A 70,521-nucleotide genomic window follows, 5' to 3' on the forward strand; every position below is an offset into this window, starting at 1 on the left:
CTTCAAGGAGTCGAGGCGATTTGGTCGACGTAAACATACATGAATGCCTATGGTATGAATGAAGTCTTACTAGTAAAGTTTGAATTGGAATGAAGATGAAATTGGAACATACAGTAAACATGAATGTCCATGATTTGTTGCCATCTTCACAAGTAGCGAGCAATGAATTTCTCTCCTTAAACTTTATTACGACTTATAATGTGCTGGTGATAATGAGCTGTGGAAACGATTGAAGAAAATAACCATCTGCTAGGGAAGATGCACTATTGTAGTTATTCATATACACACATTAGGGTACCCTAAACCTTCTATTCTGCTCCGATTCAGCTTACATTATAATCAACGATCAATATAAGAAGATTAAAACTTCCTATGTCAAAAGTTGTACAATAGATTTGTGAAATCATCTTGGAATTCAGAGTAATATAATAAAATACACACTTTGACCTCTCTATTACAGAAATCTAGCTGATAACTTATCTTTATACAGTAGTTCTACTCAAACGAATGTGGTTGTGCGTTAACTGAAATCCATCTTAGCATAAACCCGGAAATCACAAATCACATAACAAGCGTTATCAATGACTAAAAAAAAAGAGAAAAAAAAAATGGTATAAGCTGTGTTAAAAACTGAAATCTCCCCTATTTGTTTTGTCAGATATTTAAGCTGAGCCGAAGAAGTACTAATCTAAGCTCTCATTTCAGCTATCGGCCTCACCAGAAGCATTGTTTTCTCCGAGGCTTTGTAAGCTATCCGGTCCACATGTCTGGGTTAGCTCCTCCTGTTCAATACCAAAGCATTTAACTTTTGTATACAAGTCTTGGAATCAAGAAACACTGAAATAAACAAGCATAATACGTATGCCATCTACCCCTGATAATAGTAGTGTTTGATTTAGGGTCATTTTTTTTGTGTGCTTTTACATCTCTACCATACCAATACTTCGAACTGTGTGTTAAGGGTTATGTCGTACGAAGTATATGGGAATTATAAAATCTAACTGTACTAACTTCGTAAAGGGGCTTTAATTTTGGGATAGACTAAAATAATTTTGTGAACTGCAAAGTATGATTTGGGACAGAAATACTACAATAAGAAGAAATGTGGACAATGGTTTTTGAGCATATCAAAATGCAAAACCAATGTGTTTAACAGATGAAGTTGTTCAAGGAAGCTGATGCATTTTGACAAACCTTGATAGAATTGTTTTCAGAAGTCAACTTCTCGCATTCAGCAGATAACCTCTGGAGCTCTTCTCTGAGGCTGCTATTTTCATTATTCAGAGACTCAACCCTTCTTTGCAATTCTTCACACTCAGCCTAGAAAGACCAAAGAATTTCAGAAGCCAGCAGAAGTTATATGAAAGGTAGAAAATACACAAAGCCTATACCTGCTTGCGCAACCTTGACCGCCTGGCTGACTCTCTATTAGATTGTTTACGTTTCTGCCTTTTAAGTTCACGCTCATCCTGCCAAAAAAGTTGGTCAATAAAATGAATGAAAAATCATGAAAGTATAGTGTTTCCCTGAACTCATAAACGTAGTTCTACATTCAAATTTACATTCAAGCTCAAGCTGTTCTGCAAAATGTACCATAGAGGTATGAGGTGTAATTAATCAATTGAATTAATAAGACAACAGATTAGCTATTTGCTGCAAAACAAGTCCATTTTTATCCCAATGACTTCTTTTCAAAATGAAGCATTTAAAAATCACAATACTTCAATTTGCTTCTTTTAATAAAGAATATCAAACACAATCACGAAGCAGAAAGGGAACTAGAAATTCCAGCGGATTTGAAATCAAAACATACTTGGATCCATTGGTGGTCAGGCATAAGCCCTTCGCGTCCAACCATTGCCGGAGCTACTGCAGATGCTACTCCAGTATTAGGTCTCAATTTAACTCCACCAGCAGCAGAAGTATTCCACAAATCCATGCCAATGTTAAGATTAGTAGCAGCAACCACTGGTTTTCCTGGCACTGAACCCTGAGCTGCATTCCCTGAGCTATTTTGTGCATTAGCCCCTACAGAAGTTACCCAAACTCAAAATGAGATGTCACATTTATGTGACTTCAATGTAAGCGGAAACTAAAAGGAAAAAAGATGTTAATCAAACATAGTTTATAGCATATACCATCTTCAAGCATCAGATCGAAACTTCCTTTCTTAGTCGCAGAGTTTTCCTGGACAGAAGAACTAGCTAAGTTTAGCCTAAACACTAGATCAACAACACAACAAAGTCCAGAACATGTTACAGCTCATATTAATCCAACAATTAATACTAGATAAATTTTTCCTTTGAATTCTATACTCTCCCTGTATTGAACTAGAAAGAAAAGCCAGTAAAGACATGCCTGCTGATTGTTGTCATCACTACCATCTGATGAGCCTTCACTTCCACTTTCAGCGCTGTTATACAATAATAATTACAACATTAATGAAAATATAGAGAATTGGAGTAGCTTGAATGATTAGCCTTAGGCCCCATTCTTTTCACATGCTTTACACTGAGCTTCAATTATTATAACAGATCAATGATAATTATCGAGTATTACAAATCAAAACTAACTGCTGATGGATAAAAATCATTTTTGCTGATTAGAAACAATTAAGCTGAATTTTCTGAATACTTCTTATTTCACAGTTGAAGAGAACAGAGCCTTAGTACCAAAATATTGTTAGAAATTCACAAAAATATTAAAAAAAAAAACACCCACCTCTGCGAGGCACCCTCATTTCCAGAGCCTGAAGTTGCTTTGCCAGTTTCAACAGCCTTTTCATTCCCCATGCCGGAATTTCCTTTGGATTTTTTTGCAGAATTCTGATCTTTTACATCCAAGTTTTTTCCTTCTGTTTCCACAGCAAGAGCAGGATTTGGAGTCTACAAGAAAAGATATGGAGCAATAAGTGTCAATCATCATTTATCGACCATCTACCTTCAATTACCATTTCATATATCATCACTTTAATTTCTCATTATTGGTATTGTTTATACGTCATAATTACCATTGCCATATTAGGATGAGCATAAACGCCACCAGGAGGATATAAAGCTGGGTAAGGGACTGGAGTACCATAAGGTGGCATCATAGGGTGCTGTAGAGGGACAAGCGTCCATAATTGTATTAATAAAAGTATAAATTTAGAAACTAGGCACAAAACCGTGGGACTAATGGCCGACTTACCTGTCCTGCCCACATATAGGGATGAGGTGCTGGAGCTGCAACAGTAGAAGCAAAAAAAGGAGGAGTAGCACCATTGCCATAATATGCCTGCAATTATTACAAGTTAATATGAGCCAAAAACCTTTCCTTAAACCCTCAAATTTAAAGGAAAAACAACTGTCACTGACTTGTTGGGTATAAATGCTATATCTAGAAGGTAAATAAGAAATTCAAATATTAAAGACTATCGTCACATGATTTCCATTATAGAGTCAAATAAAACATGGGGCAATTTGAACTTTTCCTGAGACTTAAAAATGACATTATGCTGGATCAGAACTTTCGAGTCAGGTGTACTAAGCCACTAGAGTACATCAAAGACCAAATTACAGATCATTATTTAAATAACAAAATTGCTAAATCAAACACAAGAAGAGACTCGTTCGCTGGCAAGTAACAAGTGATGGAAACAAATTGCATATATTACTAAAACCATTACTGCAATCATACTAATTATTGGAATGTCTTGTTTCCTATACCTCTTATAATCGTAGAGAAAGAGTCAACAACTTTCAACCATTCATGATACCAAGATGAACAACAACAACAAAAGCCTTAAAATAAAAATGAGAGAACGAGGCAACAATTATAAAAATGAGAGGACAAGGCAACAATTAACTTTTTTTTTTTCCAAATCACAAACCTGCATGGAACCTGACCAATCAGGATATGATGGCACTGCCGCCTGAGTCTCCTAGAAGGATAGGGGAAAAAAACAAGAATTGAGACTGGCATTAGGCTATATAAAAAGTAAAAACATGTTAGAAAGAGGTAGGAGAAAAGAAAAGAGTGTCAGAAAGACTTGGGAAGAAGATAGAAAGGGAGAGAAAACCTGTGCTGAACTTGTTGCTTTTGAAGGCTTGGAAGGTGTCTGCTCCTCGGCTGCCCCCATTTACATAGGTCCAATCACCACCAGATCCACCAAGGACTAAGCAAATATTGAGAGGTACAAAATCCTAATAAATGTGATATGACAGATCAAAACCTATCCGATGAGATGCATCATACAAATATTGAATAGTAATACAATGCAAAAACCATCAAGAATCACATACTTCCCTTAAAGAGAAATTTGAATTCGCATAAACAGGAAAATTAATTTGTTATCGAACCAAATGCAAAGTTAGAAACCGAGATCAACTGGACATGGTCACAATGACACAAACTTCAAGTAATTTTTAATCCTAAATTTTGTAGCTAATTCTAAACACTCTAGCAAGTGTTCACAATAGAAATTACTAAGGCGGAAGGACTAACAAATGATGTAACTGTTTTACAGAAGCAGGAAATTGTCCATAAAGTGATACAATGTACCAAAACTAGGAAAATTTAAACTAATATATGAAACTACGCCTATTTTCACTCTTAAAATTGCTATGAGTGATAAAATGGTGTTTGAAACTACAATATATCAATTAATCCAGTCATCAGTTTAAAGTGGGCTTGTCATTCTACAACATATCATCTAGTCCCAACTCCCAAATGAGCAATTAGGATCAGGGCTCAAGTAAAAGAAAGTTAAGTAGCATCCAAGCAAGAGTGATCTAGCCTATGCCAAACCAGTCAAAGAATCACTCTAGCTGTTAATCCAAGAAAAAAAAACTATCAATAAAGAGGGAAAACTTAAATCACCGCAGGATTGTGGAAAGGAATCGGTGATAACATTATCCAAACTTTAAAAAAAAAAAAACTTGGTCTCGAAATCATACATTATCCAATCTTTCTTTTGAAAGGGATATTCCACAAAGACACACACCCAACTCTACCTCATTAGTATGAGGTTCCAAATAACTAGTTTCCTAACAACATTAAAAACTCATATAACTAATAGTGCCAACAAAATTTTTTAGTAAATTTCTAAGAACCACCTACTTCAGAGACACTTGTGAATCTAAAGATTGGACTCCCTAAGCCAAGCTACCGCCCTTATAAAGTAGTGCCTAAAATGTACTAATAGTTATCTTAGCCAAGCTAAATGCCTATACAGCAGCTTTGAGTAAAACCTTTTGCTAGCAAAAATTTGTAATTTATTCTCCAACCACAAGTATTAGAGCAACTAACCAAAATATGGTAAGTATGTTGAGGGCAATATAATTAGGGAATAAAAAATGGGTCTTTTTAATATGGCATTTCAGTGGGCCTAGGTGGAAATTTTTATACACCAAGCTAGCCCAATGCTTAGATATAAACCATCTAGGATACCTAAGAATCCCAGACTGCAATAGGATCCTTATGGTTGTAGTTTCACTTGTCGGGTTATCATAGCTACCCTAACTCAGATCCATGCCAAAGAAGTGTTAGCCCAACCAAAAAGATGAGTTTAAATGATGCCACCAATATCCTCATTTAAGCTGTAGGAAGATCAAAAATCATTGATACTCAATAGATAGGGATTATCAAAGAGATTAAAACACCAAAATCCGGCAGATAGACTATATTCACCATTTTATCACCCTTTTGGAAATTTTTTTTGTACTTGTTAGGCCAGTCAACTGGGGAGACTAGAATTAAGGTTATCATTGTTCCTGTGAGCAAGGGCTAAGTGCCAATGCTTCACCTGGAATCTCACCAATTGGATCAATGGTAACGGTGGGATATTCACTATCTCCAGTACAACTTAACTTGACTATCACATCAAGAATGGGAATTCAACACTACAGATGTATCATATACCTATATTCAGAGCTACTCGTGGACAATTAAGGTTCTGCAGACAGAACACAGAAGTGCATCCTCCTACGGTATATAAAAAAATAAGGAATTCTATCTACACGGTTAAAAACAAGGAGGCTGCCTTTTAATAGGCCAGCGCAAGCTAAAGACCTCAAATCAATCTCATAAGGGTTAGTTAACAAGCCTTCAACGTCGATTAGTCAAACCTTCACGTTCTATATGGGAATGTGGGCATCAAAGGGCAACCCCTTAACTTAGAAAAGAAGAAGTGCACAACTGACCACCCCCAAAAAAATTTAAATAGAAAAAATCATAGTAAAAGTTCACCATGCTATGAGGAACAGATAAATATATAATCAGTCTCAAACATTGGGTCATTAGAAAACCTTAATACCCTAATAACTAAAATATAAAAGCAGTCAATCCATCAATCAAAGCCTTAATCCCATAAGTGGACATGAACCAAAAGTGATTATTTCGTATAATCATCCTCAAAAATCTTCCCCTCCATCCCTTACGATCCAGTACAGGTAGTAGAGGAACTTTTTTAAAAAATATAAATAAAAAAACAGCAAAAATAAATTAAAAAAGCGATCAGTACAATGCATTTTTAATTGAAATATGGACAAAAAAAGGGAAGAGGCGAAGATAAAAAGTCATTAAGAGAAGCTTTAATACTAAGAAGCAAAGACTTAAACCTATTATCTTTTACAGGATGAAATCAAGATATAACAAACCACCCCACAACTCCGGGCTAATAACAGTCATTAAGACTTCAACGAAAGAACTTTTAGTTCACAATCACCATTGGATTCAACACTGATAATTATCAATTTTGATGTTTAGAGAGAAATATGAGGAGCAATGATGTAGATAGCATCACCCCCACTAAACTAGCTATTATCCTCTAGGACCACTACAACACTCCAATATGTTAGCACCTATCATCACAAAATCTTCAAACTAAACCATAGACAACACTCCTATACGTTAGCACTTATCATCACCAAATCTTCAAACTAAACCCTATTCATCCATGGTTTGTGACAAGGCACAACGGCCGACAAACAAAACAAGTAAGAGATCTAAAGCAGTGTTCCATTTATTCCTATAACTAAACCAGCAAACTTACAAGTGATTGATGATTAATGAAATACCAATATGTAAACAAAGTTTACCTTCGAATTTCCCTCACAAAACTAACCTTACAAAGCAAATATCCTCCCTTTCATCCAAACACAAAACCCTCAATAAAGAGAAAAGGAAATTGTCCTAAATTAATCCGCTTAGAAGAAGATTAGCTTAGATCTAATTACAGCTGAAATATGGAAAATTTTACTTATTTTAGAGGATAAATTTAGTTAGAAAGCCTAAATACTGAAATAATGGTTGCAAATATATATCTAAACAGAAATATGGGAATTTTACCATGTAAACTCTTAATATCATTAATTCATTATATACCTAAAATTGCGAGCTTCTTAATTCCTCATATAATAATACTATCCTTTTTTCTCTCCATTTTTCTTTCTTTTTACTCAACCCAGTAAACCCAGACATAATTCAATCCCTTCAAAACCCGGATCAAACCCGAATACATCAATTACCCTTTATGACTCTCCCTAAAACTCTACACCAAAAAAAAAACCCACAAATTCAACATACCCAACAATTAAAATTCTCAATCTCAACCTTCAATTCCACAAAATAATTGAAATTTGTCAAAAGGGGTTAATTAAATTACCAACAAAAATTAGATATTTCTCAAAGCATAAAATAATCACAAAAAATAAACATAATTAAAGGGAAAACCAAAACAAAAATTAAGAGAAATCCCATTAATTAAAAATAAAAATAGAAGAGAGAGAAAGGGAAGTACCTGAGAGAGAGAAAGTAGGCGGGCAAGAATTAAGAAAGAAGGTGTGAGTGAGGTGGATGTCCAACTCGGATACAACAAACCTTGGTTTTTATTTCATTTCTGTCTTATTTCTAATTAAAAATAAAATTAAATAAAAAAAAAAGAAGGATTTTTACTGGAAAATTATAAAAAGATTGGATTTTTGAAGAAGATGAAAGAAATGAGAGTAAGTTAAAGGGAGTGAACTGAGTAAGTGCTGCAGAATTGAAGTTGGTTGGTTTTAGACTTTTAGAGATAGAAAGAGAAAGTTTAGTAGGGTTTTAAGGGATTGACACGTTGAAGAGGAAGGGGATTACAGGTGTCGAATTATGAATGGATAAGAGTGTTGAAAATGAAATCCATGCGGCTGTATGACTCATCTTTGTTGATGTTTGCGCAACTGATTACAATTTAACTTTATTTTATTATTTTTTGTTGTTGTTATGGTTACTCATTGTCACTTATTTTAGAGTTTTGGATCTTATCTACTTGTAGAAATTGTTTTAAATGTAAATTATTTGCTAATTGTGTTTGATCTTAGTTTTTGAATTTGAGAAAGATACAAATTTTGTCATCTATCTTGAATATGGTGTATTTTGATTATTTGGGGGGTTAATTTAAGTTGAATTAAAGATGACATTGGATCGTGTTTGATGTTATGTCAATAAGTTGGTAAAACTCAATAATAATAACAAAAAAAAAAACAAAAAAAATAAAAATAAATTGCCACTAAAGTTGAAGGATTTGCTTACGACATGGCCCATGTAAATATGTAATGGTCATGACGGGCCATGTTGTGTTTACTTAACATAATTTTTGTGTTTTTGCCGTGTTAATTTGTATTGTGTTGTGTCGTGTCATGTTGTGTTTCTTTAACAAAATAATAATAATAATAATGTGATCACATGATGCATTGCTAACCAAAGTATTTTGCACTCTTGCAGTCTTGCCTTGTTTTTCCTCCCTTGTCTAATTCTATGTGTTATGGGTTTGACACATTCACTTAGGGGATGATATGGGGGTTTTCTGGTGTTGAACTTGACATTAAGTGGTTAGGGATTAGGTACATTCACTTGGATGTTGCTCATGACTAAAGTGATTAAGTCTCGTACTTTTGTAGATATGGACGACGAGGATTTAGCTGTTGATAAGTGTCTTTAGAACGACAACTTTGTGAACAAGTTTTAGGAGAGGGTTGGTGAGGTGAAAAGAATGATATATAGAGTATAAATTGATGAACATATTGATCGCACTTCATGTGGATTTTGTTGTGGAGACTTATCTTCCCGCTCTTATTGACAACATGAGGTGGATATAGAACAGATATAGCAGGCTTGTTTCTAAAGCTTTTTTTTTTCTTTCAGTAGTATGTGCTAAATTATGAAAACCATGATAACTTAATGTTACAAGAGCTAGACATTTTGTTTACTACTTATGCATAATACTAGTTTTTGAATTTAGGAAAAATACAAATCATGTTAGTATTTCTAAATGTGTTATGAAGTATGTATGAGTTTTCAAGATTAATTTAGTTAAAGTAAATATGATATTGGGTTGTGTCGGGTGTGTCTGGTGTTATGTCAATAAATTAGCCAAAACACAACATATGACATATTATTTTTTGCCTCTAAAGTGAAGGATTGGCTCACAAGTCACAACATAGCCCACGTGATGGTTAACATGTTGTGTCTACTTAAATTTGTGTTTTTGTATTGTGTTGTGTTTGTGTCATGTTGTGATTTTACTTTTTTTGTACTTCTAATTATATTGTGAAATTCTATTGTAGAAATTACCAATATTTTAATTTTCATAAATTATTAGAAACAGACATCTTAAAAAGGGAAGAAAGGAGTATTATTTAACCCCTTATTACAATTACGTATACACTATCACGGTTCACTAGACCCCATAACTTTCACACATAGATTCCCCACTATTCCTCGCCCTGGTCCTAACTAGAGGTTTGCTTAAGTGACTTTCAACATCACAAGGTAATTCATACTTAACTGCTTAAACTTCAATCAAACAAGTTCTACTAAAATGCAATTTGTCTATACCTATAGAAAGTAAGTTCAACATCCAATCTCAAAGGCGATAAGAAAAAAAAAAAAAAAAACCCTCCCCAAACTTAAAATAAAGACAGATTCTTCTATACCACAACCCAATCTAAATCCGAACCTAAAAGTCAATCAAACTCCACTCGTCCCAAGATCAAAATACCCAAAATGTGAAAATGGGTGTACTATCAACGACGTCAAAAAGCATTCTCAGCTGAAATAACTCAATTTCAACACTTTCAACCGAAGAGACCGAACCATCCGGATCTTCGCTGTCATCTTCTTCCTCCTCATCATCCCCAATTCGTAATTCACCGCGTTTCTGGCAATTTCATCAAAGTCAAACTCACCCTTAATTTCTTCAACTCAGTCATCATCAAACTCCCATTTTCTCTCTCCTCACTCTCCAAATTCACCCACCATTTTCGCTCCCTTTTCTTCCCCAAATAACAACCCATCAACCATTTCTCTCTCCTTTGACTCCCATGGGAAAAGGCGGCGGTTGCGTCCCCAGCAAGAAGAAACTTCCCGACGGCGTAACAGCCGCCGGAAACCGCCAACCTCCGGCACCAATTGACGGCAACAAATCCCCAGTTGAAACCTCATCTTCTGACCCAATCCCCACTACCCAAAACGACGCCGTTTTCGACCCCAATCCGACCCGAATTCTGAAGGTGTACATAGTCTTCTACTCGATGTATGGACACGTGGAGGGATTAGCGAGGAGAATGAAGAAGGGGGTTGACGCCGTTGATGGGGTTGAAGGGGTTTTGTATAGGGTGGCTGAGACATTGTCGCCGGAAGTATTGGCTCATATGAAGGCGCCGTCGAAGGATGATTCTATACCGGAGATTGCGGAGGCGGCGGAATTAGCTGCTGCTGACGGGTTTTTGTTCGGGTTTCCGACGAGGTATGGGTGTATGGCGGCGCAAATGAAGGCATTTTTTGATTCAACGGGACAATTGTGGAAGGATCAAGCATTGGCCGGAAAACCTGCCGGATTTTTTGTTAGTACCGGTACTCAAGGCGGCGGGCAGGAGACCACTGCGTAAGTATTTGGAACTTAATAATGTTGATTGCTAGAAATTAGTTTATTATGTTTTGAGGAATTGAGATTAGAATTTGGTTATTGTCTTACAATTGTTTAATGTGTTTGAGTTTAATTGATTGTTAAGAATGCTTTGATGGTGTTAGGTTATGTTTGATGTGAGAGGCATACTTATTGGAGTGTTTGACTTGGTGGAGTTAATGACTTTATGTTGATATTGAGCAATTGTTTCTATGTTAAGAACAAAGCTCATTCACAAGTGCTTGGTAATTTTTTATGTTGTTAGATTATTGCTGAAGAGATTATGCAATGATAGAGAGTAGTGTGGCTTTATACATAAAATTTTGTCTGAAAATGCAAGAAGTATTTGAAGAAATTTGAGCCTGTCCCTGAGTGATCTGTGCAGGAGATGTTAAAAGAACGACCCTGGTATGTAATCAAATGAGAATATGAGATTGGTAGTTAGCTTTTACCTTTCGGTGTAGAACAAACTTGGGTGAATCACTGTCCTCCGGACGTTTCACCTTATGTACTCTTGGGCGCTTTGTCCATTAATTAATACACCTGTTGGTTTTCTCCCCAAAAAAATAAAAAAAAATGAGCTTGGTAGTTCACTGTGTGGATTGTTTCGCTTTGGTGACATAATTCCTAGGGGATTTTGGCTGCTGTAGTCATGAAGGTTGGCTTCTTTGTGGTCCCATTATTTTTCTTAATGGGATGGGTGGGATCCTAAAATATATTTCTTTGAGGGTGATTGAAGGGAGCTATGTATTTATGTATGTAGTCACTCCTATTGACTTTCACATGAAAGTCAGAAGTGGCTGCCTCTTTTATTTTATTTTTTTGCTTGTGAGTTGTGGCTTTCCTTAGTCACCGTTTACAATTGTCTAGAATCTGAGGTAAACAAGCACTACTACAACAACATAAAATATCAATTTTGACTGAGTTCCAGCATGACCAAGAAGTAGAATACAATCATGAAATGCGGGATTGAGGTTGTCACCCTTCCCAATCCCATATTTTGATCAGTTTTAACACTTCTCTTTAATAGGTTGTTCAATACAAGAACCTTTTTTTTTTTTTTTTGATTGTTTTTCTTACAACTCTCTTATCTGGTTAAAGATACTCCTAATTCACCTAGGATGTATCATATGAGTGTAACCTTTGTAGACCAGTCTGAAATCAGAATGGGCTCGTTACATGAGAACCAAATGATTGGGGATTACCAAAGAGTTTATCTTTATTTGAATAAGAGAAACCTTAATTTATGGGGGATTTAACTTCCAATTTCACCACCAGAAATATTATGGATCTGTCAGAGGCCGCAGAGCCTGCTGGCATGACTTACCATGGAAGAGTCATCAACTTTACACTTCCAGGCTTCCTCCAACATTAGAAAAGAAGACTCCATTTGCTATAGCATATTGTATAGTTTGTAAATCAATATGATTTGACCAAGAGAAAGGGGACTAAACTACCAGTGATGGAAGTCAAAGCTAAGCCAGAGATTTACTCAAACCACCGATATCTTAATTATTGAGCCCCTCTTTCTCTACTTTACTTGATAAACTAAGTTAATCAATGAACTTTTCCCATTGCAGGACTTTGAAAGATGTTTTTGTAAATGCAATACTGGTGTTGAGTTTGTTATTTTAGGCAGACATTTTGCATTATACCAATCTTTCCATGATGTGGCAGTTCATAGATTTCTCCATTTTTTTTTTTGAAGGAATCCAATTGTTTAATGGAAAGTGAGATATGATCTGATGATTCTGACTTTCTGCTTGAAATTTAGCTGTTAATTTGAGTTACCCTGTCAGGATGGAAGTCACTTAAGCAAACTTCTCAGGTTCACACATGCTGATGATTCTCTTGTTGGGAGTAGGGCGAGGGATGGTGGGGAATCTATATGTGAAACCTGTGGAGTCTCATGGTGTTAGTGAATACTGAATTGTGATGAGGGGTTAAATGATAGAAGAATTGGAGAATGATAAAGGCTGCAGATTAAGTAATGGAGGGCAGAGGACAGGTTGATGTTGAGATCTTAAGGGCATCATTGCCAGTTTGCCACCATGTGAATTTTGAAACTGAGGTTGAACACTTTAATAGAAAAATAAACAAAGGCAGCATATAAAATGTCTCTAATAGCTTTGAAGATGTTGTTTTATAGTTTGATCCTGCTTTTCTCAATATAGCCATTACCAGAACTTGATGTTCGGTCCTGTGTGTCTCTACTGTGATATATTTATTTTCTTTGCTTAGGAAACAATTGGATGGTTCCTGTCAGAAAATATGTTGTATTGTGTGGACTGACTTTCTTGGGCTGGTTGAGAGATTAAATACATTGTACTAGCTTGTTATTTAGTGTACTTATCCAGTTACCTCTTTCTGCCATCTGTTTTTGCAGTTGGACAGCAATTACTCAATTGGCTCACCACGGGATGCTTTTTGTTCCTGTTGGGTACACCTTTGGTGCTGGTATGTTTAAGATGGACACAATACGCGGAGGTTCTCCTTATGGTGCTGGAGTTTTTGCAGGAGATGGCACTCGAGAACCTACTGATACTGAGCTAGCACTCGCAGAGCACCAGGGCAAGTATATGGCTGCAGTAGTCAAGAGGCTTGCCTAGCCTTGATCTTCCTCCATCATTCAGGTTTCTGTCACATCCGACGGATTCCAAATGATGTACCCCTTCAGCTGAAGTGTATATGTCCCATTTATTTATATTGATATTTTGGTTTTCAGATATAGCCATCTGGCACTGCATAGAGTTATAGGGCTTTTTTCTTTTGTCTTGTTTCTTGCTGATGTTATTATATTTTTTCTTTTGATGTATTCATGGAGTAAAGTTGGTGTACATGTTTCAAACTCAGTACTCAATTATTTGATTCGATGATGGCATAATAAGAATGTCACAGTTTGCAAAATTAATTTTAGCTTTCTTTTCTTTCTGAGCTTTAATAGTTTGAAGTTGCTGATTCTATTTGTAATTTACTTTCTTATACTTATAATGCTTTGCTTGCATATTTGTTTTGTTCAAAAATACAAGTATACCTGAACAATAGTTAGCAGTATTGTTGCTCCTTGTTACAAGGCGCGATTCTGGAGCATTGAATGCGTACTTCAGTAGTCCAGTATAGTGAAGCAACAAGGAGTTATAGCCCTGCAGACTTCCCTACCAATATTTTTGCATTCCACCAATGCCATAACCACCCACCATACATAAATGCAAGAGTCAAAGATGAGATATGCTGAATGTCTTTAGTTGATAACCGATAATGTTCTATGCACAACAATGGTTCCTTGTGCATGGTACAACTAAAGGTTATTTCATTGCCCATGTGCTTGCACCTTGTGAGCACATAAGCAAAAAAAAAACTAACCTTGATTGTATTATAAAGGTAAAATCATTTTTTTCGAACTAAATTTATACTCAATTACTCAATGTTTCTTTTTGTAAAAACAATCATATGATGAAAATGAATATGAAGGATATATGCCAAACACATAATAGTGTATGAGGGCGAGAATTTCCTTATCTTTTCCATAATCTGATAAATGACTTGATCCCAATCAACCCAAACCAAAATCAATCCTAACAGCCAAGCGATCTCTTTTTATTTCCTTATCTTACCCATAATCTCAAAAAAATCTAACCCGAATCAATCTAAATTAAAAGCGATCCTGACAACCAAGCAATATTTTTTTTATTTACTCCATAGATTATTAAAAAGTACTACGTATTGACTTTGTTTAAAGTGGCAAAAAAAATATTCACTCACGACTCTATCGATTGGTTTAATCCAGTAATCAAGATTAGCCCACCTCGAAAGGTGCATCGTATCGTACATCTTTCACAGACTTCTGCTGACATTTAAACCACTTTTACAATCCTCACAATTAAAACTATCATAGTACTTCTCTTCCTATAAATCTTCAATTCAACACGAAAGTAGAGTCCCACATTTTTCACAAACTCTCTCAAAAATGGCGGACAAACTCTCTGCTTTGAGATCTTTAATGGCTTCTCACTCTCCTCCTCTTCATGCCTTAATCGTTCCTTCTGAAGATTACCATCAGGTTTTTTCTCTGATTTTTTTGTTGAATTTTGAAAATTTAATTGTAATTTATAAGATTAAATTATAGAATAAGTAGAATTATTGTTTCTATTTTTACGAGGTTTTTTCTGTGTTTGTTTGAATTGATTTTGTAGAGTGAGTATGTTTCTGATCGTGATAAAAGGCGGAAATTTATTTCTGGATTTTCTGGAAGTGCTGGTAAGCGCAAAGTGCTATTGCATCTCAATAATTAGTTTGAATTTTTCATTGAATTTTGTCATTGTTTGATATTATTGGATTTTTTTTATCCTGGATTTCTGTTTCTGCATTGTGTATATGATTATCGGTGGTACTGTATGTACTTTCGTAGTTAGGTTGTATTTGTGAAATATCAATTGAATTATCATTTTTGTTATTGCAATCTCGATATAGATTGATCTTGAATTACTCTTTACTCCGGTTTAGAACTCGAATTCAGTGGTGAATTCTTGGTTTGTAGGTGTTATCATGGAGTGTGCTAAGTTGTATAATAGACTGATTATTATTACCAAGTATTATTATAGCTAGTTCTGTCGTTGTGGAGGGTGTAGTCGCTTTTGTTTTGTGCTTATAGCTTGAACATTCTCCGGATATGTTGATGTTTTGTGGATATTAGGCAGTGAGTGTTCTTGGTCCAACAAGCCAAGGAGGTTTTCTATGACAATCAAGTGATTCAAATCTTTGCAATGCCTTTCATTGCCATGATGACTTTACTTCTTCGTGGAAGATATCAATCTGCCTCGTCTTGTTTATGCTATTTTGTTTACTATCTTTAGCAGGAGTGGCACTCATCATAGTCATTCATGGTGATTTCTTATTTGTCGGTCTTTCAAAATAGCGTATCACTAAAGAAACAAGTTTGACCTATGATGTAGAATTGTGCATAGTTTTATAGTTTTTTTGCGAATCTTCTCTGTAAATTATGTGTAGTATGCTAAGATCATAAGTCAGTCCATCTTGTTTAGTGGGTGAGTGTGCAAGTCTATATACTTTCCTCCCTAGATGTTGATAGGCACGTAATCCATGCTGATTGTTGATTACATGTTTTATTCAATAAACACAATAATTATTCAATTGCTAAATGAACTTGCCCGACTTGCAAGGAATTGTTCTTCTTTGTCAAAGTGGATTTTTCTGGAAAGTTCTCAGTAGTTTATATTCTTTCTAGGTTTGGCCCTCATAACAACGGATGATGCAAGGCTTTGGACCGATGGAAGGTATTTTTTGCAGGCGGAGAAACAGCTGAGTGATCAGTGGAAGCTTATGCGTATGGGAGAGGATCCTGCAGTAGAGATCTGGATGGCAGATGTGAGTGTTAGAGTTCATTTGAAAGTTTCACTGTTTGTTGGCCAATATATTTGATGCTGCACGAGGAGTCCTTTTTTTTTTTGGTGTTTAGAGAGCCACAAGGGCGGGGGTGAGAATTGATCCCAGGATCTCCTGGAACCGGGAGGGAAGCTCTAACCATTTGAGCTATTGTTTCTATCTCTAATAATTCTTTGTGAATGCTGAAGTGAAGTTGTCTCTTTTATCTGTTGTCTGCCAGAATTTGCCAGAAGAAGCAGCTATTGGCATTGACCCCTGGAGTGTATCAATAGATACTGCACAGAGATGGGAACGTGCTCTTGAGAAGAAGCAACAAAAGTTAATTTCAACCTCAAACAATCTTGTTGATCAAATTTGGAATGATAGGCCAGAAGCTAAGGTGAATCCTGTCAAGGTGCAACCACTGGAGTTTGCTGGACGCACAGTTGCCGAAAAGTTACAAGATTTAAGGAGAAAACTTATGCAGGAGAAAGCACACAGTATTATTATCTCTGCACTTGATGAGGTAATGGTCCTTCTATTTTGTGCAATGTCTGTGGACTCCCTTTGTTTATACCTATGGTTTTTACGAGTTCCTTACTTCCTTGGATTTACTTGTTGATATATATATGCATGCATAATTGCTCACTGTGTCTGTGTGTGTACATAATGAATCCTTTAAGAAGCAGCACCTTTGATAGGGTCCCCGATGGAAGAGGGACTTATGTACTAGAATTCCATTGGAACATATACTGGTCTTCTTGTGCCCCATGATGAATTAATGTTGGTGAATTTGTTTGCAGGTTGCTTGGTTATTCAATATTCGTGGGAGTGATGTTTCATATTGCCCAGTTGTTCATGCTTTTGCTGTAGTAACATCAGCAGCAACATTCTTCTATGCGGACCAACAAAAAGTATCTCCTGAGGTCAGTCTCTGCCGTGAAGCAGTTTTTGGCTGTGGCTTTTAATGATGACATGTTACATAGCTGTTCCTAGTTAGCTCACTGTATCACGTCAAATATATGTGAGCTTAGGATCAAATAAGGCTGATAATATCAAAATATCTGATCTCGCAAAATTAAAGGACGCTAATGTATAATAACCTCTATGTCTTTTAATTTTGGTGCCCATTCTTTTAACTCATACTTATGAGGGGTTTTTTCAGGTGCAAACTTACATGATGGAAAACAAAATTGAAGTCCGTGACTATGATGCAGTTGGTGCAGATGTTGACCTGCTGGCATTTAATCAGCTTGCTTCTTCCTTGTCTGTTAATGCTGCAGAAAATAAAAGTGGGGAGATGGGAAAAGATTGTAACTTCATATGGATGGACCCTCGTTCATGCTGCTATGCTTTGTATTCCAAACTTAAGTCTGATCAAGTCTTATTACAGCAGTCTCCTTTGGCACTTGCAAAAGCTTTAAAGGTAACACTTTTTCTTGCGTTTATTGTACTATTTAATAGTCCTGCAGCAAAGCTAAGATAAACTAGGATGTCTATGTATGTTGGAGGTTTGATGTGTCTTTTTTTGAAGAGAGTGCTCAATAGACGGGACCTAAGTTTATTAGGCTCAATAGATGGGAGTATGGGACATCATCGTCTATTAATTCCTCCGTTTTCCTAAGTTCTACTCAATTCTGTTTTTATCCTTTTTTTTTTTTTTTTTTTTTTTTTTTTAAGTTCTACTCACTTTTTCTTTATGACAACCTTTTATTCATTTTTATCATCAAATTTTCACAGGGGTTACTTGCTTTTTTGAAGGTTAGAGGTCTATAAGATTTTTTTTTTTAGCATGCCGAAGTACAATATTATTCTCACATTAATCAATACCTCTTTAGTCACTTAAGAGGGTCTCTGTATCCATGCTAGTCATTTTATAGATATTGGGTACTCTCTCCATCCCAATACAAACTTCACACTTGTGCATTCATTGTCTCCAAGATAAGTAGTTGACCATTATTATGTTGTTCATGTACTTTGTACTAATGAAGATTAAAATAAAGTTAATGTTTTAACCTCTTCTTAGTGTAAAATCATACCTGTTATTTCTAAGTACACAATCAAAGTTGATGTGTATTTGGACAGGGGGAGTAAATCATGTGAGTCTTAAATTCTGTGATCTCTTTTGTTTTTGCTGGATTTCTTTCAAAATCTCCTTGATATGTGGTGGGATCTGAGAAAGGCAGATGGAATAGGGAAAAGATGAAACAGAAAGGAAATCAGATGGGTTTGTAATTGTAAAATCCTGTTCTTCTCGTATTGATTTTTATGGTATTGTTAAATGCTTAAACTTAATATCCTTTGATTTTTTTTCAAAGTAAAGCTGTGTTATCATTTTTCAGAATTATGGAGCTTCCCTCATTTTCCTAGTCCCATTTGGAACTAAATTGGTGATGCAAACAAAGTTAAACTACTTTGGCTTGTTCACTACGAGCTATAGCATTGACAAAATGCATTAAAATGCAAACAGTGCCAAACTAGCTGGCTCGTTCAATTCAAACTTATTAGAATATCCATTGACAAAATGCGGTTTTACAAAAAATGGATTGTTATCATCTACTATGATAGTATCAAACTTATACTATAACTATAGGATCTTTATAACATTGGCCTTTGTAGAGATGTTCTCAAAAATATATTTCTGCTAACTACTAATGGATAGAGATTATCAGAATCCTGCTGAAATGGAAGGCTTGAAGAAGGCGCATGTGCGGGATGGTGCAGCTGTTGTGCAGTTCCTTGTGTGGCTTGATAAGCAGGTAACTAACCTTCAACTTTTTATGCCTTTACTGCTTGGCTTTTGTATAAAGGATATATTGTTTAAGAGCACGTCATTAATGAGCTACTAAAAAATAGAACCATCTTGCACGAGTATGTCATATGTGGCAATTAGTGGATATGTATTATTTTTTAATTATTTTCTTCGCTCTAAAAAAGTTCATCATAATCCATTAATCTTGATTGCCCCAGTCCTGTTGAGAACTCTTCTTTGATCTGGTTTTCCCTCCCTTGAATTGTCTCGCTGCCACATTGTCCCAAGTCAAGCCATCACCGTCATCACTATGGTACTACCCAAAATTTCCCTAACCTCCATCACTGAACACCATCACCACCATTGGAAGCTAGACCATCACCGGTCACCACCCTTTCACCCTGTCCATCCTCACCACCTCACCTCTTCTCTACTCTGTCGATCCCCTCTCGTCCATCTGCCCTCTCCACTACCCCCTCTCCTTTTTTTCCTACCCTCCATACAGCATTGCCTTCTCTCCTCTTTTCAACCTTGACACACATCTTCCCTCCTCACCACCACCCTCAATTGTTTGCCCACCTAATCACCATTGTCTACAAACCAATAGTGGTTTATTTAAAATAAACATCCAATGAGAAAGGAAGGAGTAGTTCTATCCTAGCCACTTACCTTAGGTTGGAAGCACTCTAAGTTTGGGCATTAATAATCTAAAAGGTTTATATGGGATTCCTGAATGCTGGTCATTAGTCAGGGAGTAAGGGTGATGGATAGAGAGGAGGGAAAAGAACTTGGGGCCTTGGGGGTATGGAGAGGTAGGGGTAAACAAAAATGATGAAATGATTAGTTTTCCCTGCTTTGACCACACATTTAAAAATTATTATAGAATTCTGAATCTTTACTCCTCAATATCTTTGTCTTTTTCTATGTGAATATAATGGTCTGTGAACTTGATGAGACAGTCTCACCCTAGCATTGCTCAATTACATTAGCACCTGTAATTTTTCAGCAAGGTCATCAATCATAATAATTTTGAGTAGCATTGCACATATCATTACAACACTGCTCAACCATTAACACTGGTGGGGGCTATTAGAAAATAGCTAGCAATTGATGAGCATCACAAATGCATGGTTTCTGTTTTCCCTTTTTCTAACGAAGGCACCTGTTGGATATTAGATCCCTTCAGGATCCTGGCCCATAATCTTTGCATGCTAAAATATTTCTAGCATTCAAATTTTGATTCAGATCTGTATCACCATCATTAATTGGATCTATTGACAAACTTTACAAGTTCTTTCTATTAATTGAATTATATGTTGTTGGGTTACATTTATCTTCTCCTCTTCCTAATGTTATTAAGCAGTTTTAGTTGCATTATTGATCCACTTTCGCTATAATTTGGGTGAAAGAATTGCAATTTTCAGTTGAATTGATTATTATAACTTGCAGGATTTTTCTTCCAGAAATATGTTTACTTATATGGACATTAAGGGAAGGGGGAGGGACATTTTAGGAAAAGAAAAGCAAAGAAGGGTTTTATTTCGTAAAAGATGTAGCATCTGCCAAATTAGTTGTGGAGTAATATACTAGCTATAACTTGAACTAGTGTTTGAATTTCTTATTTTTATTATTAATAATGTGCCGCCTCCTGATTCGAAAAGCTAATATTTAAACTTTGCAGATGCAGGAGGCTTATGGGGCTCCAGGGTATTTTTCTGAGGCTGAGACAGAAAGGAAAAAACCTTCGTAAGTAGTCTTTTCTCTCTGAAGAAAGTTCAGTAGTACTTCTCTATAATATGAGTTTAATGGTTGTTAGCATGAGAATTCAGGAACTCCATTATGTGATTATTCATACAGATCCTAATAAAATGGATGTCTTTATTTCTCTCTTTATTTTTGGAAGACATATTGATATGTACTCACTGTCTGTCTCATGCACATTCTCCATAGCATTTTACCAACATGATTCTTTTTTTTTTTTTTTTTTTGATTTGTGTGGCTCACCAATTTTCATTTCTTCTCATTTTTGCAGGGAAGCACATAAACTGACGGAAGTCTCAGTGAGTGACAAGCTAGAAGGTTTTCGTGCATCAAAGGAGGTAAACAACTTACATACGATATTGTGGATTTTATTGTCATTTTTTGCAGTTTATTACTTGTAATGACTGAACTTAGAGCTACTAAACTACTGACTGCTGTTACTAAGAATGTTCTTATGAGAAACCTTGGACATTTTTGTTTGTTCATTCTTTGTAATTAATTACCAACCTCTGCAACCAACCATGTTAAATGGATTGATTGTAAACCAAATTATATAATCTACCTTGTCTAATGAATTGATTGACCTTCAACTTCATAACAAACAACTTTTTATTGACAGTGTAGAGTTGTATTTGGTTTGGTACATTACATCAGAACTGCAACATGCTCATCTTTAAGTCTTTTAGAAAATCGAACATTCTTCTAATTCATTTTCTCTTCAGCATTTTAGGGGCCTGAGTTTTCCTACCATTTCATCTGTTGGTCCAAATGCAGCCATTATTCATTATGGGCCCGATCCTCAAACTTGTGCTGAGATGGATCCAGATCGAATTTACCTGTTTGATTCAGGAGCACAGGTAGACCAACATTTTAATCTGAGCAGCTTACATAATCACTTTGGCTGTTACTTTAATAACCTTTTCTTATAATATCTTGCTTTATTATTTACTTGGTTGGGTGGCCTTTAAAAGTATCAAGATGGAACAACTGATATTACTCGGACAGTGCATTTTGGACAACCTTCTGCTCATGAAAAAGCTTGCTACACAGGGGTATGTATTTGTCATATTGCTTCTCAATTCAACTGCTTTATCCCTCAATAACTAGAAGAACATTACTATTAGCATATTGCAACGGATGCTGGCTGCATTCTACACTGGTTGAAACATTTGTGTTTTGATGAGGTATTTTGTACATGTGGACAAAATGACCCAAGAAACTACAACTAACACAGGGTTGTAATAAATGAAAATGAGCTTTCATTATATGATCTTGTCAAACTGTCACATACACTTTTCAATCTGGAATAGTATTGGTTTGAAGAAATTGGTTTTCTTCCCCCCTGTTTGGTGACAAGTACTTTCTGCTTTCTGTCCTTCCTCATACAACGCTTAATTGAAAGTATTTTTTACAGAGGCGTCCGCTTCATCGATTGATTATCAAGTTGTATTAATGGAAGAAGCTTTTCCTTTTGAATTATAAGAGATATACTGAATTATGACTTATAAAATCTGTCAATGTAAAACCTTAAGCCCTGTTCACATTTTTTTAGAGAAATTTCCATTCTTATGGATTACCCTTGTTCTCTTGACCTGATATCTAATAAACTAAAATTATTTAAGTCATGAAATTGAGAACTGTTAAGCCCATTATTTAAGGATAAACACCATATAGTTTAAAAGTACTCAATAATATGTACTTATGTTATTTCATATTACTTTAGCCGTTGACTTCTTAGGATAAGACTTGCTACAAAGGATTTGTGCTAGAATTCTCTGAATATTTCATACATTTTGGTTTGAGTTCTGACATGTATAATATTTTCAGGTTCTTAAAGGTCACATTGCGTTGGGTGATGCTCGGTTTCCAAAAGGAACTAATGGTATTGGAACTTTAGTCTCTGTCTGTATTTTGATAATTGATTGACCAGTTGTGAAAAGTAGATGTATGTTATAGGATTGTGCTGTGCTGGTTAATGGACATATATTCTATGATTGAGTGTACAGATGGGATCCATCTCTTCGTGCCCCTCTTATTAACTATACTCTTGTTCAGTTTGATGTTTATTGGTCCACTTTCTATTTATTGTGCATGTGAATGCTCTTACTTGATGGTTGATGTATCAGGTCATGCTCTTGACATTCTTGCACGAATTCCTCTGTGGAAATATGGGCTTGATTATCGTCATGGTACTGGTCATGGCATAGGATCTTACCTCAACGTGCATGAAGGTGAGTGATGAGTTTTTAATGTTATTTCTATTGATTTGCACAACTCCGCCAGTGGGTTTCCCGCTGCCAGTCCCAAGTCTGGATAAAGGAGGGTTTCTGTAGGCGTAGGACAGTGACATCCCATGTAATGAGCCAAACTTAAGGTTTTGATTGATTGATTATTGATTTGCACATTCTGTAAGTAACAACTCGCGGTCTGTTTTTGCTGGACAGTATTGATGGGCTAATAAATTAAAAAAAAAATTATTATAGCATCAATAAAATAACTAAACTGAATTCAACACATAACTCGCTGAGCACACATACTAATATTACTATACTAGTAGTAAGGCAGTGATAGATCTTGAGAAACATTCCCTTCATTTGGACAAGAGCATGAATTCATGTTATGAAATGGGACAACCATCTGCCCAGATGCTTGTTGGGCCCTGTAAAACCATATCTTATTGTCAAAGAGGCAACTATTATTGTATTGATATTTTACCAATTCTGCTTGCTTTATACTGAGCTCCATTATATATATTGCATTTTTTTTTAGAGTTTAACCTTCAGTTTGTTTCTGTTTGAGCAGGTCCTCATCTAATTAGCTTCAGACCTCAAGCTCAGAATGTACCTCTGCAGGCTGCTATGACTGTAACAGATGGTTAGTATGGATGGATTTGCAAGCAATGTCCATAAATTTTTATTATTATTTTACCTTTTGTTTTTCATCTTTCCACTTTCTTTTTATAGGGTCTTCTCTCTTCCGACCCAGAAAATTTGGCTAGTTTCATCTTTCTTGTAACAATATGCGTTTTTTTTGGTTTTTGCAGAGCCTGGTTACTATGAGGATGGGAATTTTGGTATTAGATTGGAGAATGTGCTTATAGTAAACGAGGCAAATACGGAATTTAACTTTGGTGACCGAGGATATTTGGAGTTTGAGCACATTACATGGGTAAGTTTTCGGCTTTCTAATTTTGAATTCCTTTTTTTGCAGAGCCTGGTTACAATATCGTACTGCATATAGCTAAAAATTCAATTTTTACTGTCAGGCTCCGTATCAACACAAATTGATAAATTTAAGCCTTCTGACTCCAGAAGAAATAAGTTGGTTGAACACATATCATTCAAGGTGTCGTGAAATTTTGACACCTTATATGAATGATACTGAGATGGCATGGCTAATAAAGGCAACAGAACCCATTGATATGGTCATGTCACATTAATGACTAACACCATTTGCATTTCCAAATTTTATAATTAATTCTCAATTTATAAGATATTGTTAACCTATATTTGATTTTCTTGTAACTTCCTTTGAGATCTTTATACAAGTTATCAAAATATTCTTGCTTTATGTTTTCATTTCTAGTTCATGTCTTGCAATTTTTTGTTTAATAGATCTTGCAATTATTTGACACTTCATATAACAAATTAACAATAGTCTTTCATTATTATAGACTAATTTTGAAAGTGACTACAATGACAAGCAATTTGTGCATCAAGTAGTTGTGCATAGTCTGGGCTACATATATTAATGATAACAACAGCTAGCAAGTCAAGATCAAGTACTTTAGAACTACTAATGGACAAAAGTAATAGATCAACTTCACTTATAAAAACTATAAAATGCTAAATTCTATGCATTATTTTTTGTTACAGAATAGTATTATTGACTTTTATCCCAAATTGAAGGCATGCAACATGTAATACTGCCCCCAACATTAATTTATGATACTTGCCTTTGCTCTCTGATCAGTTAACCTATTCTCACATGTATTAGCTATTTCAGAAAATGACTTGAGAGTTGACCCTTCTATAGTAAAGGCCTCTTTTGCATATTTTTGCACTTCTTTGGCTCTAACCCTCATCTTAATCCCATCATCATCTTCCATGACCTTAATTATCATCTTCTTAATCTCCTCTCTACCCAAAACTCCTTTGGTTGGCAAGACCTTCGGGCGAATTACCACCCCTAGCTCCTCCTCAACCAATGCCGCGTTCATGTTTTGCTCGGCGTAGAGAGGCCAAGCAATAATAGGCACACCATTGACAAGACTCTCAAGTGTTGAGTTCCAACCACAGTGTGATAGAAACCCTCCAATTGATTTGTGAGCTAGTATCTCGGTCTGTGGGGCCCACATTGGGATCACCTTACCCAAGTTGTGGGTCCGGGTCAAGAAGCCGTGAGGCAAGTATTGCGAGATGATTTGACCCTGACCGTCCATCGCATGGAAGAGGGCCCCGGCTCCATCATGCTCAATATGTGGGCGTAACACCCAAATAAATCTTTGTTGACTCATTTCCAAACCCCAAGCTAACTCTGTGGTTTGTTGACTAGACAAAGTTCCCCCACTTCCAAAGGAAACATAAAGGACCGACTCTTTAGGTTGGTCATCTAGCCATTCTAACAACTCTCCCCCTAAATAATCTAGACTAACCGGCCGGACCAATGGTCCGACCGGGTAGACTCGCTTATTAAATATTTCTCTTAAAATTTTATTGTTTTTCAAGGAGAAAAGTGTTTTTGACTCCAAGTGTTCCCATGTATTGACCAACACCCCATCAGCCGTCCCTAAATCTAAAGCAATACGAACGTACGCATCATAATCTTTATTCTCTGGGTCAAAAATCGGGTCAAGTATATCATCATACTCGACCCGTTTACAACCCGGGATATTGAGGGGACCTACATGCTTGGCTTGTTTATCAAGGAGGGGCACACATATGGTCATAGCTAAAAACCATGCATTTGAAGGGATATAAACATATTTTACCATGTCAAATTCATCTGCAAGACTAAGGAATTCAGTTCCAAAAAGGTCTACAACAAGGAGGGTTGGGTTGTGCTTCATGGACCCAAGCTCGGCACGTAAGCTTGGAACATAGCCTCTCATCATGATGGCAAGTCGGGTCATGATCTTATCACTTGGACTCATTTGAGCTGAAGAGTCCACATAGGGTAGCACAACCAAGTTGTACAAAGTTGGGCTTGTATAAGGTTGTTTAGGAAGGAGGTCAATGGGTTTGTTTGAGGCGGTGGGCTCCATGGTTACAACGAAGATTGTAACGTGGAAATCGTGGTGTGTAATAAGGCGGTTGGCGAGCTCGACCATGGGGATAAGGTGGCCTAAGCCAGGGCTTGCAAGTAGAGCAGCATGAGGTTTAGTTGGGATCATAATAGCTAGCTTAATATAGTAGGAGCAAAAGAGGGAAGAGTTTAGTGGTGGTGCAATGCAAAGAAGTAGTGAAGTAGTGTGAATAATGAAGTTATGAAGAAGAGTATGTAAATGTAGTATTTATAGAACAAGAATGGAGATGATCAAATAATGCAAGAGCTAGTTGGAAAATTGGTTGAGAGGCAAGGAGACATTGAGATTAACGACTGGTATGTAGTAATGTTTATTTGATTAATATATATGGACCCATTTGAGATGGTCAATTGGTATACTCTATAATTTTGATTTATTAATGAAGTGACATATTATATTGTTTACAAATTACTTCACCAAAATTATCTATATTAATACTATATCAATATATCATCAGCTCATCACTCATCACCGGGTGTGCTGCCGTCTTAGACGGGTGACTTTGATTGTGTGGACTAATAAACCTTTATTTAAAAATAATAATGAGGTTGATTCAATAGAGAAAAGTAATTGTCAAAAATAAAGAAAACTACATAGTAATTTATTTCATCAAAGCTACGATTTTTGCATGCATTTCAAACATTGTCGTGCCCTTTTTCATATTGCTATGTTTTAGTTTTGTTAATGAGGGGTCTATCAATTTGAAAGGACCGTGAAATTGATTTCCGTCAAATTGATCTAACAGAACCCTAGTTTTGTACACCCTAGATATTAAAAGGCGCGGTTGAGAGGATGTATGGGAAAACTTACATGGACTAGTATTCTAAAATGTATGAAATATATTACTTATATTGTGGCTTGCAAGCTATAATAACATTGGATATTCGGATTTTAACTAGAACTAAAGAATTGAAATTACACGAAAATTAAAAGGATAGTACTCTAATTCTCATAAGAATAGAGAGTATCTTCCTAATCGCAACTAGAAGATGATAATGAGTTGCAACAAGTGATGTTTTTGATTAACAATCAAACGAACAACACTCAAAGAAATAATTCCCATGATAGAAAAAAGATACACGGGTGAGAGGATACATGGGGAAACTTACATGAACTAGTAATCTAAAATGTACTTCGTATGAAGTATCCTCTATACTAACTACTTTATTCATTTTTTTTAACTTTACCTATTTCATTTATCACAGTGTAATTTTTACAAATTCTTTCAGTTTAGATCGCCCACCTCCTCATTTTTGTTCGTTTTGAGTAATTTAGTTAAGTCTATTTATAAGTTACTCAATCTCAATGATAGTACTTCGTAGATTAATTACTCAATAATATTATACTCTTTATGTAGCTACGTCTAGGATTTTAATTTAATTAAAGTTTTAAACATGTGAGAACCAAACGGAGTGAACACATCCTTACGTTTCCTTAAAATCCATCATTTTCAAAATTGTTAGGAGTACTCTGTACTTAGTTATCAAAATTACCCTACATTGTTAAATCAATATGGAGTATTAAGTTCTAGACTACAAGTTGAATTGGTATAATTGTGTTTGAAAAATCAGCAGCGTATGCAACAGGGTACACCAGACTCCATGATCCTTCGTTGAACTGCTGACTTCATCAATTGAAGGCCGTACTTGGTGGTTACTAAGTCCTAGTAACCGTTGACTCTTTTTCTATATTCCTCTTTACAAGTTGTGGCGTCGTGCCTTGTGGAAAACTCTCTTAGAATTTAGGGAAAATACAAGTTTATCTTCGTGTTATCTACTGGCATTTTCGTAAATTAATCAATAAAATATCACAGTCAGCATGACATTTTCATAAATAAGTCAACATCATTTATTAAAATACGGGCCCTATAAATGTTGACTTATTTACAAAAATATCATGTCGACTGACTGACTGAGTTGTTTTATTGATTTATTTTTGAAAATATCACTAGATGTCTAGATAAACAATTTTTGTTTATCACGAATGTCAACTGGGGCTCCCTCCAGAATTTATGCATAACATATAGGGTGCTCTTAAAAATTAATTTTTATGGACTTTTTTGTAAGCAATTATGTTGCAATTAGAGTCCGTGACCAAACTAGAATGAATTTGGTGGGCCGACCAAAAACACATGGGAAACTTATGTTGATATTACATCGGTCTTTTTACAATATACTCCGTAGTAAGGTATGTGCCTATATGAAGAAAAAAAAAACTCAAACAACACTCTAGTAAGGGAGTAATAAACAATTTTACACTCCCTTATTTATTACTCCGTAGTACTAGCTTCTTGTTTAACGGTTGAAATTCAAACTATAATATTCTACTTTGATACAAAAAGCTTCAAATTTATATTTTATTACTTTGGTGCATCGATGATAGACATGATATAAATCATATAGCCTTCTTAACTCTTTAAGTACTACACTTAACATCACATTCACATAACAATGTTTTCATATCACAAATTTCTCAACTACCTTGGAGAGTGAAATGTAGGAAGTACCACCCTCACTTAAGGCTTCTTTTGCACTTGCTTTAAACTCATTAACCCTTGTTCTTATGCCTATCCCTTCTTCGTTCACCATCACCCTTCGCACCATTTTCGCAATCTCATCTCTTTTCACCAGCTCCTTGCTAGGATCCTCCTGAGGTCCGACCGCAATCCCAAATTCTTTTGTAAGCAAAACAGCATTCAAATGCTGCTCCGCATACAAAGGCCAAGTGATTATAGGCACCCCATTCACAATACTCTCTTGTGACGAGTTCCACCCACAATGACTAACAAACGCACCTACTGATCCATGGGTCAGGATCTCCTCCTGTGGGGCCCACATTGGTACCACGAAGCCCACATTGCGAGTTCGATTCAAAAACCCGTCTGGTAGGTACTCGAAGAGCTCGTCCTCATCACTATGTTTGGACTTAAACAGAGAAGCACAGCTATCATTTTCTATAGGAGGTCGAACCACCCAAATGAATCGCTGCTCGCTCAACTCTAAACCCAAGGCTAATTCAATAGTCTGTTGCGCTGATAATGTTCCGCCACTCCCAAATGAAACATAAACAACAGACTTATTTGGTTGACGGTCTAGCCACTTCATTAACTCGGGTTTTGAACCTGTTGGTTCACCTGCTCGAACCAACGGTCCTATTGGATGAACTGGGGTTCTAGAAATATGCTTCATGAACCTTTCTTCCTTGAATAAATTAAGTGTCTTGGCCTCAAGATCCTCCCATGTGTTCACCAAAATGCCATCAGCGGCTGCCATGTGTGACGCTACACGGACTAATTCTTTGATGGTCTGGTCCGCGAGGGAAAGGACCAATTTAAATTGACCATCATCCATGATTGGTTCACTCTCAGGAGCATAGATTGGTTCATCCCGGTTCGCCTCTTTCTTCACGTACGGAAGATAAAAATTATAGTACAAGCACCTCGCATTAGTAGCAATGAACACGTACTTCAACATGTTGAGCTCCTGCGCGATTGCTTCAATTGCCTCAGTACTAAAATAGTCGACAATCAAGGCTACGGGTTTGTTCACCATGCCATTGATTGAGGACCGTAAGGCAGGGAAGGTACTCCTAACCATTGCCAACATGCGAGGGACAACGCCTACATCTGATGGAAAGTCTTTCTCACTAGGGAGGACGACAGTGTTGATGAGCTCAGGCCACAAGGAAGTGGCAGAACGGAGAAGCTCATCTTGCACAGGAGTGTCCTCAGGAATGACAGCAAACACAGTGATGGTGACGCCATGTTTAGCCGCCAGGCACTTGGCCAACTCCACTGTAGGGATCAAATGGCCTAAGCCCGGGCTAGCGAGGAGAGCAACGTGAACTTTTGATGGGATTACCATGGTGGTAGAAGATGAACAAAGTAAAAATATGATAGTTTTGGTGGTGGTAGAAAATGAAATAGGCAAAGTATGATGAATAGTTTTGGTTTTACTCTATATATACAGAGTAGTTACTACTTGCTATCCATTTTCTATCCATCTCAAAAGGCTTGAAAATTCAAAATTACTAAGTTTTTTTTTTAATAAAAAAATTCCTTACAAAATAATGAGATGATATTTATTTCCATAAATACTAATGAAATCCGAAGCAATTTGGTAAAAATCAGCAGAATATACATCTATGATTTCCAAAATCTTCATATATAGACATGATCTTCAAATAATAATGAAAATTTTAAGCGTATTTGGTAATATATCAGCTGATACATTGGGCCTATTGACAAGGATCATAATGGAATCTCTAAAACTAAAATATGCAATTCAGAGTATTTTCAGAATTTCAGCCATTTTTGTCAGTATCAAGCCAATATACGTAATGTTTCCCTCCCAGATTTTGAATAAAAACACAAGGAAAAATAAAGCCATTATACAATGAACAATTATTGCTCCATAAACACCAGAAAAAACCAAATATTGGAAACTAATTACGAGTACAAAATAGGTGAGTAAGTTTGCAACGTTCCTGTTGGAAAATGTTAATTAGCAAGTTCAAATTACTAATTTCATTTTAATAAAACAAAGGCCAACAAAATATTTCAAGATTCGGCAATCAGTAGTGTTTCGGATGAAAACAATCGAATCTCGGAAGATCCTTTTATCTTGAGGGAACTTGGTCTCGGTCCGAACGACGCAGGAGCCGAGGGTTTCCTGCACAACAAATACACGTAAACTAGCCTCGGGGGGGACGCCGAGGAAGGCCCCTCCGATGCTTAAGTCAGTATATTAGAGAGAGAAAGCTGTGCAAGAGTTTAGTTGCTTGAGGCTTTATTGTCTTACCAAGAATTGACCAAATTGTTGGCTTTTATACCTTGGCTAATGAAGGAGGCGGATTGGGCCCGGAAGTCAGTTGGGCTGGGCCAAGCTGATTGGGCCGTTGACTGACCTTGACATGGCTTTGAGGATGTTTGATTTTTGACTTTAGCACATTTGGAGAGTTGAACCTTAACCTTGGGCTTTTAATTGGATCATTCAGTGACCAGGCCCAATTGGACTAAATTGGACCCAAACAACTTGCCCCCCAGACCCGATTTGGAAGGATGACGGGTCGGGTTTGATTTAATCAGAAAAGGAGGGAAGTGAATGATTTGTTAATCCAAAAATGTGAATTTAAACCGTAATTAACCCATGATTAATGAGATAACGCTTTTGGTATCTTGCCGAGCACGATCAAAGGGTAGCCGAGGAAGAGCTAAAGCTTGCTAAGCTGAAGCAGGCAGCAGCTGAAGAGAAGCAGCAGAAGGCTGAGGAGTACGAGAAAAAGGCTGCTGAAGCCCTCCAGACCTTCTGCGACGCTATGGAGAAGGAAGTTTTTTCCCCCACTGATGGAAGGGGAAAAATTCCTCCAAGAGCACCTGGGGGTGGACATCTCCAAGTTCAAGGCTGCTATCGAGAGCCGAATCCAAGAAGGAGCTGCTGCACAAGCTGAAGTGCAGCATCAGCTAGAATCTCTTGAAGCCAGCAGAATGGCTGCTGAAGAGATGCTCCAAGCTAGGGATGTCCAACTCTCAAGGGCTGCTGCTGCTGCTGAAGCTCAAAGAGCTAAGCCACAAGAGGCTGAGGATCAGCTCACTGCCAAGAAGGAAGAAATGGTCCAAGTTCAGGCCGAGGCTTCCCGGGTTCAGCAAGAGTTTACCGAGCTGAAAGGCTCCTCCTCCAAGCTTGTCGATGAGCTGAAGAGATCCGAGGAAGACTTGGAGGAGACGAAGAAGAAGTTGGCCGATGCTGAGGCTCTACTCAAAGTCCGTATCTATACCCAAGAAGAGTATGAAATGGGTTTTAGAAACGGGTTCAGAGTGTGCCGAAGGGTCTGCCTTCATGCTGAGCCGAAGCTGGACTGGTCCAAATGTGCTGAATGGGTCCAAGATCCCGAAGACCCTCACATGAAGTATGCCACTCCAATCGAAGCTGAAATCCTTAAGGCTGAGGAAGCCGAGGAAGAAGCTGAGAGGATGGAGTTGGAGGCTGAGCAGAGGGAAAGGGAGGCTCGGCAAAGTGCAAAGCCTGCTTCTTCTGCTGCTGGAGCTGAGACCACCATTGGGCCCAATGAAGCTGATCAGTCTGATCCTCAGGCTGAAGCATAGGAACTCGGGCAGTCGTCTTCAGAATCTTGCGGTTCATCATGCGCTCAACTTTAGACTTGCCGCTTTCTGAATTTTTGCCTTTTGTTTTTTTTTTTTGCTTCAGCTTGCCTTATCGTACAACAGCTTATTATATTTTTATTTTGCCTGTACGTATTTCGGCAGCTGTTACTTTCCGCTTGTGGGCGGCTGCCGACTATTTTTGTAATTCAACATTTTTATTTCAAAGAAGTTCACTTTCTCAGCTTTCTTGTGTATTTTTTTTTTCTTCGCTTTACCAGTCTTCGCACTTTACTGCTTTCTTTGAATGATCTTTCAAATATTTGCTAAGTGCAGAACTTCGGCTAGCGAGAATCATTTCTGCTGAGACTTCTTTTTGCCGTTTGTACTCGGATGTTTTCAACTTGTGAAAAAACTGACATAAGTATCAAACTTCGGCTGAGCTGAAGGGTATTAGATCAGTTGTGCCATTTCTCTATTTCCCTCTGCCCCCCCAGAAATCTGAAGATGAGGTCTTCTGAATTCTGGAATGGCTGATAATTTTTCTCGGCTAAGCCGAGGATCTTTGAACACTTTGCTTTATTTTCTACATCTGTTTTTAAAGTACTGATTTCCCACCTGAGAGTTTTCACTCTAGAGATGGTACTCTTGTGACACTTTCTTCAATTCATCCAAGGGAACAACTATCCGAAACACCATGCCGGGGCAGCAGTTTATCTGAAGTACGAGGCATCATCATGCAATACTTCAGAGTTGCAACTACCACCCGGAACTGATTCATCCGAAGTACAAGGCATCACTATGCAATACTTCGGGGCTTTATCAGTTCCTATTTTTTAGGCTATGTTTCGGATAAGTCTATGGCCTTTTTGCCCAAAGGAACAGATTCTCCGAAGTACAAGGCATCACTATGCAATACTTCGGGCTTGTATCTTTTTTTGGCAGGTTTTACGGCTTGCCGAGGTACAAGGCATCATTATGCAATACCCCGGACAGCGCCGAATGAAACCTTGAATTTTTGAAAAACCGTAGAAAGCATAAAGGATAGATTGTACTATCCGAAGGATTTACACATAGTATTTTTTGAGCACATCGGCATTCCAATGGTTTTTCAGCTCGGTGCCATCCATTTGTTTGAGTCTGAAGGTACCGGGCTGAAGCTCTTGATAAATTTCATAAGGTCCCTCCCAAGATGCTGAGAGTTTGCCATGAATGCGACTTTTTTGAACAGCTGCAGCATTCCTCAAAACTAAATCCCCAACTCTGAGAGGTCGTTGATAGACTCTTCGGTTGTAGGACTTGCTCATTCTGAGCTTGTGTGCAGCCATCCTTTCTCGGGCTAGATCTCTAATCTCGTCAAGGAAGTCGAGGGACTCTTTCATGAGCTGCTCATTTTCCTCGGCTGAGAAGAGATTCACTCGTAGGCTTTCTGAGCCCACTTCCACTGGAAGCACTGCTTCGGATCCATACACCAGCTGAAAAGGTGAATGCCCCGTTGCCTCCTTCTCGGTTGTCCGGAGTGACCAGAGGGTTCCCGGAAGTTCCTCTACCCACTTGGACTTTTGATCCTCTACTCTTTTTCTGAGAGCGTTAAGGATCTGTTTATTTGCGGCTTCGGCTTGGCCATTACTCTGAGGGTGGCAAACCGCGGAGTAAGCCAATTTTATCCCGAATTGATCAGTGTATCGGCGCAAGGGCAGGTTGTCAAACTGTCTGCCGTGGTCGAACACAAAAACTTTTGGGATGCCGAACCGAGTTATTATGTTCTGCCAGATGAACTGTCTGACAGTTTGCTCAGATATGCTTGAAGCAGCTTCCGCTTCAATCCATTTGCTGAAATAGTCGATTCCGACTATCAGCCACTTTCTTTTGTATGGGGCCTCGGGAAAGGGTCCCAGAATATCCAACCCCCATTGTGCAAATGGAAGAGGATTAAGAATTGGCTGGAGATCTAGGCATGGCCGATGGATTACCGGTGCAAATTTTTGGCATTTCTCGCATTTTCTGACCATGTTCTTTGCATCCGAGATCATTGTAGGCCAAAAATACCCTGCCCTGAGAGCTTTGTGGGCTAAGGTTCTCCCTCCTATGTGGTTTCCGCAGATGCCGAGGTGAATCTCTCGGAGAATATAGTCGGCATCCGTTGGACCCACGCATTTCAATAATGGAGCGGAGAAGGATTTTCTGAGGAGTTGGCCGCCGAAGACGAGGAATCGTGAACTGATCCGCTTTATCTTGGAGGCCGAATTCCTATCCTCGGGGAGCTCGTCCCTGAGTTTATAAGCCAGGATGTCATCCATCCAGCTCGGCTCGAGTGCAGCGCAGCAGATTGATATTGCTTCGGCTACACTCTTTTCTCGGCGCACCTCCACATAGACAGAACGGCTTAACTCAGTCAGAGTTGAGCTTGCAAGTTTGGAGAGTGCGTCCGCTTGAGCATTTTGACCCCTTGGGATCAGCTCTACTTCGAAAGATCTCAGCTTCGCAATTGTCGATTTGATCCTTGTGAGGTAAGCTGCCATTGAAGGCTCTTTAGCCTCATACTCCCCCCGGATCTGATTGGCGACCAGCTGAGAATCTGTCTTGAGGTAGACATGCTCGGCTTCCAACGATATGCACAGGTCTAAGCCAGCAATGGCTGCTTCGTATTCGGCCTCGTTGTTAGAGGCTTTGAATGAAAATTTTAGTGCATACTCGAAGGTTTTGCCTTCGGGAGAGGTGATGACGACCCCTGCCCCCGAACCGTTCACGGTGGAGGACCCATCCGTGAAGACGGTCCAGATTTTCCTCCTTGCATCCGGAGTCTCCTGATAGGAGCACTCGGCCAAGAAGTCTGCCAAGGCTTGCGCCTTGATGGCTGTTCTCGGCTGATAACCGATACTGAACTCGGTGAGCTCGAAAGCCCACTTTGCTAGTCTACCGGATTTTTCAACCTTGCCGAGGACTTTCTCTAACGGCTGATCAGTTAGAACCGCTATTTGATGAGAATCAAAATAGGGTCGCAACTTCCGAGCAGCCACCACCACTGCATAAGCCACTTTTTCTAACAATGGGTAGCGCGTCTCGGCATCCGTCAGGGTGTGGCTGACGAAATAGATCGGCTGTTGAACTTTTTCTTCTTCCCTTAGCAGCACCGCGCTTACCGTGGCTGGACTGACCGCCACGTATAAGTATAGGATGTCTCCTACGACTGGCCTTGCCAGTGTTGGGAGTTGAGCCAGGTGTTCACGGAGCTGCTGAAAGGCTGACTTTTGTTCGTCTCCCCATTCAATGCCTTTTGAATTTTGGAGGTTCAGCGCCTTGAAGAAAGGGAGCCCTTTGTCTGAGGCTCGTGAGATGAACCTGGACAAGGCAGCCATTCTCCCGGCTAGACGCTGAATATCCCTTTTTGTCTTCGGCTCGGGGAGGTCTAAAGCAGCTTGTACTTTGGCGGGGTTTGCATCAATCCCCCTCTTGCTGACCATGAAGCCGAGGAACTTGCCTGACTTCACGCCGAAGACACATTTCTTCGGATTCAGCTTCATTTTGTATTTTCTGAGGGTGGCGAAGGTTTCGGCTAGGTCCGTGACATGATCTTTTTCTTTTATGCTTTTGACGATTGAGTCGTCAACATAAACCTCCATGTTTCGGCCTTTTTGCTCGGCGAAAACCTGATCAACCAACCTCTGATATGTTGCCCCCGCATTTTTCAATCCGAAGGGCATCATTCTGTAATTGTACAACCCGGAACTTGTTATGAACGCTGTTTTAGCTCGGTCCTCGGGGTGCATGAAGATCTGATGGTATCCCGAGAATGCGTCCATGAAACTGAGCAGAGCATGCCCGCTTGTCGAGTCGACCAGTTGGTCGATCCTCGGCAGCGGATAGGAGTCCTTGGGACATGCCCTATTCAGGTCCGTGAAGTCAACGCACATCCTCCAGTTACCATTTGCCTTCTGAACCATTACAACATTGGCCAGCCACTCCGGATACTGACAGGGTTCAATGAACCCAGCATCTAGGAGCTTATCGACCTCAGCTGCGATGTTCTGGTTCTTTTCGGCGGAGTAGTTCCGCCTTTTCTGCTTAATGGGTCGACTGGAGGGGTCGACATTAAGCCTATGGGAGACGAAGTCCGGATCAATCCCGGGCATTTCTGCGGCTGAGAAGGCGAACACGTCTCCACTGGCCCGTAGGAGTTGGACGAGTGCCGCACGGGTGTTTGGCTCCAGTGACGACCCGATGCTAACACATCTGTTCGGATCTCCTACGGTCAGTTCTATTGACTCGGTCAGGTCATCCGTCTCCATGCTCTTAGAGTTGGATTCCTCGAATTCCGGCCTGCTATCAATATTAGCAGACTTTCCTGACCGCGGCTGGCCATCAGAGTCGTTCGGCTCTGAGGCGGAGTCAGCCTTTTGGCCCCCATCAGATTTCTCGTTGTCTGGGGCTTCATTAGCCGAAACGTCTGAGCCTCTCGGCTTTTTGGCGTTTCGGTCCCGGTGCTTTTCCTCCCCATCGCCACGGTCGCCTCGGCGAGACGTGGATGGCTTGAGGTGATTGCATCGGCGGGCTTCTTTTTGACTGCCCTTTATTTTCTCGGAGCGTCCCTCGTCTGAAACGTATATCATGATTTGATGATACGTGGAGACGACTCCTTGAATGCCGTGAATGAGGGGTCTCCCCATGATCACGCTGTATGCAGATGGAGCATCTACGACCAAAAATTCGGCCATGACATTCCTAGCTGCTCGGCCTTCGCCGATGGTGACAGGAAGTGTAATCTTCCCGTCAGGATACGATGAAGAGCCGTTGAATCCAGACACCGGGTAGGGTGCGGGGGCCAGGTGCTCGGCTCCCATCCTCAGCTGGTCGAACGCTCCTCGGAAGAGGATGTTCGCCCCGCTACCGCCGTCGACGAGGGTCCGCCAGACGTTGCGGTTGGCGATGCCCAGAATGATTACTAGTGGGTCATCGTGGGGGTATACCACCCCCTCACAGTCTTCGGCTGTGAACAGGATGTTCGGCGCCGGTGACTGGGACTGCCGAAGCTCAGCCTGATGAATCTGATGGGTTAGACCCCTCAGTTGGCGTTTGGCTGTGCCTCGCGAGATTCCCCCGGAAATAACTAGGATGTCGAGGGACTCATTGCCCTGAGGTCCCTTATCCTTCTTCCGAGCGAAGTTGAGGTCCTGCCGAGAATCTTTTTCAGCTTTTTTCTCCTCGCGCCTGTCCGCGAGGTATTGGCTCAGGTACCCCTTGCGGACCAGATCCTCAATCTGGTCCTTCAGCTGGACGCAGTCCTCGGTGCGATGTCCGGGTGAGTCATGGAACTCGCACCACTGGTCCTTTCCCCTCGTCTGATGCCAGGGAGGCAACGGACGAGGTTTTTTGAATCTCCCCTCGTCCTTCGTCGTGCTGAAAATCTTAGCACGGGGAAGGGAGAGTGGAGTGTATGAATCGTACCTTCCCGTGTAGGGAAAGTGTCTTTCCTTCTTCGGCTCGGCAGCAGAGGACGGTTCTGAGGCCTTAGCCTTCCCTTTCCTCTGCGCCGAGACTTCGGGCTGCTGCCCTTTCGGCTTCTCAATTCTCGGACGAGACTGAGACCTGGATCTGTTCCACTCCTCGGCTCGGATGAACCTATCCGATGCTTCCAAGGCTTCCTCCAGGGTCTGCGGGGGATGCATGACCATGAAGTCCAGGAACTTTCCAGCTTGGAGGCCGTTCCGTAGCGCGAACACGGCCAGGCCTTGATCCAGGCTCGTGATTCCGGATGACTCGTTGCTGAAGCGAGTCAGATAGTCGCGGAGGCTCTCGTCCTCCGCCTGCTGCAGACTCATTAGCTCTGCAGTGGTCTTCTCTCGGCGGTTGGCCGTAGAGAATTTGCTCTTGAACTTGTTGGAGAGGTCGTTCCAACCGGTTATGGAGCCTTCCTTGAGCCCTTTGGTGATCCAGGATTGGGCAACACCTTTGAGGGTCGTAGGAAAGTATTTACACCAGGTAGCCTCAGACCTCGGGTTCAGATACATGTGCCCCTCGTAAGAGGCAATGTGATCCTTAGGATCTGAGGTACCATCGTAAGTAATATGTGCCGGGATTTTGACCGTTGGCACATGCTCTTCCAGAATCCACTTCTGGAAGGGCGAGTTCGATGGAACCATGACCGCCTTCCCCTTGTACCCGGCCTCAGGGACCTCGCTCCCTCCTCTCTCAGAGGTGGAAGTGGTTTTCGTCCCCGGCTGAGACAAGGTTGGGTGGGGTCCGGTATCCTCTGGGAAGGTGAGGCGGCTATGCACACTCACCTCCCTCGAACCCAAGCGTTCATGAACGCTTTGGCGGGCGAATTCCGGGTCCTTGGAGGGCCCCATGGAATTCTGAGCTTCGGAGTGGTCAGAGGGTTGAGGGTTCCTCCTCCTCTCCTTACTGGAGTTTCGGGTGTCCCCTCGCCACCTCTGGCCGAGCTCTCTATGTGGTGGAACTTGTCCACCATCATCCTGACCGATCCTCCTTTTCAGGTTTCTCGGCTGGTGATCATCAGGCATCTGGATTGGAGCCCCTTGAGCTTTAAGGAACTCCATGCAGATGGCCACTGCTCTGGCCACTTCCTCGGTGGAGGGTCCGGAGGGAGGAGTCTCCCGCGGATGTGACCTGGATTGCACGCTATGGCGCGGCGGGGAGTTCCTCGCACCTGAGCCACTCGGTCTCGGGGATGGCCCCGGCTGCCGAGTGTGGTGCGAGGTGTTCTCCTCCTGGAGGCTAGGACCTCTTGAGGCTTCCCTTTCCGGAGAAATGGGGGCCTCCGATTCGGAAGAGGCTTGCTCCGGGGAGGGATAAACCGGCTGGCGTTCCCTCACCGTAATCCGGCCTCCTCCCTTCTTAGCCTTCTTGGAACTCTTTCCACTCTTAGTCATGGCGACTGCCGGAGTGTTTGATGACTGACGCGAAATTTAGTAGCGTTCCCCACAGACGGCGCCAAATTGTTTCGGATGAAAACAATCGAATCTCGGAAGATCCTTTTATCTTGAGGGAACTTGGTCTCGGTCCGAACGACGCAGGAGCCGAGGGTTTCCTGCACAACAAATACACGTAAACTAGCCTCGGGGGGGACGCCGAGGAAGGCCCCTCCGATGCTTAAGTCAGTATATTAGAGAGAGAAAGCTGTGCAAGAGTTTAGTTGCTTGAGGCTTTATTGTCTTACCAAGAATTGACCAAATTGTTGGCTTTTATACCTTGGCTAATGAAGGAGGCGGATTGGGCCCGGAAGTCAGTTGGGCTGGGCCAAGCTGATTGGGCCGTTGACTGACCTTGACATGGCTTTGAGGATGTTTGATTTTTGACTTTAGCACATTTGGAGAGTTGAACCTTAACCTTGGGCTTTTAATTGGATCATTCAGTGACCAGGCCCAATTGGACTAAATTGGACCCAAACAAGTAGTAATGAAATGAGAAATCAGCAGGATAATCAAATTTAACAACAGAGATATCATTGAGAAAAACACAGATGAATCGAATTCTACAGCAAACTCTATATAACTTGTTGTACTGGCAGCAATGGTTGATAATTCAAGATTATCAAAAATTGAGTTCCCCTATCAGCCTAATATACAGCAATCAAAGCTCTGAAACATTGCAATAATCATCAATCTAATTCAAGAAGAAATTTTTAACAGTTAAATGGATAATTCATCATCACCGAAATTGGATGCTGCTATTACAAAGAAAATAATACAGTTGGGGGCTGCTTAGAATTACTACACTAGTCACCACTACATTTTGTCTGAATTACTCTCGGACATGTAACATAAATCAAAAGTTCTACATTTCTAAGCCTCTAAAGCGAACCTAGTTCAACACTCGAAAGTCGCAACTTACATATAAAACCTGATATTAACAACCAATTTATGCTCAAGAAAACTCGAAAAACAAACACAGGGATCGCAGCATTGACATGGCCTGCCTTTCCAACTTGCTAGAGGTTCTGTTTCATGTTATAATAAATCATAGATATGCTTACCCAGCTTTCATATAAGATCTCATCCAAAGTCTGCTGCTCTACCATGATATAGCGATTTCAGGCCTCCGAAATGGCTCCCATTCTATAGGAAACCTGTACAGTTGAGTTTTTACTGGAGACGCCAATTTCAGAAAGTACCAGCAGCTTCCATTCGATTGGCAGAGGCAGACATGAGAATTGCAGGAGTACCTTCAGCATTTGGCCTTGGCACTACCAAGCGTGAGCTCCAAATCATCCGTGCTCACTTCATGTATTCTCTCACCTTCCCAAGCCATAACAGCAGCACCATTTCCAAACTCAAATTCTGGGCCACGTCCTCTCTCCATAGCACCTCCCCATCCTAGGGCCATAGTCCCATTGAGTATCCCCTGCATCGAACTTCTCTGTGCAACAGCTTGTTTCACAAGGTTAAATGTAGGAGAAGATGGAGTACCTAAGGATGGCCCTGTCTGGAAGCTCACCCATCTACCAGAATCAACAGTCGAGGCATCAGACTCGTCACATTCTGGTATAGTAGGTGGGGTGGTGTTGTTGCGGCGAGTAGGGCTAGATGGGGCTGACACAGCAAAAAATGAGTTACGAGCAGCAGATTGTTGAGAGCCAGAGCCATTTGAATTCGACAAGGACTCAAACTCAGCTTTACGCTTTGATCCCCTAGAAGTTGGGGAAGACAACGGGGGAGTTACAGGGGCACTGTTTGATATCCGAATGGGCGGGAGATTTGTAGGAATGGATGCTAGATTACGAAGGAAAGGTAACAAATAATTCGACGGATTTGAATCATATCGCGAAGGGCTTGGGAATGAAGATGATGTAGGACTGGCATGATATGAAGGTATAGGACTAGGGTATGCTGATGATTGTGGACTCTGCTGAAGGGAAGAACACGCACTAATGTTCGCCGACGTCCCCGCCATATCCATTGGTGGTGGGTTGCATCCCTGTAATTGCAATTACATTAGCACACACAGCAATTGCAGCACAATACTAGCTTCATCAAATCACATTATATTGCCACATTCACGAAATGCCACAAACTTAACAATTCAATGATCAAATTTCGCTTTCCTCATACAAATTGAATCAAAAAAATACCCAGAAAACATTGAATCGAGAATCTAGCATCCAATTCTTCATCCCAAATTCATTAAAAAAAATCTGGGTCAAAGGTAAAAAAGATCTGAATCTAACAAAAAGGCACAAATCTGGGCATTTCGTCAACTTCAAAGCAACAACAACAAAACCCCAAATCAATCCAAATCAAATCAAGCAACAAATTAATCCCAACTTAGGGTTCTTAAAATCACAACGATTCAACATCACCCCATCAAAATCAATCAAAAAACAACCAAAATCAATCAAACAACAACCAAAATCAGATCTAAAAAACAGAAGAAAAAGAAAAAAGAGATTTGACCTTGCGATAAGTAGTACCATCTTCTTCAACAATCCAACCAGCTTCTCTACAAAGAGCTTTCAAAACTTCATTATTATCACAATGTTTAGGCAACTTATAATTCCCTTGAGCACGAAGACCAGTAAAGATCTTAGCAGCAATAGCTCGTCTTCTTCTTTCTCTCTTCTTATTATTTTCTCTCTCCTTCCAAGTGGGTAGTCTTCCGGACGCTCCTCCGCCCATATTTTCTCTCTCCTCGCCGTTGGCGCCGCCGCCGAGCTCCTGTTGTTTCGCAATCTTGTTGTTGGGGTTTCTCTCTCTAGATTTGATCTGGGTTTCTCTCTCTAGAAGCGTGTGGATTGTGGGAGTGAAGAAGAAGAAGATGAAATGGAGGAGGAGAGAGAAAATTGATTTGGATTGTAGTATAAGGTTGAGGTAGTTAGGCAACCGTGACAGCCTGCTCACGAGGAGATTGCCTCTTCTTCTTTTTTTTTTGCGTTTTTTATTTATTAATTTTATTTATTTTTGGTGAATATTTATTATTTTTTTTATTGTTGGAAATATGGAATGATTACTTTTTGTGAATTTTATAATATTATTACTTGAAATCATACTATGTGACTCGTGGTCCGTGGGTTAAATTTCAAAGATTCGCTTTTTTTGCCCTCAATTCATGGGGTTGGGTTATTATAATGTTTTTTTTTTTTCTTTCTAATTATGTTAGGAAGAGTAATTTGCTATTTAAGTTAAGATTGAAAAAAGTTGAGCAACATCTAATGGATAAAGAATTGTTGTAAAAAAAAAAAAGGATAAAGAATTTGGATCGATTGAAAAAGAGACACGAGAAAATGGTCTTCTAAATATTAAGTCACAAAATACTTACGAACTAACATATAAATGGATATGGTAAATGTAGATCTTAGTTTCAAAATGAGTTATTTAGCTCGTTTGAAAACACTATACCTATTTGTATATTTGTACATGACAACATGACTTCTATGCTAAATAAATTCTAAATATTGTAATAGATTTTGGCATTGTAGTTCTAAAATCTTTATTTCTAAACACAATTATGTTAATCAATATATTCGTATCAGAGTTTCCGAGTAAGAAAATATTTAATCTAAGGAAATTTCAAAACTTTGTTGGAAAAAGTGGTAGACCCTCGATGACACTTTTGAGGAAAAAACCTTCTTACTGGGCAAACACTACAAGTGATATCATGGAGAAAAATGAAATGTGATCTTTGTTTAAATGTGTTTGACTTACATTTAATTCAATTAGCTTTGTTTGATTCATTTAACTTCTTTTGATTCAATTAGCTTTATTTGAATGTGTTTACCTTCATAATTTGATGATTTAATTAGTTTTTTTTTTAATACATTTAACTTTCATTTGATGGAGAAAGATCAAGAGTGACCGGATGGGGAAGAACAACAATGGATAAAGATCATAAGATGAGCTACCAACTTACCATTATACATCCCTCTTTTTTTTTTTTTAAACAAAGTCTAAAAAAATATGAAATATGACGAATAATTTAAGACTATTGTGACACTTAAAAGGTTCGAATATATGAATCAGCTTTATCATATATATTGAAGATAAGACGATGAAAATATAAAATAAAGATCCTCGTGACACAATTTTAATTAGAGATAAAAATCATAGAGGGATGACACAATTTTAGTGCCTGTTATCTTCAGATTTTTTTTTCAGTTCAGTTTAGTTCTTAATTTTTTTTTCTTATAAAATATCCACTTCAGTTCACTTTAACTCATTTCAGTCAATCAGTACAAGTCTTTAGTTGGAGTAATTGGGTCATTGGTTGGGTGGATGTGGTCATGTGGACGACCCCAATATGAAAATACGGAGCATCTGTATGTAAATGGTATATAAATCGAAACGGAGGTATAAAGAATACGGGTAAACGTGATGGTCAATGGTGAAGAGGTGACCACAAATGGGCAAGTAGTCATGGAGAGGCACGTGCGGTAACAGGTTCACAACTAAGATGGGTGGGTCATTAGGGGACCGCCGACCGGACACTTGGCTAATTTTGCGTTGTCCAGAACTTGCCAAGTTACTACCTATTGCTATTGCCAAATATTCCACGCACGTGGATTCCTTGTCCATTTATTTTTCTTTGGTCTCATCTTTTATTATTTCTTCATTATCCTTTCCCTTATCCCATGGACTCTAAATTAAATACTCTATACTTACAAAATTTATTTATTTAATTTATAGTATATGTTGCTTTCATTTCTTAGATTTTTTGTATTGTTCTTAAAAGATCGCTTTTTGTTTATTTGGGGATTTTTTTTTTGTAGCTAGTCACACCTTATGGTATATGGCCGGAGTTACTCAAGTTAGAAGTTACTTGAATTACTACTGACCGAGTAATAACCCCTCGAATAATTCTTGATTGAGTATCCCTTGACTGGGTAACTTTTCGAGTAATCCCTTGTCGAATTCCTCGAGTAACCCCTGACCAAATCCTTTAAGTAACCCTTTACCAAGTGCGCGGCTGGAATTACTCGAGTTATTCGGTCAGGGTTTACTCGAGGGTGCAGTCAGGGGTTACTTGAAGAGTGTAGTAAGAGGTTAGTTGAGGGGTTCCATCAGGGGTTACTCAGTCAAGAAATTACTTGAGATGTTCGGTTAGGGGTTACATGAGAGGTACAGTCACGGGTTACTCTGCCAAGGGTCACTCGGTCAGGAGTTACTCTGTCAGGGGCTAATCGATCAAAGGTTACTCGATTAGGGGTTACTTGAGGGGTTCGATCAAGGGTTACTTGAAGGGTTACTAAGTAAGGAGTAACTCGTGTAACCCCTAACCGAGTAACCTCAGTCACACGGTGTGGCCGCCACACGTATAAAACCCTTTTTTTGGTTTACTTTTAGTAGGCATGTTATTTTCACTTTATTTTTACTAAATTGAAATTATTACTGTTTTTTTATATATTTGTTCTTTTAAGTCACTGATATTAACTGTATTTTTTTGTTTTATTAAACTGAAATTATTTTCACTTAATTTAACTTACTTTTACTAATATTATATTATTAATTTAAGGCGAAGAGAATAAGGTCTTACATTATTGTACATAATTTTTCTGAATCTCATTACTTTTTTATGTTCCCGAAATCGACATTAAGCTTAACAGTACATTACTAAATGGCTAAGAGCCCATATAAAGATCGGGCCCGTAGTTTCATTTCAACAATTGTTATTGTAAGAACTAAGAACCCAATGAGTTATTGTAAGTTTGTACTAACTAGAGACCATTAATTAACAATACTTTAATTTACATCCCTTAACATATACAGAGAAAATCAATAATGCTTTCCACTCTTATCCTTCTCACAAGCTAACAACATAAGTGTGAAGGGAACATGAAAAACATTACGCAAGATCTTATTCCTAATACAAGACCTTGGAGAATAGAGAGGAATAAAGAAAACCAATAATGCACCTAAAAACATCCCTCCCACGACTAATACCACAAGCCCTACCCAAAAAACTACACTATACAACACCACATACAAACCCGCCATGAACGCCACCGACATCATGGCTAGGGAAGTCCCGAGCAAGGGTACCGCAAAGTCGAGTGATAGCAACACAAGCCTAAGTTCATCTAGCTGAGCCCAAATGAGGGTGACCATTGTGAGGATGGAGGTATACATCGCGATGGTGTTGGAAATCACAAAAACTTGGAAGGCACACTTGTGGGCTAGGGTAGCCATACCTACCTTGGGATTGTTGTTGTTATAACCACCTGGAACGGTGAAGCCGGAGGCGAAGGTTACGGTGGCTACTAGGGTAGCTACCAATAGAAGTGTGTTGATTCTTTCCTTGAACTTGTGTTTACGTTTCCTTAAGGGGTGATTTCTTATTGTATTTCCTTGTGGATCAAGGAACATGTAAGCGTGTTGGGTATTAAAAGAGTTATTCCTAGCCGTGTCTTGCCCTATTATTTGTATGTTTACGTTGTGTAGTTGTGGGGCTCTTGGGACACCGGCATTTCTCAAGGATAACCAAGTCAACCGCTGCAAAATTGTAAAGTGGAAGAAAATATTATATATAAATATAAATAACATAGGTACAATGAATGACTTACTATGGGAAGAAAAAGACTATTCTAAGAATATGATGATAATAACTACTAAAAGAAATAGCAATATTATGGTTTTGATTGTATAGGAATTGAAAAAGACTTGGAAAACTAAAGAAAAGAACTAGACAATAAGGAGAATGTGACTATGTTAATAGGGTTAGTTGTGTACATACTTCGTTAATTTGATCCATTTGATTCGATCCAAAAATTATAGGTTATCTGATTCAAAATTAAAGATATCCATTATTGGTTTTAGATATTTGGGATTGAAAATACAAAATATATTTCTTTCCGGGTTATTGAATGCTGATTATGTTTATCATGAAGAATTTATGATACATTATTGTAAGCTCGAATATTTGACAATTTCAGATACTTTTCTATTAGAGTCCGATTACATTACTTTTTTCCAATCTAAAATTTTTGTTATATTTAAAAATTAGATTAGAATGTATCTATTATCTAAATTTTCGAGAGTGAAGGATAGCTCAAGTGGCTAGAGCACATCCTTTTTGGTTTTAGGAAATCCTATGATTGATTCTCATTATCTCATCATTTATCCATGTGTAGTGGCTCTCTAAATACCAAAAAAAAATATCCAAAATTACACAACCGTTTGTGTTCAACTTTATACGATAGTGATTGTGCACGAATAATTCAATGCTACATGACCAATCACACTCAAGAATTGAATAAGACAACAACCAAAGATTTGAAACATTTCTAGTCTTAGGTACGATTGGGTTCACCCAATTTAGTTTTTTATTTTTTTTATTTTTTATAGGGACAACTTTTACTCATGCAAAACAATAGGAAAGTAAAACACCAGTAATATTATACTTCACCAGTTCACCACTGTCTTTTTAATAGCAAAATTTTAACTTTTCTACTACTCACAAAATAATTTAATCCTTCAAGTTCTTTTATATGCCCCATGAAGGCATGAAGGTTGGATCACTGCATTTATAAAAATTTCTTGCATTGAAAGGTGGATTACTTAGCTACAATCTAATTATTAAATAATTGCGCATTAATTTTTAATTATCACACTTTCATTATAAAAATCTAGCAATAGAAAGTTTGCACTATAAAATCTAACGAAACCTTTCTTTATTTCTAACGGGTGAACAACAGCACATGCACCATGTTAATGCTCTATTTAGTAATGTCATAATATGGAACTTTAGTTTTTGCCGCCTTTCTTTCAATAACTTTTACTAGACTTATTAGCTAAAGTAATGTATTGATTAGATAAGAATAAGCTAAAGACAAATAATTGACTAGTAAACGCAGACTTCAAAAGCTAGGTTCAAGACAGAATTAATTACTTGAATTGGGACCATTGAACTTTCAAATTGGGTCTTAGTCACTTCAAATTTAACGTGGTTTCATTCCAAAATTAATGGATTAACAAAGAGTTAGTTCAATAAATTTATACTACGTATTTTCGTTAATTTAGTCCCAACATTTGACACAATTTATCACAAGAATGTTATGCCGTATAGACGAAACAAGCAAAATTGGACCATATCCTAATGCTCAATTAGAAAGTTATAATGGAAAGTATCACCCATTATCAAGCTATATATTTTTCACATAATGTATTTTAGATTAAAGGTATTGTCCTCCTAAATAGGTTAAATACGTAATGACACAATACATTGCTAACAAGCAAGTATTAATGATTGATGATCGATAATAGGGAGTTGGATGAAACGGACCTAGAAAAGTCTAACTCCATAATAATCGATTAAAACACCAAAATTTAGAAAATGCATTTAATGCTTATATAGTTATATACAGTACGTACCTCTTCAAACAAAGGAATGTGATCTCCGAATAGTCCAATAGCCTCGGCAATATCAAGGGCAGTGCATCCCTCCTTATTCTGAGCCGATAAATTGACCCTCTTATCCCAAGTAAACTCATAAACCACCTTAGGATGTTTCCACTTAGAAGCCAAATGCAAGGGAGTGTTGCCTTCTCCATCTTTCATGTTGATCATCATCCCAAGCTCCGGTTGTCCTAAGATAAATTTGACAACCTTGGCTTTCCCATTTGCGGCAGCCTCATGAAGGATGTTCCTGCCATTTTTGGTTAGCATAAACCTCGTGTTTTCGTGCAAATAGGATATAAAGAGCTTGACTATATCAACATTGCCTCCGCTGCAAGCCCAATGGATTGGATAGTAGCCATTTTCGTCGATTTTGTAGGCTTGGTTTTGAGACGCCTTATCACTGAGTATGCACTTAACCCCGTCTAGGAAGTCTGTATAAGCAGCGTATGACAATGGTGTTTTTCCTTGTTCATCTGTCTTGTATAAGACCATATCGTTGTAATTTTGATACATCATTTCGAAGACATCTGCTCAATTTTTCAGTAGAAACACCAATTTAATTATTAGGTAATTCATGTAATTATTCCGGACTTCATGAAATGTTGTTACTACTTCGTATATATTATTGGCTAAAATGTTAAAGGATCATACATACCTAATAGCTAAAATTGGTAAAATTCATCAATATTTCTAATTTGTAATATGCCCATAAATTGCAATAGCCGTAACATGTAAAATACTTAGCTTGAAAGTACTAATTGGACAAAATGATTTATCCTGACTCCGGATTTCAATTTTTAACAAGTAGTAATTTAGTATGACTCAAACTCAAACTAGACCCAATTTAGTCACCGAAATTGACACATTTTATTACACCAACTTATCGTGATTTATGACTTTGTGAGACATCAAATGTTACCTATAAATTTAAAAAAAGAATCACCCTTTAAACAGAAAGTAAAAAACATAAAAATAGAAGTGTTTTTTTTTGTGGTACCTTTCTTTTCTGCTAGAATAGCAGCATGAACAACTGATTTTGCCGAAGATGCTAATAATTGGTCCTCAGACTCTGAAGTAACAAAATCTTCAGAAAGCATGAATTTAACAAGATCCCAAAACTCGGCTTCGATAGCCAAATAAAGGGGAGAAAACCCATGTCCATTCAACTGATAGAACGTCTTTGGACATTTTGCAAACAAAAACTTAGCCATATCCTTTTGTTGATTCTCTAACGCTATATGTAAAGCAGTATTTCCATCTTCGTTTTTCGTCTTCAACAAATCAGAAATCAAGTCGGTATGAACCCAAAAAAGTAGACTCTTAGCAGCCTCAAGCTGGCACAACCGTGCAGCAACATGAATAGGTAGATCACCTTTATTGTTTCGAAGGTAAACAAGTTGCGGACTTTTTTGAATAATTGTGTTTATTTTTGTTAGGCCAAGACTCGCTGCTATATGAAGGATGGTACTGTTGTCTGACTCTAAGAGTAGAGTTGAGTAGTCGAAATCGTGGTTAAAATCGTTATACAAGAGATCGATGTTGTTGTTGATGAGCGTTGAGTAGTGACCGGCATCAATAAAGGTAGTCGACTTGGGTAGTGAATCTGACGATGACAGTGTATTGGTGATTACTGAAGGTAAAATTGATGATGACCGCGACGACAACGATGAGTCGATTTCAGGAGTGCTGTTACTACGGCTTGGGTGGCTTTGGGTGTGGTGGTGACAATTGGTGGGATGAATTTGTTGGGGTTGTAATTGAGCATCCATGAGTGAGGTGAGCTAGTGGTAGAATGAACTAATGAAGGGTAGAGCACTTGAGGTAATATAATACAAGTGAAGTACTAGTTAGTGTAATATTGGACATAATAGTTGGGTCCTTTTTAGTTTTTAGTGGGTTCGTTGTTGGTTTCGTAGAGTAAAAGATGTTAAAGCCGACAATAAAGTTTGGTGGGTGCCATTTTAATATAAAAAGACCTTGTTATGTAATAATTGAGGAAGGAAAGAAACTAAGAACATGTATCATAATTCATAATATATTCATGCATGTATTGACTCCGATCCAAATTACTCGCAGCTTTGGGGTATTATTTGTGAGATATAAAATATTCCAAAGTTGCGAGTAATTTGGACCGAAGGTAGTATATATATGTAGCCATGTAGGCATTGTAGCATGCTATAACCCCTTAGTTTATCTGGGTACAATTCTTCTTTATTTTTCTTAATTGATTTTCAGTGATCACTTGAATTGAAGTAGCAAAATGCGATATGAATGCTAATGGTGTATTATTATTATATATTACTATTAATAGTTTTGATTGACTTGTCTTCAGATTTGTTGATAAGGTCAACTTGCTTCTCATTGGCTATTCTGGCTAGTCCTTAGTTCCAAAAGGATATAAACGGATTATACCAATATATGTACCTGAAAACAAATTTGGTATCCAAAGGTTGGTGAAGTTTTAGCTACTTCACTAAAAGGGATTTATACTGAATTTCACATAGTATCAGACTTGTGTACCAAAATATGTGATTCTGGTATCAAATTTAATTTGTATCAAAATACAGATAGAGTATGTGATTTTGACAGTTATTTGGTACTATGTGAATTTTTGTATGTTCAGATTTAGCACCTTGACCTACTCTCCAAAGGCTTACTCGTATGAATGAATAAATATTAGTTTTATAAATAAATGTAGCCACTATACACCATATGATAAATCACAAACAAGACTTATTGTGATGTTTATTAGTCCTTTTAAAAATAAACTAAATACGACGTCGAATGATGTAGAAAAGAATACAAATACACAGTGCCAATGTGCCATAAGCTAAGCTAAAAAACAATCAATTCTCTATAAAATAAATCAAAAGATACAGATCAGACTGCATACATATAATTGTATATTTGTAGTATATAAATAAAGTAAATTATTGTTATACATCTATTTTGATTATATTATAATTTCACAGTATACATCTATTTTTTACAATTCAAATTACATGTTTATATATCAATTCTTTTCGTTACTATCTACTATCATATACCTATTAGTTTAATATATTTTGTTCTTATTTCCAAACAAGCACTATTTAAGTATTTAACAGCAACACAACAACATTCACAAGCAAAGGGTATGGTATGTTGGTAAGTCTTTTTGATCCTTCTAAAATTAACACATATTTCTTTTAATTAAACTCCCCACCTCAACATTATTAGCCAAATCCAAGGGTATACGACCATTTTCGTCTTTCTTCTTAAGCAGCTCTTTACTCTCTTTTAGGCTCAACAAGTACACGACCACATGTTTCAGCTTGTTGCTGCGTTCTTTAGCAGCTATGTGCAATACTGTGCGCCCATTATGAACATCTGCGAGCAATGACTCCGGAAATAGAGAATAGAACACTTTTAAGACCTCAACATGGCCTCCTAGACATGCCTTGTGTATCGGGTAAGATTTATCGTTGTTGCGGATTCTTCTTATTGCAGGAAACTTTTCGAGGATGTAACAAACCATGCTAGTGAAACCATTGTATGCAGCATAAGAAAGTGGAGTTAATCCTTCTTCATCAGTGTTGTTGATTAGATCGGGTTGAACCTTGAGTATTGTTTCTAGCATTTCTGTGATTAGACAAACGTACCACCAATGTAAGTATATGAATCCGAACATTAATTTAAGTCCTTAATTTAATTGATAAAACATTGAGTATATCATGATGTGGTGGAAAGAAGTCTAGTTTAATATAGAGACTCGAGCAAAATTTTGAATAGGAACAAACTATATTTAAAAGTCAGTGGCCTTGTTTGATGATTAGATGTTAGCTGTTTGATTTAGCTGATTGCATTAACTGGTTTGACTAGTTGGTTGTACATAACTTCTCGTGTAAAAGTGATTGTTTATTAGCTGTTTATATTTAGCTGTTTCAGTGAATTTAATACCCAAAAACCTAATTGTTCAATAAGTTAATTTTTAAAAAACTTTTATAATAATAAAAATTTTTAAAAGAGAGTTTTTTGAGCCCAAAAAGCTCTTAATAATCTATTTACCAGATACTCAAATTAGCTTTTTATTATGGTTAAACCGCTAATAGTGCTTTCCAGCTTTCCAAAAAAACTTTTTACCAAACAAGGCAATTAACTTTAGCATTGGAATAGAGTCTAAGGGACACAGGATAACTATTTACCTTGATTTTGGTTTGTAATAGCAGCACGTACAATTGAATTGGCTTCCATTAGATCAACCAGAGCGTTAATAGGCTCGTTAAGCATGCGCTTGACCAACTCCAAGTTGTTGTCAAGAACAGCAACGTAAAGAGGAGAAGGACTGGCGGACCTAGTGTTAGGTGCACGCCTCGCAGCAGCGGCACTAGCAAGAAGTTGAGAATTGTTGGTTTTTGAATTCAGCAATATATCAGCATTCATCATGTAGACCATGATGTTGGTGTTCATGACCCGTGGGATAAGGTTGCTTCTAGCGGCGGTGTTCATAATTTCGAACACCATTGCTCGATCTTGACCTTGAAGAGGCGTTGTGGAGGAGGGGGAACTCATCATATCTTTCATAATTTTCTTTTTTACATTTTCTAATTGTTTTTCTGTCATTGTGTTATAAGAATGATTAAGGGTTGACAAAGGTGTAAGCTAAGAAATATGGTTGATTAGATCAGAGTTTTGATTTAAAATGAGGAGAAATATGGGGTTTAAGTATTACGTGTCCCTATTTATATAGGCTAAGGTAGAAGGTAGAAGGTAGATATAAATGTCCGCGTAATTTCAGCAGAATGCATGTACATTGCAAAAATTAAATTGAATATCCTAATTAATAATATTCAAACCATAGTTGGTTCCTATTTACTCCGTATATTGAATGACTTAACCGCTACGGAGATACACGGTTCATCTATATTTGGTTCTTATACTTGTTAATTACATAACTTGCTAATTTAGGTTTGATTTAATTAGAGCTGTCAAAAGTTGACCCATCCCGAAATACTGACTCAAATCCGATTATAAACCGACCCATCTAATCCCGAAAAAATGGTGACCCAAACCCGACCTGAAACCAACCCTAGACCCGAGTTGACCCGAGTATGTGAGACCCAAACCTGAACATAAAATGACCTGGAGATGACCCAACTCGAATGTAACCCGTAAATTATTGACCTTAACCAAACCCGACTTGAACCGAAATTGACCCAAACCCGCTTTAATCCGCCAAAACCCGAATTTAACCTGACTTGTTACTAACCTGACCTGAATTCAACCTGACGCGTTTCTAACCCGACCAGAATTTAACCAAACCTGTTACAAACCCGAATCGAAATCAACCCGACTTGTTATTGACCTGACCCAAATTCAACCCCAGTTGTTATTGACCCCACCTGAATTTTACCAGACCTATTACTAACACGACCAAAAAATTCAACCTGATCTGTTACTAACCCGACTCGAAATCAACACGACTTGTTATTGGCTCGACCTAAATTCAACTCAAATTGTTCTTGACCCGATTTGAAATCACCTTAAATGCAATTTAGACCACCTTATTATTGTTGATCAAATCATTTTGTCTAGGGAGACCAAGTCGGTCCAGCCAACAAAAGAAAGGAGCATCATCCTCAAGCCTACCACGAACATTTATCATAACAAATAATGATCATATATGGTTCCAAACGACATTATATGACCCTGAGATATATCCCCTAGAATTTCAGGACTTTTTGACACCGTGCCCCGAAACCTCCAAAATTTTTCAAAAAGCGTGGATATTAGCCTTCAATTTTAGAATTTTTTGACTTTTTTCGCCCGGATATTAAAATTGCCGAAATGTTTACCATGGTCCCAAATACCCTCCGAGAGTCCAATTGGGTGGATGGAACCATCCAATTTGCCTTAAAACGACCAATTTACCGTTTTACAACTTACACCGATTTCATTAATTCAACCCTACCACAAACATTTATGACAACAAATAATGATCATATATGTTTTCAAACGACCACTACAAAAAAAATGAGAATAGGCAACACTTAAGATCGCAACACTTATAAAAATGTTACTCTTAATAATCTAACGCAACAATACTTATTTGTTACCTTGAACTAAAGTAACGAAAAAAGGGTTGCTCTAGTCTATATAAGGCAACAGTCGCTTAAAGTGTTACCTTTTTCTTGTCTAAGACAACAAATATAATAATTGTTGAATGAAAAGATAACAATAACCAAACTATTGTTTGAAAAATGTAACATTAATATCTATGTTGCCATCTATAGCAACATTTATATTAAAATGACAACATATATATATATATATATATATATATATATATATATATATATATATATATATATATATATATATATATATATATATATATATATATATATATATATATATAAAGTTTGGTAGAGCTGGTGAAGGGGATTCACCTTGTGACTCTGAGGTCACAAGTTCAAGCCCTACCAACTACTAAATGCTTGGGAGTGACAACATTTTTGAATTATCTTCTTAGATGGCAACATTTTTCATTTGTTGTCTTTGTTAAAGTGTTGCCTTATGTATCATTTTACCTAAGCTTTCAAAAATAATGCCTTTAAATAAAAATGTGTTGCCTTATGAATAGACAACAGGGGCATAAATTACGCCTCATATGTGTTGTCTTATCTACAAGGCAACACTTTTTTTATATTAGGCAATGGTTTTTCATTGTTACCTTTGCTTTATTTTGTTGTAGTGGACATTATTATATGACCCCGAGATGTATTCCCTAGAATTTCAAGACTTTTCGACACCGGGCCCTGAGAACTCCAAAAATTCTCAATAAGCGTGAATTTTTTCCGCCCGGAAATAAAAATTGCCGAAATGTTTACCATGGTCTCTAATATCCTCCGAGAGTCTAATTAGGTGGGTGGAACCATCCAATTTGCCTTTAAACGGTCAATTTACCGGTTTACAACTTGCGCCGATTTCATTAACTCAAGCCTACCACAAACATTTATGACAACATATAATGATCTTATATGGTTTCAAACGACTATATATGACCCCGAGATGTATCCCCTAAAATCTAAAGACTTTTCGATACCGGGCCGCGAAAACTCAAAAATTTCTCAAAAAGCGTGGATAATTAGCCTTCAATTTTGGAATTTTTTTACTTTTTTTCGCCAGAAAATAAAAATTATTGAAATTTTTACCGTGGTCCTAATACCCTTCGGTAGCTCAATTGGGTGGATGGAACTATACAATTTGCCTTTAAACGGCCAAATTGCCGATTTACAACTTACACCGATGTCATTAACTCAAGCTTACCATGAACATATATGACAACAAATAGTGATCATATATGGTTCCAAACGACAATATATGACCCCGAGATATATCCCCTAGAATTTCAAGACTTTTTGACACCCTGAAACCTCCAAAAATTTTCAAAAAGCGTGGATATTAGCCTTCAATTTTAGAATTTTTTGACTTTTTTCGCCCGGATACAAAAATTGCCGAAATGTTTACCATGGTCCCAAATACCCTCCGAGAGTCCAACCAATTGGGTGGATGGAACCCTCCAATTTGCCTTAAAACGACCAATTTATTGTTTTACAACTTACACCAATTTCATTAATTCAACCCTACCACAAACATTTATGACAACAAATAATGATCATATATGTTTCTAAACGACATTATTATATGACCCCGAGATGTATTCCCTAGAATTTCAAGACTTTTCGACACCGGGCCATGAGGACTCCAAAAATTCTCAATAAGCGTGGATTTTTTTCGCCCGAAAATAAAAATTGCCGAAATGTTTACCATGGTCTCTAATGCCCTCCGGGAGTCCAATTAGGTGGGCGGAACCATCCAATTTGCCTTTAAAGGCCAATTTACAGGTTTACAACTTACGCCGATTTCATTATATTAACTCAAGCCTACCACAAACATTTATGACAACATATAATCATCATATATGGTACAAAACGGAATTATATGACCCCGAGATGTATCTCCTAAAATCTAAAGGCTTTTCGACACTGGGCCCCGAAACCTTCAAAATTTCTCAAAAAACGTGGATATTAGCTTTCAATTTTAGAATTTTTTTTACTTTTTTTCGCTAGAAAATAAAAATTGCTGAAATGTTTACCGTGGTCCCTAATACCCTTCGGTAGTCCAATTGGGTGGATGGAACTATACAATTTGCCTTTAAACGGCCAAATTGCCGATTTACAACTTACACCGATGTCATTAACTCAAGCTTACCATGAACATATATGACAACAAATAGTGATCATATATGGTTCCAAACGACAATATATGACCCCGAGATATATCCACTAGAATTTCAGGACTTTTTGACACCCTGAAACCTCCAAAGTTTTTCAAAAAGCGTGGATATTAGCCTTCAATTTTAGAATTTTTTGACTTTTTTCGCCCGGATACAAAAATTGCCGAAATGTTTACCATGGTCCCAAATACCCTCCGAGAGTCCAACCAATTGGGTGGATGGAACCCTCCAATTTGCCTTAAAACGACCAATTTATTGTTTTACAACTTACACCAATTTCATTAATTCAACCCTACCACATACATTTATGACAACAAATAATGATCATATATGTTTCCCGACATTATTATATGACCCCGAGATGTATTCCCTAGAATTTCAAGACTTTTCGACACCGGGGCATGAGGACTCCAAAAATTCTCAATAAGCGTGGATTTTTTTCGCCCGAAAATGAAAATTGCCGAAATGTTTACTATGGTCTCTAATGCCCTCCGGGAGTCCAATTAGGTGGGTGAAACCATCCAATTTTCCTTTAAACGGCCAATTTACAGGTTTACAACTTGCGCCGATTTCATTAACTCAAGCCTACCACAAACATTTATGACAACATATAATGAACATATATGGTTCCAAACGGCTATCATATATGGTTCCAAACGGCTATATATGACCCCGAGATGTATCTCCTAAAATCTAAAGACTTTTCGATACCGGGCCGCGAAAACTCAAAAATTTCTGAAAAAGCGTGGATATTAGCCTTCAATTTTGGAATTTTTTTACTTTTTTCGCCAGAAAATAAAAATTATTGAAATTTTTACCGTGGTCCTAATACCCTCCGGTAGTCCAATTGGGTGGATGGAACTATACAATTTGCCTTTAAATGACCAAATTGCCGGTTTACAACTTACACCGATGTCATTAACTCAAGCTTACCATGAACATTTATGACAACAAATAGTGATCATATATGGTTCCAAACGACAATATATGACCCCGAGATATATCCCCTAGAATTTCAAGACTTTTTGACACCCTGAAACCTCCAAAATTTTTCAAAAAGCGTGGATATTAGCCTTCAATTTTAGAATTTTTTGACTTTTTTCGCCCGGATACAAAAATTGCCGAAATTTTTACCATGGTCCCAAATACCCTCCGAGATTCCAACCAATTGGGTGGATGGAACCCTCCAATTTGCCTTAAAACGACCAATTTATTGTTTTACAACTTACACCAATTTCATTAATTCAACCCTACCACATACATTTATGACAACAAATAATGATCATATATGTTTCCAAACGACATTATTATATTACCCCGAGATGTATTCCCTAGAATTTCAAGACTTTTCGACACCGGGCCATGAGGACTCCAAAAATTCTCAATAAGTGTTGGTGGTCGCCTGAACGTTGTGAGACGTGCGGTGGTCACTTAAGAGTCATGAGAGGTGAGAGAGAAGATATGAGAGATGAGGTGTGGTGTTTGAGAGAGAAGATAGGAGAGATGAGGTATGGCGGATATTCAAATGAGAGTAAGGTAGTAAGTAGAAACCCTAAGAGGAGTAATGTGAATTCCTGCTAGAAAATAATTTTTTAAAAAAAAAAAAAAAAAGGAAACGGGTATTTAACGGGTACCCGTTACACTCAAGGGTGGCCCATTACTCGACCCGCGAATTTAATTTTTTTAGCGGGTCGGGTACCCGACCTGCTAAAATGAGAAAATTTCAAAAAATACCCGTCGGGGAATTTGCGGGTCAACGAGTCAGCGGGTCGGGTCAACTTGGTCGGGTATTTTTGAACACTCCTAGATATTAGCCTTCACTTTTGAAATTTTTGATTTTTTTCGCCCGAAAATAAAAATTGCCGAAATGTTTACCATGGTCCTTAGTACCGTTCGAGAGACCCATTGGGTGGGTGGAACCATCCAATTTGCCTTTAAACGACCAATTTACTGGTTTACAACTTGCACCAATTTCATTAACTAAAGCCTACCACGAACATTTGTGACAACAAATAATGATCATATATGGTACATCCCTAACATTTCAAGACTTTTCGACACCGGTCCCTGAAACCTCCAAAATTTCTTAAAAAGCGTGGATAGTCTTCAATTTTGGAATTTTTTGACTTTTTTTCGCCCGAAAATAAAAATTGCTGAATTGTTTACCATGGTCCCTAATTTCCTTTGGGGGTCCAATTGGGTTGGTGGAACCATCCAATTGGCCTTTAAACGGCCAATTTAATTACTGGTTTACAACTTGCACGTATTTCATTAACTGAAGCCTACTACGAACATTTATGACAACATATAATGATCATATATGGTTCCAAACGACATTATATGAACCCGGGATGTATTCCCTAGAATCTCAAAACTTTTCGATACAGGGCCCCGAAACCTCCAAAATTTCTCAAAAAGCGTGGATATTAGCCTTTAATTTTGGAATTTTTAGACTTTTTTTGCCTGAAAATAAAAATTTCCGAATTGTTAACCATGACCCGTAATACCCTTCGGGAGTCCAATTGGGTGGTTGGTACCATCCAATTTGACTTTAAACGGCTTATCAACCGGTTTATAACTTGCACCGATTTCATTAACTCAAGCCTACCACGAACATTTATGAAAACATATAATGATCATATATAGTTCCAAATGGCATTAAACGACCTCGAGATGTATCCCCTAGAATTTCAAGACTTTTCGACGCCGAGCCCCGAATCCTCCAAAATTTCTCAAAAAGTGTGGATATTAGCCTTTAATTTTGAAATTTTTGACTTTTTTTTTTGCCCGAAAATAAAAATTGTTAAAATTTTTTACCATGGTCCCTAATACCGCCCGGGAGTCCCATTGGGTGGGTGGAACCATCCAATAATTTGCCTTTAAACGACCAATTTACCGGTTTACAACTTGCACCGATTTTATTAACTCAAGCCTACCACGAGCATTTATGACAACAAATAATGATCATATATGGTTCCAAACAACATTATATGACTCCGAGATGTATCCCCTAAAATTTCAAGAGTTTTCGACACCTGGCCCTGAAACCTCCAAAATTTCTCAAAAAACGTGGACAGTCTTCAATTTTGGAAATTTTGACTTTTTTCGCCCAAAAAAAAAAATTGCCGAAATTTTTACCATGGTCCCTAATGCTCTCCGTTGTTGAATTGGGTTGCTGGAACCATCCAATTTGCCTTTAAACGACTAATTTAATTACCGGCTTACAACTTGCACGAATTTCATTAACTCAAGCCTACTACGAATACTTATGACAACATATAATTGATCATATATGGTTCCAAACGTCATTATATGACCCCGAGATGTATCCCCTAAAATATTAATACTTTTCTACATTGAGCCCCGAAACCTGCAAAATTTTTCAAAAAGCGTGGATATTAGCCTTCAATTTTAAAATTTTTTTGATTTTTTTCGCCCGAAAATAAAAATTGCCGAAATTTTTACCATGATCCCTAATATCCTCCGGGAGTCCAATTGGGTGGGTGGAACCATCCAATTTGCCTTTAAACGACCAATTTACCGGTTTACGGCTTGCACCGATTTCATTAATTACTACCACGAACATTTTTGACAACAAATCATGATCATATATGGTTCTAAACGGAATTATATGACCCCGAGATGTATCTTATAGAATTTCAAGACTTTTCAACACTAGTCCCCGAAACCTTTAAAATTTCTCAAAAAGCATAGATAATTAGCCTTCAATTTTGGAATATTTTGGACTTTTTTCGTCCAAAAATAAAAATTGTCGATGTTTACCATGGTCCCTTATACCCTCCTGGAGTCCAATTGGGTGTGTGGAACCATTCAATTTGCTTTTAAACGGCCAATTTACCGGTTTACAACTAGCACTGATTTACCGGTTTACAACGACCAATTTAATTAACTTGCATCGAACCCGACTTGAACCGATATTGACCCAAACCCGTTTTAAACCTTCAAAGCCGAATTTAACCAGACTTGTTACTAACCTGACCTGAATTCAACCCGACCCATTCCTAACCTGACCCGAATTTAACCAAACCTGTTACAAACCCGACCCGCAATCAACCCGACTTATTATTAACCTGACCCAAATTTCAACCCAAATTATTATTGACTCGACATGAATTTTACCAAACCTTTTACTAACCCAAACCAAAAATTCAACCCGATTTGTTACTAACCTGACTCGAAATCAAACACAACTGGTTATTTCCCGACCTAAATTCAACCCAAATTGTTCCTGGCCTGATTTCAAATCACCTTAAGTGCAATTTATCCCACCTTATTATTGTTGCTCAAAGAATTTTTTCTAGGGAGACCAAGTCAGTTCAGGCCAGCAAAAGAAAGGAGCATCATCCTCAAATTTAAGAGTTAAATATAGTATATAATTGTTGTATGGTCAAAGGAGATAATTATCTTCCTAAATGATAATAGTTCCCTAATATATTGTCATATATATTATAGTTAAAGGAAATAATTAATTAGATAAAAGTGATAATTATCTATTCATAGTTAAATGAACTCGAATATGACCTGACTTGGAAATGACCCGACCTGATTGTAACTCACAAATTATTGACTTGAACATAACCCGACTTGACTTCGAGAATGACCCGACTTGGAAATGACCAAACCTGATTATAACCCTCAAATTATTGACTAGAACCAAACCCGACTTGAACTCGAGAATGACCCGACCTGATAATAACCCGCAAATTATTGACTTGAATTGAACCCGACTCAAACCCGAGAATGACCCGACCTGATTCTAACCCACAAATTATTAACTTGAACTGAACCCAACTCGAACCCGAGAAAACCCTAACCTGTTTTAACCCGTGAAAACCCGAATTAAACTCGACCTATTGTTCACCCGACCCGAATGTAACCTGACCTGTTATTAACCCGACCTAAACCCAACCTAAACCCGATAAGAAGCATGGCCCGACGTGACCTGAATCAAGCATAACCCAACCCAAACCCGACTCGCATAGTTTATGGAATTTATCTGAATTTACCCGACCCGAGTTGACCCGACCCACTCTTACCGACCCAAACCCGACCCGTTTACCCGAATTGACAGCTCCAGATTTAATCTTTGATGTAAATGAATTATTGTTTGTGGCCTTTGTGCAACTAGATACATACGTTACATCTGATCAATCTCTCTATTTGATTCATCTTATTTTGTCCTAATATTTTGTTATTAACTTATACTCCTTATGTATGAAAGTATTTCTTATTTTATCTAAATTAAGGGCATGTTCACATTTACTTAATTTCAGTTCAGTTTAGTTTAGCTCCAATCAGTTCAGTTTAGTTCAGCTCTTAATTTCCCTCTCTCATAAAATATTCATTTCAGCTCAGTTCAGCTCCAATCAGTTCAGTTTAGTACAGCTCCAATCAGTTCAATTCAGTTTTGTAAATGTGAACAGGCCCTTTCGTTAGAAATTATTTTGTTGAAATATTTTGTTTGAAATTATATTATGTAATGCAAATAAGAAATAAATACTTTTTTTTTAAAACAAAATTGATTCATAAATAAAGTCATACGACATCTACAAAGAGATTTAGATCTAATAAATACATAATAATTGAATCAAATAAAAACGTTCCGTAAGCAAAGCTACGAACGTTGTTGCAAATCGTACATTCTTCATAATCTCTTTCATACCGCTGTGATTTACAGCCTTCATTGGCGAGGGGGTCTATTGTTCTGTTGTAGCCGTGCAGAAAATTTCCGTCTGATTCACTAGATTGTAATCGAAATATTAACCTCTTTTTCGATCTCGCACAAAATTTTACCCATGAAACAACTCTATAGCAATCCATAAAATAACAAGCAAATCCTCCCTCAAAAGAGAGAAGAAAAACCCGGTCTTTTGAAGGAGCCAAATCTTCCTAACACTAGTAGAAAAATACAAATAGGCAACCCCCCTAACGGCACTGGTTTAGGCCAAACCGGTGGCAAAAACCGGCCTAAAAATTGGCGGGTTTTTAAACAAAGAGAAATGGCACCGGTTCAGCTCAAACCGGTGCCAAAAATAAAAAGGGCACCGGTTTGAACCGGTGCTTTTACGAACCGGTTCGTTTAATTATTAAAAAAAACCGCCCATATAACTACCCCCAACCCTAATTTTCTTAGCCGTTTCTCTCTCCTCTCCTCTCCTTTTCCTCTCTCTCTCCTCATCCTCTTTCTCTCTCCTCTCCTCCTCTTTCCTTCTTGCTCACCGATCTCCTTCATTTCTTAATCTTTCTGGATCTCCTCCTCCTTTCTATCACTCGAAGACCACCAACAATTCGAAGACAACAACATGCAACACCGGTTTTGATTTTTTTTAATCGATTTCTTGGTTTTTTTTTTTAACCATTTCAATCGATTTCCACTACAAGAATTAAGGCTGTTTCCGACGGAAAAAATCCCTCGAAAACATCCTGATTTCCGTCGGTAATGGTGTTTCCGACGGAATTCCGTCGAAAAGTGGCGTCGTAAAAATGTTTGTAGGAAAATCGACCATTTCCGACGAAAATTCCGTCGGAAACACTGTTCCGACGAAAATTTCCGTCGTCAGAGGTTTTGCGTTCTGTCGGAAATTTCCGACGAATATTCCGTCGGAAAACCCTTTAAAAAAATAAAAAAAAGATGCACCACCCCATACCACCACCAGCCCGCACCGCAATACCACCACCTCCACCGCAACAAATAAAACTAAAAAAACTCCTCAAATATTCCCCACAACCACCGCCACCACCTCACGGCCTCACCTCCCCCTTAACCTCTCTACCAGCTCAAACTTCACACCACTACCACCGTTCACCACAAAACACAAAAATCTAAAATAAAATTAACCCAATAAAAAAAACAACAACCACAACATATAGATCTAAAGTTAACCACCAAAACAACAACAATTAACCCAAAACAATATAATGTCGAAACAAGTAGATCGAACCACAAAAATCAAAAGGATTCAAATAAATATACAATTATCCTAAAAATTCATACACTAATATTACAATTACTTGAAAAATTAACCATAATCAGAAATTTATTAAAAAATACAACTAGATCTACAATCTAAACTAAACTAAAACAATATATACAATACTTGAGCGGTTGACGATTCTCGCGACGGTGGTTGTGCAATTGGTTTTGTTGCGTGTTGCCGATGTTATTGTGGTCGCCGTTGTTGTTGCACAGTTGTAATGGTGTCTGTTGTTGTTGGTAGTTGGTGATGGCGGTGGTGTTAGGAGAGAAGGGGAAAGAAGAGTGCGGAACTGCGGACAGAGAAGAGGCAAGAAGGAGAAGAAAAAAGAAGAGGAAAGAAGAAGAAGGAGAGAGAAAGAGGCAGATCAAAGGAAAGAAGGAGAGGAGAGAGAAAGAGAAGAGAGGAGAGAAGGAAGGAGAAGAGAAGGGCGGATAGGAGAGAGAAAGAGAGGAAAGAGAAGAGAGGGAAAAAAAGAAAAGGGGCGGAAGAACTTTAGGGTTAGGGTTTGAAATTTTAATTTTTTAAAAGTTATATATTCCGTCGGAAAGTACTAATTTTTCGATGGAATTAAATTCCGTCGTAAATTTATGACGGATTTGCGACGAATTCTATAGTTTCGTCGGAAACATACGACGGATTAAAAATTCGTCGGAAATTTCGAATTTTTCGACGGAATTACGTGCCCGTCGGAACTAGTCCGTCAGAGATAGGCTGTTTTCTTGTAGTGTTCTTGGTTTTTTGATTTCAATTTTTTTTAATTTCAATTATTTTGATTTTGATTGTTTATTCCGATTTCTGGAATTTTATAATTCGAATTTAATAATTTTTTTTTGGTTTTTGATTTTTTTTAATTTCGATTTATGGGTTTCTTTTTTCGATTTTGTTTTTTTTCCTATTTCTGGGGTTTTTTTTAATTTCAATTTTGATTGTGTTTTTTTTCGATTTTGATTTTGTTTTTCGATTTAAATTTCTATTTCTGGGTTAATTTTCTGTTAAAATAATTGAAAATTTTGGGTTAATGCGGTGTTTTTTTTCTTTTCAACTGATTTTCTTTTTTCTTTTTTCGATTTTTTGGATTTAAAAAAAAAAAATTTGCAGCTTAATTAAATCATTTTAATCGATTTATTTTGGTTTTTTTAATTGGTTCAGGTACATGGATTTAGATCTTAAATCGAAGAATCAAGATGCAAGTATAATGATTTAGATGTTGTATGGGTTTTTTTTATTGTGAAGTTGTAAATTTTTATTTTTATTTATATTGTAATTTTTATTTATTTATATGTTGTACTTTTTTTTTATTTTGATTTATATGTTGTAATTTTTTTATTGATTTATATTGTAAATTTTTTTGATTATATATATATTGAACAGATTTGATTATATTGATTGTGATGTTCGATTTATATTTTGTATTCTTATTTAATTTTTTTAGTTTATTTAATTTTTAAGAAAAAAAAAATATTTATTTTTGGCACTTTTGGCACCTTTGGTATTTTTTGGCAACGGTTAACCGGTGCCAATTCCGAGTTTTGGCACCGGTTTGAACCAGTGCCTTTTTAAACCACTTTTTGGCACCCCCCACATTGGCACAGGTTCGGCACCGGTTCATACCGGTGCCTTAGGCCGGGTTTGAACCGGTGCCAATTTCTTTTTTTTTATGTAGTGTAAAGAAGAAGATAAAAACCCTGTCTTTAGAGGGAGAAATATTCCTCCTAGAAGAGGAAGAATTATTATAAACCTAAAACAATAGAGAAAACACACAAAAATAAACAATTGGGGCTTTCCACCGATAAAAATCGATGGAAGCCCCTATAAAAAATAAATACTTATTGTTTTAGAATAATTCTTTCTAAATTTTTAAGAACCTATTTTAAATTATATGAACTCACTTGAATCCATTTGTGTAATATAAGTTAAAATGAGATGAATCAAACAAATACTAACTTTAATACATAATACATCTTTTTTTTTGAAGGAATATGCCGTTCTTTACATAGCACGTCTTTTGTGAAACAAATGAAAATATATCTTAATTTAATCAGGTTAGCCCAAATTTAATTAATTTATAACTTGCTACTTAATACAATTACAAGAATAGGGTGAAATCCAGCTGGTATATCTTGCATTCTCATTGATTATTAATTATGAAATGATAAATTAAATTTTGTCCACCAAGAATATGAGTGAGAAATGCAGGGAAGCGTTAATTAAAAACGTGACGATGCTATGCGGTGTTGTGCTCTTTGGTGCATGATTCATTAAGCCATGTCAAGCTGTACAACAATTATTAGGCTAGCTATTATAAATTTATAATTATTTTTAAATATACAAATTAGATAAAAATAATGGAAATTCTTTACGGTGTTTCGCGGGTGAAACCCTCACCAAAACATTAACCCGTTTACTGTTATTAGAGTACGTAACAGATTATCATATTATTTATAATTTATAAACACTGACTTTATATTAAAATTATATTTATAACTTATAATAAATTAGATGATTCATCAAACTTAGCATATTAAATTAGCAAGAAGCTACTTAAATAGTACTCACAGAGACGTAACACGTAGTTGCGTCTGTTGTTTTATTCAAAGTAAGTTTGATTGTCGTTGAATGACATGAAATTAAAGCCCTCAATTAGCCTTTAAATTAATTCCTAAGCTAGAAGAGTAGAAGGTTCTATATCTCAAAATTTAATAGTTTCATACCTTTATCAATAAAATAAACTTTATTTTCGTAATAATTTAAAGATATTGTTAACGTGCGCTTCAAGGCGTTTGATAAGTAATTTATATATTATAAAATAGTACTCTATATTAAGTTAGGAATGTATGCATGACAAAATGACGCATCGATCGATATAATTAGAGTTTCTTCACATTTACTGAACTGAACTGATTGGAGCTGAAATGAATTGAACTGATTGGAGTTGAACTGGACTGAACTGAGATGAAATAAAATTTTATGAGAGAAGGAAATAAGGAGCTGAACTGAACTGAACTGATTAGAATTAAATTGAACTGAAATTAAGCTGAAATGAACAGAGCCTTAATGTTAATTTTAATTTATTAATATTTTGACTATTAGTTATTTTATCTAATGCCCCAAAAAGTGCTCGTTAGCTTTGATGTCATCCACAACTTAATCACAAGTTATAACATCTTGGTCTAATTAATTCCTACCTACCGATATCATGCATAATTACAAGGCCAAAAATTCAACTCCAAACATTTCGATGCATTCACACCCTACGTATACTATCCGCCATATATTTGATAATTTTTTTGGTGAAAATAGTTGTTCTTTTTATATTTGATAATTTTTTTTTGGCGTAAATAGTTGTTCTTTTTTATTATTTAAAGACTGTTGACTTCTAGTACGTAAATGCACACAAAAAATTACTAGAAAAATGTTGGCGATTGTGACGGTTGTGTTTCGTTTAGGTGTATGTTGCTGTAGTGAATTTACAGGTCAAATAATGTTTTATGGCTCAAACTAAATACTGAAATTTATACTGATATTATACATAATACTTCGTATTACATTGCACAAGAAAATTAAACTTTGAAGATACAGAACAATAATTCATTTTTGACATTTACTAAAGACTTCTTCTTTTTTTTTTTTTTTTTTTTTTTTTTTTTTTTTTTTTTTTTTTAACACAACATTTACTAAAGACTTGAACATGCTATCAAAATAAAATAAAAACAAACGACGGACGACTAAGTAAAAGGAAATGTAAGTATAAATAAAGCAGAAATATTAAAAAAAAGTTACATGTTGCATGGACACATTCACACTGTCACACAAGGGTATGTAACGCAATGTAGTTCTTTGTTAGGTTCCATCCTAGTGACGCATAATTCTTCCAATAAGTTCTTCGACTTCACCATTTCTGTTGCTTCTAGCCAAATCCAAGGGTGTACAACGATTTTCGTCTTTCTTATTGATTAACTCTCTACCCTCTCGTAGTGTCAACAAGTACGCGACAACATTTTTCAACTTGTTACCGCGTTCTTTAGCAGCTACGTGCAATATTGTCCGTGCATTATTGTCAACGGAGCTTAGGGAAGTAGGAAATTTAGAATAGAACTCCTCCAAAACCCTAACATGTCCTCCTAGACATGCCTTGTGAATTGGGTAGGATTTATCTTTGCTGCGAATGTACGTTGTTTTTGGGAAGTTTTCGAGGAAGTATAGTACCATGTCATCAAATCCTTTGGATGCTGCGTACGAAAGAGGAGTTAACCCTTCTTCATCGGTGGACATGATTAGATCAGGTTGAGCCTCGAGTATAGTCTTCAACATTTCTGTGTAAACACATAAAAAAAAAAAAATCAATATAATTAAGTATATACTTGTATGGTACGAAGTAAGATGTTAAAATTGTAATTAACCTAAGATTGAATTGCATGTTTGTTGTATATATTGAAATATTCCCATGTTTTATTCGTATTGTACGTGAAATATTGTCATCTATACCTTGATTTTGGTTGGCAATGGCGGCACGTACACCAGCAAGAGCATTATTATTATTATTATTCGCTGTACTTCTTGCGTTATTATTGAAAAAACCCCGAGAATTATTATTGCTATGACGCCTTTCGTTTTGAAATTGCATCGATAGATCAGCATTAAACATTGTGATGGGATACACCATGATGGTTGTCTTCATGACCCGTGGAATAAGGTTACTTTTCGCGGTGGTGTTCATTATTTCAAACACCACGGCTCGATCATCAAGGTCATGAAAATGCATGTTGTGGAGGGGGAAGCCCATGAGTTTTAGGATTTCTTCTTTTTTTCTCTGGATCTCTTTTTCTGCCATTGTAGCAAAATGTTTTCAAAATAATATAGTGATCGAAATATATATTTGGATTAGTCTAATCAATAAAGAGTTCGGGTTTGGATCGAGTTATTTAAGAATGGTGCAAGAGATGTGGTTTGATGAGGGATGGAGAAAATGAGGTGGAGATTTGTAATTTATATAGAGAAGTAGATAGGGGAAGACAGAAATGTACATGCAATTACACTAGCAATGCATGTAATTTTCTAGGTTGATTGACCTATCTACTTAGTACCTGCCACACGGCCTCTTCTTATTTGTTGCAGCTTGGAGTTGGAACTTGCTAATTAAGGTTTCCTTTTATTTTGACCGTAATTAACACTTCTATGCATGCTAGGGTTATACACTTATACCTAATTATAATTCCTAACCTAACCTACTCTACACAAGATTAAACAACTTATTATTCCAAATATTCACATATTAATTCACCAAAATATTCACCGTAAAACTAGAAGTGTCAAATTAAAGCTACTTTATTATCCACGTGTACTTACAAGATACATGCACATAAGTAAAGAAAAGTAATCCTTTTTTTTTTTTTTTGAAGGAAAAGAAAAATAATCTTGGTTGTACCAAGCGCTACTAATTGTATATTGGAAAGTACTTTAATTCATTGATTGTAAATTAACTTGTCCACCAAGAAATTAAAATAAAAATGTTAAGTTGCTAAATCTACCAATAAAAAATCAGAAGGAAATGTTGGGAAATTTTCCAGTTGTAGAATAATCAGGCTAGAAGTCTTCACAAGGCGACCATTCTACTAGTCAACTCGGTGTTGAATTATTATTGGTGGTAGTAGTTAGTGGTTAAGGTTTAATTAATCTTGGCCTTACCGTACCATTTCGTATGGATATGCATTTCGTAATTAATGTAAGTTAACATTGACTATAATATTTTTTTAGTCATAGGAATTAAATCTTTACTCTTTATTTATTATCACATGCAAACCGTAGGTAATTAGTTGTAGCATGAAACGGGTAGAAGAAACAGCCCAGCATTGGCTGAATGGAAACACCAAGGAAATGTCATTCGACCAAGAAATTCTCTAACGGCATGTTTGATCTGACAGGCGTATTATACTCTCTAGTTTTTTTTATTATTTATTTATTTATTTTTATTATTTTTTTTAGGAAGATGAGTTAAATAGAGTAAAATATTGTGTATGTAGGACAGTAGGAGTTTGTTGAGGAGTTAATTTTTTTTTTTTGACATCAGCTTAATTTAAAACAAATAACAAACTAAAATAAAAGCTAATTAGACTAGTTCGACTATTGTTGGCTAGGATATGCTCCCGTTGAACCTTGTCTCGGTCCACCTTTAGGATGTTGCAACACTTAAACCTCAGCCCTAAATGTTGTATTTCCCGTATGGTCCAGTAAACGTTTAGGTTGTCTACTTCCTTCTTTCGTAAGAGATTGATCATATTCATTGAATCCGAGTAGAGAAGAACCTTGGAGAATCCCATAGTTGTACACCATTTTAGAGCTTCAAGACACGCCTGTGCCTCCGAATGCAAGGCTGAGGTTGTTAAACCGAAGCTTGCACCCGCATCCAAGAAGTCCCCATCAGTAAGTTTCATTGCCCATCCAAAACCACTTCTTCCACTATTCTTTTCAAAGGATCCGTCAATCTGTAGAATACAATCCGGTTGCCCCTGACTTGGACAAAAAATATATTTTTCCTGTCCAATATGTACCTGGCAAAAACCCGGTGGTTCATGCATACCCATGTCTGGAATGTGCAGCGCACCTAAAGTTGTCAGACTTGGTTTGTTGAAATCTTCCAAACATTGCACGGAATATTACCTCCATTCCCAATCTTCCATGCAAAGGCCGGTATAAAATCAGACGCGACTTGTTGAAAACCCCTGCGAGCGTAAGAAATATTGGGGAGCAATTGATTTCTGGGAATACCATGACAAAGAGTACATTTTACCTTTGCATCAAAGATCTTAGCAGCTAGAAGTTGTGGATTTTTTTGCATCCTTAAAACATTCTTGAATAAGAGGGTATCATTGACCAAATTAGTAGCTCTAATTCCTAGTCCACCCATTCCCTTTGATAATTGAATGATTTGTCGCTTTGTCCAGTGAATACCTTTTTCCCCGCTCGTTGCCCACCAAAACCTTGTAATAATTGAATCAAGCTTGTTTGCAATTGCTAGAGGCAATTTTAGAGATTTCATTACATGGGAAGTAATTCCCATTAAGACCGTATTAATCAGAACCAATTTTGCAGATTGAGAGAGCCTACAAGTTGACCATAGAATAGAGATAGTGGGGTAATCGAGGAAAAAAAAGTAAGAGTTGAGAACTTGAGATCATGTGAGGATCGATGGAGAAATAACAACAATAACAAAAATAATGATGTTTAAAATAGAAAGTGATGCACTTAAAAATGACAGTCATACGAGTAAAAGAAAAGTGATGTATTTAAAAAATGAAAATGCTATACATAGCCTTAAGAGTACACATAAGGAGCTAAAAATGGGAAAAAACTATTGAAAATATAATATTAATTACACTGATTTTGTCATGCATTTCTAAAGTAATCAAACTTTGGAAAAATATTTTTTGTTTTGGTGAAATCTTTGGAAAAATATTAAATGCTTATTCTTAGCCCTAAGAACTACATATAATAGTACATTACCCTTAAAAAAAGAGTTTTAAAAAATGTATGGACTTAAAAAAATGGAGGGTATATTATTGAATTAATAATGGTGGTGTGTTTAATTTCATGTTATGTACTTCGAGTAACATTATTGATCAATCTTATGCATGCAAGTCAATAGCCATTGCAGTGCATGGATCGATGCTGATTTACATA

At 37.4% G+C, this 70,521-nt stretch overlaps 8 protein-coding genes across 9 annotated transcripts; 2 read left to right on the plus strand and 6 right to left on the minus strand.

The window, feature by feature from the left end:
- Positions 1-295: 295 nt before the first annotated feature.
- LOC110722810 (G-box-binding factor 1-like) lies at positions 296-8,043 on the minus strand. Of its 2 annotated transcripts, none has more exons than XM_021902119.1 (12): positions 7,781-8,043; positions 4,061-4,149; positions 3,872-3,922; positions 3,190-3,276; positions 3,011-3,100; positions 2,722-2,885; positions 2,359-2,413; positions 2,139-2,187; positions 1,814-2,028; positions 1,392-1,469; positions 1,195-1,320; positions 296-782 (listed from the first exon to the last, which is right to left on the minus strand). In XM_021902119.1, the coding sequence occupies exons 2-12, from the start codon at positions 4,118-4,120 to the stop codon at positions 702-704; spliced, it is 1,056 nt and encodes a 351-aa protein (XP_021757811.1). In that variant the 5' UTR covers positions 4,121-4,149; positions 7,781-8,043; the 3' UTR covers positions 296-701. The 2 variants fall into 2 exon arrangements, with proteins under 2 accessions (XP_021757811.1, XP_021757804.1); XM_021902112.1 differs by having other exon boundaries at positions 4,061-4,184; positions 7,781-8,042.
- Positions 8,044-9,542: 1,499 nt separating this feature from the next.
- On the plus strand, positions 9,543-13,835 carry LOC110722827 (probable NAD(P)H dehydrogenase (quinone) FQR1-like 2). Its single transcript, XM_021902130.1, has 2 exons — positions 9,543-10,903; positions 13,311-13,835. Exons 1-2 carry the CDS (start codon positions 10,341-10,343, stop codon positions 13,531-13,533), a joined length of 786 nt encoding a protein of 261 aa, XP_021757822.1. The 5' UTR covers positions 9,543-10,340; the 3' UTR covers positions 13,534-13,835.
- A 905-nt stretch (positions 13,836-14,740) lies between these two features.
- On the plus strand, positions 14,741-24,397 carry LOC110722838 (probable Xaa-Pro aminopeptidase P). Its single transcript, XM_021902142.1, has 16 exons — positions 14,741-14,984; positions 15,118-15,181; positions 16,170-16,309; positions 16,548-16,832; positions 17,110-17,232; positions 17,472-17,732; positions 18,979-19,065; positions 20,740-20,804; positions 21,091-21,157; positions 21,542-21,676; positions 21,791-21,871; positions 22,647-22,701; positions 22,946-23,050; positions 23,622-23,693; positions 23,863-23,987; positions 24,085-24,397. Exons 1-16 carry the CDS (start codon positions 14,892-14,894, stop codon positions 24,256-24,258), a joined length of 1,932 nt encoding a protein of 643 aa, XP_021757834.1. The 5' UTR covers positions 14,741-14,891; the 3' UTR covers positions 24,259-24,397.
- A 62-nt stretch (positions 24,398-24,459) lies between these two features.
- LOC110722845 (anthocyanidin 3-O-glucosyltransferase 5-like) lies at positions 24,460-26,504 on the minus strand. Its single transcript, XM_021902149.1, has one exon. It carries the CDS (start codon positions 26,209-26,211, stop codon positions 24,757-24,759), a length of 1,455 nt encoding a protein of 484 aa, XP_021757841.1. The 5' UTR covers positions 26,212-26,504; the 3' UTR covers positions 24,460-24,756.
- Positions 26,505-28,473: 1,969 nt separating this feature from the next.
- On the minus strand, positions 28,474-29,992 carry LOC110685684 (anthocyanidin 3-O-glucosyltransferase 5-like). The gene has a single exon (XM_021862235.1). The coding sequence runs from the start codon at positions 29,985-29,987 to the stop codon at positions 28,581-28,583; it is 1,407 nt and encodes a 468-aa protein (XP_021717927.1). The 5' UTR covers positions 29,988-29,992; the 3' UTR covers positions 28,474-28,580.
- Positions 29,993-39,830: 9,838 nt separating this feature from the next.
- Positions 39,831-42,369, minus strand: LOC110722853 (BES1/BZR1 homolog protein 2-like). Its single transcript, XM_021902159.1, has 2 exons — positions 41,635-42,369; positions 39,831-41,158 (listed from the first exon to the last, which is right to left on the minus strand). The coding sequence occupies exons 1-2, from the start codon at positions 41,854-41,856 to the stop codon at positions 40,409-40,411; spliced, it is 972 nt and encodes a 323-aa protein (XP_021757851.1). The 5' UTR covers positions 41,857-42,369; the 3' UTR covers positions 39,831-40,408.
- Positions 42,370-44,789: 2,420 nt separating this feature from the next.
- On the minus strand, positions 44,790-49,517 carry LOC110722864 (protein ACCELERATED CELL DEATH 6-like). Its single transcript, XM_021902168.1, has 3 exons — positions 48,566-49,517; positions 47,542-48,095; positions 44,790-45,663 (listed from the first exon to the last, which is right to left on the minus strand). Exons 1-3 carry the CDS (start codon positions 49,335-49,337, stop codon positions 44,947-44,949), a joined length of 2,043 nt encoding a protein of 680 aa, XP_021757860.1. The 5' UTR covers positions 49,338-49,517; the 3' UTR covers positions 44,790-44,946.
- A 16,759-nt stretch (positions 49,518-66,276) lies between these two features.
- On the minus strand, positions 66,277-67,893 carry LOC110696839 (protein ACCELERATED CELL DEATH 6-like). The gene is made up of 2 exons (XM_021874197.1): positions 67,330-67,893; positions 66,277-67,157 (listed from the first exon to the last, which is right to left on the minus strand). Exons 1-2 carry the CDS (start codon positions 67,673-67,675, stop codon positions 66,697-66,699), a joined length of 807 nt encoding a protein of 268 aa, XP_021729889.1. The 5' UTR covers positions 67,676-67,893; the 3' UTR covers positions 66,277-66,696.
- Positions 67,894-70,521: the final 2,628 nt, after the last annotated feature.

Source organism: Chenopodium quinoa, unplaced genomic scaffold (genome assembly GCF_001683475.1).
Source record: "Chenopodium quinoa cultivar QQ74 unplaced genomic scaffold, ASM168347v1, whole genome shotgun sequence".
NCBI classification, from domain to species: Eukaryota; Viridiplantae; Streptophyta; class Magnoliopsida; order Caryophyllales; family Amaranthaceae; genus Chenopodium; species Chenopodium quinoa.

What these genes read in the sequence shown, in the direction of transcription:
- LOC110722810 (XM_021902119.1), bottom strand. Translation starts at nt 4,120, where the DNA reads ATGGGGGCAGCCGAGGAGCAGACACCTTCCAAGCCTTCAAAAGCAACA. An exon ending in CCTATATGTGGGCAGGACAG is followed by an intron (nt 3,101 to 3,189) that starts GTAAGTCGGCCA and finishes GTCCCTCTACAG; the next exon opens with CACCCTATGATGCCACCTTA. An exon ending in CTGAAAACAATTCTATCAAG is followed by an intron (nt 783 to 1,194) that starts GTTTGTCAAAAT and finishes GGTATTGAACAG; the next exon opens with GAGGAGCTAACCCAGACATG.
- LOC110722827 (XM_021902130.1), top strand. Translation starts at nt 10,341, where the DNA reads ATGGGAAAAGGCGGCGGTTGCGTCCCCAGCAAGAAGAAACTTCCCGAC. An exon ending in GGCGGGCAGGAGACCACTGC is followed by an intron (nt 10,904 to 13,310) that starts GTAAGTATTTGG and finishes CTGTTTTTGCAG; the next exon opens with TTGGACAGCAATTACTCAAT.
- LOC110722838 (XM_021902142.1), top strand. Translation starts at nt 14,892, where the DNA reads ATGGCGGACAAACTCTCTGCTTTGAGATCTTTAATGGCTTCTCACTCT. An exon ending in AACAAAAAGTATCTCCTGAG is followed by an intron (nt 17,233 to 17,471) that starts GTCAGTCTCTGC and finishes GGGTTTTTTCAG; the next exon opens with GTGCAAACTTACATGATGGA. An exon ending in CACTTGCAAAAGCTTTAAAG is followed by an intron (nt 17,733 to 18,978) that starts GTAACACTTTTT and finishes AGAGATTATCAG; the next exon opens with AATCCTGCTGAAATGGAAGG.
- LOC110722845 (XM_021902149.1), bottom strand. Translation starts at nt 26,211, where the DNA reads ATGATCCCAACTAAACCTCATGCTGCTCTACTTGCAAGCCCTGGCTTA.
- LOC110685684 (XM_021862235.1), bottom strand. Translation starts at nt 29,987, where the DNA reads ATGGTAATCCCATCAAAAGTTCACGTTGCTCTCCTCGCTAGCCCGGGC.
- LOC110722853 (XM_021902159.1), bottom strand. Translation starts at nt 41,856, where the DNA reads ATGGGCGGAGGAGCGTCCGGAAGACTACCCACTTGGAAGGAGAGAGAA. An exon ending in ATGGTACTACTTATCGCAAG is followed by an intron (nt 41,159 to 41,634) that starts GTCAAATCTCTT and finishes TTGCAATTACAG; the next exon opens with GGATGCAACCCACCACCAAT.
- LOC110722864 (XM_021902168.1), bottom strand. Translation starts at nt 49,337, where the DNA reads ATGGATGCTCAATTACAACCCCAACAAATTCATCCCACCAATTGTCAC. An exon ending in TATTCTAGCAGAAAAGAAAG is followed by an intron (nt 48,096 to 48,565) that starts GTACCACAAAAA and finishes AAAATTGAGCAG; the next exon opens with ATGTCTTCGAAATGATGTAT. An exon ending in ACATTCCTTTGTTTGAAGAG is followed by an intron (nt 45,664 to 47,541) that starts GTACGTACTGTA and finishes ACAATTTTGCAG; the next exon opens with CGGTTGACTTGGTTATCCTT.
- LOC110696839 (XM_021874197.1), bottom strand. Translation starts at nt 67,675, where the DNA reads ATGGCAGAAAAAGAGATCCAGAGAAAAAAAGAAGAAATCCTAAAACTC. An exon ending in CATTGCCAACCAAAATCAAG is followed by an intron (nt 67,158 to 67,329) that starts GTATAGATGACA and finishes GTGTTTACACAG; the next exon opens with AAATGTTGAAGACTATACTC.